Here is a 72,089-nt window from a genome sequence, read left to right on the forward strand (position 1 = left end):
TAACAGCCCTTCCTAGTGGACCCAAAATAGGTCTCACATGTCCCCCTCGATGTACCAATATCGGATTTGACCAGTCTGTCGCCCAAATTGCGACTGCGTCGATACGAGCACAGCGGTGGGGATTTAAATTCCTCAATCTGCTCAAAATTGCTGGCTAAAATTCGCCAGTGCTTTCTAATAATAGCCGCAATACTCGTGCTGTTGGTGCTAAACTCAGAAACAAAAGGGATCCGAGACTGGGATCGTTTAGGATCACCTAGTCCAGCCTTGATGGTCTCTTTGGTAAGGGATTTGACCCTGTTGGTGTGTTCTTGGATAAGTTTTTTAGGATATCCACGTATCTGGAATTTTTGACCCATTTCTTTTAATCTCATATCTATTTGTAATGGATCTTGTACAATTTTCTTTACGCGGAGAAGCTGACTGAAAGGAAGTGACCTTAACATGGGTTTTGGGTGGTGGCTCTCATAGCGCAACAGTGTGTTTTTATCTGTTGGTTTTACATATAAGTCAGTTATTAGTTTACCATTTTGAATGCTGACCTGGGTATCTAGAAATTGTATTGTTGACTCAGAGTATGACAGTGTAAATTTGACACTGGGATCAATGGTGTTAAGAAAAGCGTGGAAGTCGATGAGGTCCCCCGTGGCGCCGACCCAAATCAGGAAAATGTCGTCGATGTATCGCCACCACCCCAGCACATGGCTGAAGTGGTGGCACACATAGACGACAGACTCCTCAAGATGGGACATGTAAAGATTTGCGTAGGTCGGCGCCACGTTGGACCCCATCGCAGTCCCACGCAATTGTAAGAAAAAGTCATCCTGAAACAGGAAATAATTCCTGGTCAGGATGAACCTGAGCAAAGAGCTCAAGAACTGTTGGCAATCACTGCTATATTGTGTCTTCTCTAAAATCTGTTCAATGACTCGTATACCTAATTCGTGTTCTATAGAGGTGTAAAGGCTTACCACATCGAATGAAGCCAATAACACCCCTTTGGGTAAGGATAGGTCTGCAATTTTAGTTAAGAAATCATTGGTATCTCTGATATAGGAACGTGATGCTACTGCATAGGGGCGCAAGATTTTATCTAGAAAGATAGCGGCTTTACAAAACAATGAGTCCATCCCCGAGACAATAGGGCGTCCCGGGGGTGGAGCCAGAGACTTGTGTATCTTCGGTAACGTATATAAAATAGGCGTTGTCGGTCTATCACAGTACAAAAATGAGAAAATTTTGTCATCAATTACACCTTTTACTTGTGCTCCAATCAGAATATCCTTGAGCTCTCTCAGCAGCACAAACTTTGGATCATTATAGATCCTTTCATACACCTTAGTATCAGCTAATTGTTCCCTGATCTCGGCCACATAGGATCCGGTGTCCATGACCACAACCCCACCACCTTTGTCGGCAGACTTGATGGTGAGGCTGCGGTCCGAAGCCAGATCTCTAAGTGCCGACATCTCTGCTGAAGTCATATTAGCAAATTTCAATGGATGCTGGGATGTATCCTGTTTGAGGTTTTCGATGTCGCGTTTGACCGCGAGACCAAAAGCCTCAATGGCAGGGTGATCTATGACTGGAGTAAAATCACTTTTGAGGAATAACCCCATATTTTTCAAATTTAGTTCACTAGTGCCTACATTCTCAGATAAAGGTCTAGCATCCTGATTCGCAAACCATACCTTTAACTTAATATTGCGTAGGAATCTCTGTAGATCCATTTCTAAATCAAACCATTTTGTGGTATTTGCGGGACAGAATGATAGACCCTTATTTAGCACGGATAACTGTACAGTACTCAGATTCGCCGAGGAAATATTTACCACTGTATCATGCCCTATGTCTTGCGTCTTAAAGTCCTGCCCTGGTGGGGCTGCACATTTTTCGCTTTTCTTCTGTTTGTGTTGTCTCCTCCCCAAGGGGAGGAGACCACACAAACAGAAGAAAAGCGAAAAATGTGCAGCCCCACCAGGGCAGGACTTTAAGACGCAAGACATAGGGCATGATACAGTGGTAAATATTTCCTCGGCGAATCTGAGTACTGTACAGTTATCCGTGCTAAATAAGGGTCTATCATTCTGTCCCGCAAATACCACAAAATGGTTTGATTTAGAAATGGATCTACAGAGATTCCTACGCAATATTAAGTTAAAGGTATGGTTTGCGAATCAGGATGCTAGACCTTTATCTGAGAATGTAGGCACTAGTGAACTAAATTTGAAAAATATGGGGTTATTCCTCAAAAGTGATTTTACTCCAGTCATAGATCACCCTGCCATTGAGGCTTTTGGTCTCGCGGTCAAACGCGACATCGAAAACCTCAAACAGGATACATCCCAGCATCCATTGAAATTTGCTAATATGACTTCAGCAGAGATGTCGGCACTTAGAGATCTGGCTTCGGACCGCAGCCTCACCATCAAGTCTGCCGACAAAGGTGGTGGGGTTGTGGTCATGGACACCGGATCCTATGTGGCCGAGATCAGGGAACAATTAGCTGATACTAAGGTGTATGAAAGGATCTATAATGATCCAAAGTTTGTGCTGCTGAGAGAGCTCAAGGATATTCTGATTGGAGCACAAGTAAAAGGTGTAATTGATGACAAAATTTTCTCATTTTTGTACTGTGATAGACCGACAACGCCTATTTTATATACGTTACCGAAGATACACAAGTCTCTGGCTCCACCCCCGGGACGCCCTATTGTCTCGGGGATGGACTCATTGTTTTGTAAAGCCGCTATCTTTCTAGATAAAATCTTGCGCCCCTATGCAGTAGCATCACGTTCCTATATCAGAGATACCAATGATTTCTTAACTAAAATTGCAGACCTATCCTTACCCAAAGGGGTGTTATTGGCTTCATTCGATGTGGTAAGCCTTTACACCTCTATAGAACACGAATTAGGTATACGAGTCATTGAACAGATTTTAGAGAAGACACAATATAGCAGTGATTGCCAACAGTTCTTGAGCTCTTTGCTCAGGTTCATCCTGACCAGGAATTATTTCCTGTTTCAGGATGACTTTTTCTTACAATTGCGTGGGACTGCGATGGGGTCCAACGTGGCGCCGACCTACGCAAATCTTTACATGTCCCATCTTGAGGAGTCTGTCGTCTATGTGTGCCACCACTTCAGCCATGTGCTGGGGTGGTGGCGATACATCGACGACATTTTCCTGATTTGGGTCGGCGCCACGGGGGACCTCATCGACTTCCACGCTTTTCTTAACACCATTGATCCCAGTGTCAAATTTACACTGTCATACTCTGAGTCAACAATACAATTTCTAGATACCCAGGTCAGCATTCAAAATGGTAAACTAATAACTGACTTATATGTAAAACCAACAGATAAAAACACACTGTTGCGCTATGAGAGCCACCACCCAAAACCCATGTTAAGGTCACTTCCTTTCAGTCAGCTTCTCCGCGTAAAGAAAATTGTACAAGATCCATTACAAATAGATATGAGATTAAAAGAAATGGGTCAAAAATTCCAGATACGTGGATATCCTAAAAAACTTATCCAAGAACACACCAACAGGGTCAAATCCCTTACCAAAGAGACCATCAAGGCTGGACTAGGTGATCCTAAACGATCCCAGTCTCGGATCCCTTTTGTTTCTGAGTTTAGCACCAACAGCACGAGTATTGCGGCTATTATTAGAAAGCACTGGCGAATTTTAGCCAGCAATTTTGAGCAGATTGAGGAATTTAAATCCCCACCGCTGTGCTCGTATCGACGCAGTCGCAATTTGGGCGACAGACTGGTCAAATCCGATATTGGTACATCGAGGGGGACATGTGAGACCTATTTTGGGTCCACTAGGAAGGGCTGTTACCCATGTTTTAATTGTATTAACTGCAAGTTAATGCTGAGAGGCGATACATTTCTCCATCCAATCTCAGGACAGAGCGTTAAAATTAGACAGTACCTAACATGCGACTCGTCGTATGTTGTCTACTTGCTAATCTGCCCCTGTAATTTGTTATACATTGGGGAGACCACTTGGGACGTAAAAACTCGCCTTAACCAACACCGTTATTCTATTCGAAAACAAAAAATGGATCTCCCTGTGTCAAAACATTTTGTTGAGGCTAAGCACACACAAAATGATTTGAGATTCAGAATTCTGGAGCAAATAACCCCCTCTAGACGAGGAGGCGACCGCATTAAACTTTTAAAAAAACGTGAACTGTATTGGATCTACACTTTAGGCACCCTGAAACCTCAGGGTCTAAATGTGGAATTCAGGGTTGTCTAATTGCTGATTATGCACATTCTTTCTTTTGTTTGGATAGCGTATATGGAGAATAACATGTGCCTTATATTAATTGAATTTTTCTTTATCTTCTTTGTCCTATATAGGAAAATATTATGACTTCATATTATGAATGGACATATATGGTGAAGACTGGAGGAACTGTGTCGGCGATCCCTATATACAACTTTGTACTATTCTGTGATGCTGAGCAGTTCAGTGACTGTCCCTGTCTGTCTTGTGTGGCCCGGGCTCCTATTTTTGGGTCTTGGGTCACATTACACAGACGGCCAGACAGTCCTGCTTCCCCTTTAATGAATTCTTTTGTATATACTTTCATTTTTCATATGATTACCGATGCATTGGATCCATGCGCTCTTTCTGGCCAGTGTGATTTATTCATATCTGGATTTGTCACTACTTGGCCATTATGAGCGTCATGGTGCGGATGTGCCGATATATCTGGACGACGGGGTGGAGTCGGTATGACTGCCACGCCCCCCTGTCGATACGGATACCTTGACGGTGACCGGAATTGAACCGCCGGCCCCCGATTCATGGATCGGCTTTTCTGCTATAACAGTGCGGTATATGCTTCACAATATAGTGATGTTATAAACAGGATGGGCGACAGTGCCGTGTTGCGCATGCGCCCTGATGCGATGCTCCCACAGTGGCCATCTTTGTTATGGTCTATAATGACCCTCAGCTCTTGTACAAGTCTCGCGATAACAGATAGTGCGGCGCATGCGCCGTCGTTGTTTCCGGACGCCAGCAGTCTCCACCATGTCGCTTCAGCCAACATTGATCCATTTCAAGGTTTTTAATCAATTTTGCTTTATTTACACACCTGTTCACTGTTGTAATGATTACCAATTATGTAAAATTTGGATATCTTTCATGCACTATGAATTACTATGTATTTCTATATATTCACTTATGTCCCACTATATTGACACCATGTATATGGATGAATTGTACTATTCATATGATTGTATTTTTTACATATTTGTCTTATTTGCTCTTATGATATTTTGATTGGATTTGCAATCATGTTAATCACTGTCACTACTTATGTATGCTATCATGCACATGTTACTCAGCTGGACAAAGGCTCCATAGAGAGAGCTGAAACGTTGCTGCTGGTTGGGTGAATAAACCTTCCACTTTCTTCACTATTTGGAGTGCTGCCTTCATTTTTTTTGCCTTCTATTTGGGAATATAGGTATAATAAAGTTATATTTAAGTATTTAAATTTTTTTTTTAATTTCCAGAGAACCCTTTAAGTGGAAATGGGTCACAACTCTGGAGCAAATTCTGTCAAAGACAAAACCAACTAATAGTTGGTATAGAGTTAAAGAAAAGTGTCCCTCCCTGCACCACATTCACCATCCAGCCTGAGGCCCTGCGATAAATCTGCTGCAGGTCTAGACAACCTGTCCAAGTGAAGGATTAGGCTACTTTCACACCTGCGTTAGGTGCGGATCCGTCTGGTATCTGCACAGACGGATCCGCACCTATAATGCAAACGCTTAGATCCGTTCAGAACGGATCCGTTTGCACTACCATGAACAAAAAAAAAAAAAAAAAAAAAAAAAAAAAAAATTTTTTTTTTTTTTTTTTTTGTTCATGATAATCCAAACGGATCTGTTTTGACTTTACATTGAAAGTCAATGGGGGACGGATCCGTTTGAAAATTGAGCCATACTGTGTCAACTTCAAACGGATCCGTCCCCATTGACTAAGGCTACTTTCACACTTGCGTTCGGAGCGGATCCGTCTGATGTTTCATCAGACGGATCCGCTCCTATAATGCAGACGTTCGCATCCGTTCAGAACGGATGCGTCTGCATTAAAACTTAGAAAATTTTCTAACTGTGAAAGTAGCCTGAGCGGATCCGTTCAGACTTTACATTGAAAGTCAATGGGGAACGGATCCGCTTGAAGATTGAGCCATATAGTGTCATCTTCAAGCGGATCCGTCCCCATTGACTTACATTGTGAGTGTGGACGGATCCGCTCGCCTCCGCACGGCCAGGCGGACACCCGAACGCTGCAAGCAGCGTTCAGGTGTCCGCTCACTGAGCGGAGCGGAGGCTGAACGCTGGCAGGCGGATGCATTCTCAGTGGATCCGCCTCCACTGAGAATGCATTGGGGCCAGACGGATGCGTTCGGGACCGCTCGTGAGCCCCTTCAAACGGAGCGCACGAGCGGACACCCGAACGCTAGTGTGAAAGTAGCCTAAGTCTGGACGGATCCGTTTGCCTCCGCACGGCCAGGCGGACACCTGAACGCTGCAAGCTGCTTTCAGGTGTCCGCCTGCTGAGCGGAGCGGAGGACAAACGGAGCCAGACTGATGCATTCTGAGCGGATCCGCCTCCATTCAGAATGCATTAGGGCTGGACGGATCCGTTCGGGGCCGCTTGTGAGCCCCTTCAAACGGAACTCACAAGCGGAGCCCCAAACGCTAGTGTGAAAGTAGCCTTAGGCTACTTTCACACTAGCGTTCGGAGCGGGTCCGTCTGATGTTTCATCAGACGGATCCGCTCCGATAATGCAGACGTTCGCATCCGTTCAGAACGGATGCGTCTGCATTAAAACTTAGAAAATTTTCTAAGTGTGAAAGTTGTCTGAGCGGATCCGTTCAGACTTTACATTGAAAGTCAATGGGGAACGGATCCGCTTGAAGATTGAGCCATATTGTGTCATCTTAAAGCGGATCCGTCCCCATTGACTTACATTGTAAGTCTGGACGGATCCGCTCGCCTCCGCACGGCCAGGCGGACACCCGAACGCTGCAAGCAGCGTTCAGGTGTCCGCTCACTGAGCGGAGCGGAGGCTGAACGCTGGCAGGCGGATGCATTCTCAGTGGATCCGCCACCACTGAGAATGCATTGGGGCCAGACGGATGCGTTCGGGGCCGCTCGTGAGCCCCTTTAAACGGTGCGCACGAGCGGACACCCGAACGCTAGTGTGAAAGTAGCCTTACATTGTAAGTCTGGACGGATCCGTTTGGCTCCGCACGGCCAGGCGGACACCCGAACGCTGCAAGCTGCGTTCAGGGGTCCGCCTGCTGAGCGGAGGCCAAACGGTGCCAAACTGATGCATTCTGAGCGGATCCGCCTCCACTCAGAATGCATTCGGGCTGGACGGATCCGTTCGGGGCCGCTTGTGAGAGCCTTCAAACGGAACTCACAAGCGGAGCCCCGAACGCTAGTGTGAAAGTAGCCTTAGTTAGGCTACTTTCACACTAGCGGCAGGACGGATCCGACAGGCTGTTCACCCTGTCGGATCCGTCCTGCAGCTATTTCGCCGTGCCTCCGGACCGCCGCTCTGTCCCCATTGACTATAATAGGGACGGTGGCTGAGCTCCGGAACAGCACGGCAGTCCGCAGTGAGCGGCCGCCGGACTAAAAAGTCGGACATGCAGTACTTTTAGTCCGGCGGCCTTTCGCTGTGCACTGACGTGCTGCCCCGGAACTCTGCCCCCGTCCCCATTATAGTCAATAGGGACGGAGCGGCAGTCCGGCGGCACGGCGAAATAGCGACAGGACGGATCCAGCAGGATGAACAGCCTGTCGGATTAGTCCTGCCGCTAGTGTAAAAGTAGCCCAAATCTGAAGAGCAATTTTACTGCTATTAAACTTAATAGTGACTTGATAAGGAATATACTGTATGTCCTGAAGAAGACAACTGTCCTGAAAACAGACCAATCATACCTAGCATAAAGGCTTTATTAAAAAAAAAAAAGAGGAAAATGTCTGATGCTACTGCTGGGAAACATCTGAAAAGTCACTTTTTATTGTCTTCTATTTTTATTCGATAATTCTCATATTCTACATATTGTAACAAAAAATGATTGTGCCCTAAAACACATTATGTAGCTCTGAATATCTGCCAAGAAATTCTATGGCCAAATAAAAGCAAAATGCTATTTTTTAAAATATAGTGAGAGAGTATCATTTTCAAAAACTGTATTTGTGATTAAGACCAATACATTTTCCAAGATTAGAAAAATAGGGTTGTTTTCTTTAAAAAAAAAAAAACAGTGCCATACCTGTCCACAGGCTGTGTGTGGTATTGCAGCCCTGAATCGTTAACTTCAATGGAGCAGAACTGTAATACCAGACACAACCCATGTGTGGCACTGTTTCTGGAATAAAGCAGTAGTGTTTTCTGATCCATCTAAAGAGTAGCTGCACTTTAGATAAACTTTTGATATGTCGGAGTGACACACAGCGTGGACAAGTTTATCTTTATTGTTTCTTAAAGAGTAATTAAACTTTTATTCAACGTTTTAAAAAAAAATGTCCCATATGTCCTAAAATAATTTTTCTAATATACTTTAATTGATTTGGACTTTTTACTAAAGAAATTTCCACTGATTTCAACCGCGCTTTCAATTCACTATTCTGGCACATCGCTGACTTCTCAGTGGTGTATGGACTCTACACTTTATGAATGGGGCTGCAGAGAATGGTGGATGGGCAGGAGCACACATTGTTGCTCCTGCCTGTGTCCCCTGAGGTTGGCCAAATCCTGGCATAGCACATGGATACCCTGTAACAACATGCTATGCCGGGATTAGTGAGCGGAGTGGGCTCCTGCCTTTGCCTGCTTCTCTAAGCTAAAAGCTGACATGCAGGACTCTTAGCTTAGCAAAGCAATCACAGGCAGATAATGGCCTGATGTCACGCTTCGGTGGGGGAGGGAAACACCACACTGAGCATAAGAGGGAAGGGGGGGAACAGGGAGTCAGGCCTGAGAACTAGGGAAGGAAGATGGACAACTCCTAGTAAAACCCTAACCAAAATCCACACACGGGAATACATAGAGTCCTATCTAGCCCTATAGGACCCTGGTACTAATGGCATGGATGAGGCTACCTGTTCCTCCAAAAGGAAGGACGAACAGGAGTCTCCTTCAGGCCTAATACAAACAATAGGGAAATGTAACACACAGAACCCAAACAGAATACAAAAGGGAAAGGAAAGACGTAACTTCAAAGGGGCTATGGAAGCTCCAGGAACTCCGCCAGCAATCCACAACTGAAACTGAAGCTATAGGTCGCACAGCATTGTGGGAGAAGCAACAATAAATATGGAAGGTTAAATGACCACATCAGCACCACCTGAGGCAAGGGATGTGGCCATTCCCAGAAACAACACAGATGCCTATTGATCCACAAGGAAAATCTGTCAGATCAAACCACATGTTGCCAGTCTCACCAATCTCCTGCCACCTGTCGCAGGAACGTCCGTGACACCTGAGCCAAGCACTTCCTTAAAAAGTTCAAGGTGTGTAGGGTTCACATATTCAGCAGAACTGAAGAAATCAAATATATCAATGATCCAGACGTCAGTAAATATTCAAGTTGCCAAATGTCCTGATCTTCTCACTCCCTTTAGTAGAAATAAAAACACTCTCCTCAACTAACTGTGACAAGACTTTAGGTGTAATCAGATTCATTTTATTTGCTAGCGATGCACAGAATATTTATTATATCAAGTCCCAAAATGTAATAACTGAGAAATGCTAAATATCTTATGCATAATCTGTATGAAATAGTTCTTGCTCAGTACGTCTGCTTGTACAAAGTTAACTAAATGGTTAATAGGACTGTATGTCTCCCTGTAGTATCAGTAAAATTAGGTTTTAAATACTAAAACCATATTCTGGTTAACTGGTGGAGCAAGAGCTCCATCATGTGGTTACATTACAGAAGAAACCGGAGAGCTCATATAGAAGCATTAAATATATGGATTCTTGAGATGATGTGATGAAAATCTAACCATTATGCTGGGTTTTATTAAGTCGGGTCAAAATAACCAGAATAATGAATTTCAAAGTCAGTTTTATTTAATATTTCAACAGTCTACATTTTTTTTGGGCTGGACCATGGAAACTGTCCTGATGCACACAACCATATTAAGTATGCTATCTGCTTTTCTCACGGATAGCACACTGCCCCTTATACTTCTATGGGGATGTGCACAAATCATTTTTTTTTTTTTTATGACTGCATTTATCTTGCCCCCACTAGTTTCTCAACGCGTTTCGCCATCCCTGGCTCGTCAGGAGCAACGCACATATGGGGTATGGACAGACAATATGTAAGCCGCCGACCTCGTGTCCTGAGGCCGCGGCAACAGCACTAGAATGGCCATACGTGGCCGCCAGAGTGCACAGGTTATAAGGAAGAGGTCCCTCCCCTCCTAGAGATCGAGCCTCTGGACCGGCCAATGGAAGAGCCAGAGGCTCCTTCACAATTCACAGGGACCAAACGGCGGTGATCTACCTATTATAGCAGCATGGCATTGGGGTGAGGTAATGAATGGATGAGTGCAATAAATAATGGTCAATATTACTACTGATGTACCGGATTAATCCTAGGGGCACAGGGATCCACAAGGACCTTCAAAAATACAGGGCCATTTAGTTGAAACAGATGGAGTTGTAATTATTAAGGCCCTGTGGTTGGACCGTACACAGTCTGAATATCCACTGCGCCTCCTTCTGCAACAGTCTTATCAAATTCCTCTCCTCTTGGGGACCTTCAAATTTCAAGGAGTGGAAGTAGTTAGATCATATCCACATTGTTGTCATGTATGGTAGACACATGTCTCACAATCGGGGTATCAGCACCCGTACGAATATCGTTGAGGTGCTCCCCCATTCTTCTGCAAAATGTCTTCCCCACATACTGTTTTCCACATCTACATGTGGCCTCCCGAGAGCAGTCTGCCGCTCGCCGCTGGAGAGAAGAGACGCCTGCAAGCCCCGGACTTCCTCGGACTGCGCTGCTGGAGTCTGCCTCAGCCACACACGGAGGTAATAAGTACAGCCTGGAGCAGGAGCACTTCATGTTGGAGGAGTGTGGCCCGGAGTCCGCCTGCAGGTTCAGCGTCTTCACCGGCAAGGAATGGCACATGGGGACAAGGAATGGCACATGGGGTCGCAGTTGCAGTGGGGGGGGGTGGCGGTGATGAGGAACGGGCCCCATGAAATGTGTGTACGCCACTGGCCTGGGCTAACCTATACTGGGGCACTATACCTGTCTAACCTATACTGGGGCACTGTACCTGGCTAACCTATACTAAGGCACTATAGCTGGCTATTGGCTAACCTATACTGGGGCATCTATACCTGGCTACCTAATACTGTGGGCAACTATACCTGGCTACTTATCCTGGGGGCAACTATACCTGGCTACCTACAAATGGGGGCATCTATACCAGGCTATATGTACTAGGAGTTACTATACCAGGCTACCTATACCAAAATTCAAGTGATATAGCTAAGCTTGCTGTTGCTAACTGCACTATTCTCAATTGCATATTGACATCTGTGCAGGTCCCGCTCAAGTACCGCTGTTGCCTGCAGTGGAGACCAGACCCGACCTTGTTTGGAGCCGCCGAGCAGGACATAAACCTTGCCTGGAGCAACATAGCTGGTCCATCTTGTTTGTTGAGCAACTATACCTGGGGGCAACAATACCTGGCTACCTACAAATGGGGGATTCTATACCTACCAGGCTACCTATACTGGGGGCAACTATACTAGGCTACCAATAATTAAATAAAATTCAAGTGATATAGCTCACTACTGCACTTTAATTGCAAATGCACCTCTTCTGTGCAGGTCCTGTTCAACTACCAGGGTAGATCTTATGTGTTTTGACTTGAAAGTTTATATTGCTGTGTTACTTACTAGAGGGGGTTCTATACTGAGGGGCAGTATCTAGTCTACTAAGGGGCATTATATTGAGGTGGCAGGCATGAGAAGAAGGGAGCAGTGACAGGGAGCAATACAAAATGTAGGGTTAAAGACTTATTTATTTTCATGTCACTTTCAGGCAGTGTGCCAATAGCACCCCATATGATGGCATCATCTCAACCTGCATCAAACACCTGGAACGATTTCAAAATGTCACTGAATGAAAATTTAGCAAATTGCAACCTGTGCCCGGCTAAAATATCCAGAGGAAAAAACTCCCATACCACCTCAGCTATGTGGAAACATTTGAAAACAAAACATTTCTCCAAATTTCAGGAACTGAAAGGCACACGTTCACAATCGCCACTATTGCCTCCAGCTTCACCCTCAGCACCTCGGTCTGTCAATGAGGATTTAACATCCGAAGACCTAGATGAAGAATTAACTGTTGTTCACAGTCCGGCATCAACGTCTAGTCCAGGATCAGCAGAGTCATTGTTTACAGTCTGTTCAAACCATCTCCAGTGAAACGCAAAGCAGTAAGACCACCTTGTCAGCAATGGACTATGCCAGCCTTTCTAGACAAAAAGCACATTTTAAAACCAAGAGACAAAAGAGCTAAAACAGTTACACGATTAGTCGCTGAAATGATCTGCCAGGACAACCAACCACTATCCATAGTAGAGGATAAAGGTTTCAGAAAGTTGATAAACCACCTAGAGCCAAGATATGTCATCCCAAGCAGGAAACACATTGCAGAAAAGGTAATTCCAGAAATGTATGAAGAGGTAAAGACAAAAGTTCAGGACCTTCTAGAGAAAACCAATTTTATTGGAGTAACAGACATGTGGACATCTACATCTTATGATGATTATCTCAGTTTGACAGTTCACTTCATAGATGACAACTTTCTGTATCATCACCTATGCTTGGAATGGAATGTATTCCCTTTCCTGAGGTTGCACATACAGCATCTGCCATAGAAGCTTTCATCACTAGCACTATGACAGAATGGAATCTGTCACAAAAAATGTTGTGTCATGAGAGACAATGGTCCTAATGTGGTAGCAGCTTTACAGCGCAGTCCATTTCACCACTTGCCTTGCCTGGCTCATACCTTTCAATTCGTTCTGAAAGATGGTTTATTGAACAAGAGTGAAATTAAGGAAATGATGGCATCCTGCCGGAGTATTGTAGGACATTACAAACACTCTTCAAAAGCCATGAAAACCTTACGATCCGCTCAAGACAAGTTAAATCTGAAACCTCATTGTCTCATACAAGACGAACCAACTAGATGGAACTCTCAGCTTCACACGCTAGCTCGTCTCCTGGAACAAAAGCCAGCTGTTTTACCATCTGCTTCTGACCTACATTTTCAGGTAGATCTTAGTGCTCGGCAGTGGACAATTATAGAAGTAGTGATACGAATCCTTGATGTGTTTGATAGAGCTACTTTTGTGGCCAGTTCAAGCCAAATGACAATCTCTGAAATAATTCCTTTAGTCAACAGTACAATTCGTGCTTTGCAGAATTTCAAATCCACTATAGCTTCCATACAGGGATTCAGAAATGATTTGCTTGCATCGATGAAAAGGCGCCATCACTCTGTTGAGTCTGAAAAATTCTATGCTCTTGGTACTTTACTGGATCCCCGATTCAAAAGAACTGTGTTTATCAAAAGAGAAAACATTGAGGAAGCTAAATCCACACTGGCCATTGAGATTACAGTTTCAGATCTAAGTATGCAAGGCGAGGACACTGATCGACATTCATCAGCACAAGGACTAGGAGGAGATAACAGTCAAACATCACAAACTGAACAACAAGGAGGTCATAGCATGTGGAGTTATTATTCTCAATTGATGGTGGTACCATCTTCCAGCAGCAGCGAGCATTCTCTATCTTCGGAGGAAGAATAAATGCCTACTTAGCAGAACCACTGATTCAACCATCCTCTGATATTTTCAAGTACTGGAATGAAAACAAAAAATATCAGAATTTGAGAACACTCTCTAAAAAGTTCCAAATTATGCCACCTTCCACTGTAATTTCAGAAAGACTATTCAGCACATCAGGCATCATAGTTGATAAAAAACTAAGTAGACTGGACCCAGAATGAGTTTGTATGCTGTTTTCCTGAACAAAAGTCTTCCTTGAACAAACAACTTTAGTAAATTGGGATATGGAGGAGGGTGCATTGTTTTAGCTTGAGGCCGGGATATGGAGTGTGCCATGTTTATATACGGGTTGCCTGTTGATCTTTCCTGCATCTCTTAGTCACATACCAGTAGGTGCAAACATGATCTTTAAAATTCCTGTAAAACTTCAGTCTGAAGTAGATCAAAAATCCAACTGCCTGCTTCCTCAGGGCCTATGTCTAAATAGCTGAGGTGGTATGGGAGACTTTGCCGGGCACAGGGTGCAATTTGCATTTCAGTGATATTTTGAAATAGTTCCAGATGTTTGATGCTGGTTGAGATGATGCCATCATATGGGGTGCTATTGGCACACTCTGCCTGAAGAAAAAAAAATATATAAGTCTTTAACCCTACATTTTGTATTGCTCCCTGTCACTGCTCCCTTCTCATGCCTGCCACCTCAATATAATGCCCCCTGAGGATCAGAGGGGAGGTTATAACTCACAAATATATTCACTGGTAGGAAAATCACCTTCACTACAGATTACATCATGTACCTTTGTAACAGGTCAGAGAATACAATTTTTTGTTGGAGTGCTACTTTACGTTTTAATAAATAAGGCCTTGTGTAAAAACATTTTGTAAAATGACTAAGGCTACTTTCACACTTGCGTTTGGGGTTCCGTTTGAAGGCTCTCACAAGCGGCCCCGAACTGATCCGTACAGCCCCAATGCATTCTGAGTGGATGCGGATCCGCTCAGAATGCATTCGTTTGGCCTCCGTTCCGCTCAGCAGGCAGACACCCGAACGCAGCTTGCAGCGTTCGGGTGTCCGCCTGGCCGTGCGGAGCCAAACGGATCCGTCCAGACTTACAATGCAAGTCAATGGGCCTCCCCTCTCCCCCCCCTTATTAAAATGACCGACCCCCCATCATTGCAATAGCAATTTTAGAAGCATTATACTTACCTGCGATGTCTGTGACCGGTCGGGCGCTCCTCCTACTGGTAAGTGAAAGGTCTGTGCGGCTCGATTTAAAAAGGGTATTTCACTCATGACTCTTCTACCCAGAGCCCCTAACAGAGTGGTTCTCAGGATGGTAGAGTCGGTCTATTCACAGAATGGCCAGCATAAATATGCCGTCAGTCACGGCTTCCTGCAGTCTTTTTTAAACTGATGATCTATCCGACACCCGGGACCCCTGCCGATCATCTGGTTGAGAAGGGTAGCGCCGCGGCCTTCTCGCTGTTTACCGCAGGCCCAGTGATGTCACGACTAGTATCAATGGCCTGGGCGGGGCTAAGCTCTGTTCACTTGAATGGAGCTTAGCCCCGCCCAAGCCATTGATACTAGTCGTGACGTCACTGGGCCTGCGGTAAACAGCGATAAGGCTGCGGCGCTACTGCCAGCGCCGCTGCCTTCTCAAACAGGTGATCGGCGGGGGTCCCACTCCCAGGTGTCGGACTCCCGCCAATCAGAGGCTGATTATCTATATCCAGAGGATAGATCACCAGTTAAAAAAAAAAACTGCAGAACCCCTTTAATAGCCATGGTCTTTGATCACCCACCCATTTAAAACTAAAAGGAGATAGTCTTGATAAACTATGTTGCTGGAAGTACAGTACCTGCCAGGACACCATGTCATCATTGGCAGCCTATAAAAAAAGATTGGACCGGTGGGACCACCAGAGCATCAGTGCTGGATAGGCAAACAGGAAAGAAAAGCAAGCAGCTCAGATGAAAGACCCTCACGACTCACGGCCAATCCATAATGGGTAGTACACAACATCCATGGCAATTAAAGGTGCTGGCCTATTTAATATCCGAGTCATGTCTCAAGGCCTAAAGGGTTGAACATTGACTTATAGGATAGCTGCCTTACATAAGATGTCATCATAGGCTGAGCTTGCTAAGAGCTCATTTGCATCCCTTTCATCCCAGAGGAGCATGTCTGGTCTATAAGTCGCCTCACGTGGATTATGGCACTCTCCCCAGGGAGAGATAGTGCTCCCCAAATGATGTCAGTATAGGGTTACCATTAGTTAGACTATCTGAAACATTAAAATGTGATAAATTAGAAAAAATAAAAGTTGGGTGAGGGTGAAATACTCTTTCAGAGCATTGTACACAGTTTTGTCCTTCCTGGCACACTGTGATAACACTAATGACCGAGGGTGGCCGCAGTGAGGTGGCATCAGGCTGGGAGGACAGCATACATTTTCCAGTCCTGCAATGTACTGTCTTTTTCCTGTAGCTTTTCTGAACATAACCCACACAGATCATCATTCATACATCAATATGCAAGAACTAAGCAATAATGTTGCATTTATTCATTAAAACTAAATATTGCTCCATGGCATGTATGTTTCACTCGCTATAAAAATATAATATATACTCCTCAATGGGCATCAAGTTCAAATTATTTAATACATCATACAGCAATGCTGACCACTTTTAAAACTTATGCACCACAAATATTAAAATATATTTTCAATATGTTCAGAAATGTATCGGCTGTCTGCTGCTGTTCCTAATTAACCTTTGGTCTAGGAACCGCTGTTTTAGCTGCCCGGCTCTGCAGGATCCTGCCGCCTCTTTTTGTGTTTCTGAATCTTGCGGGTTTCTTGCTGGATTAGGACATTGTCTGGTGGAGTTTCAGATGAAGCAAGAGCCAGGTCTAGGTCCATAGAAGTGTTTTTGTTTTTTTTCTTATGTTTCTTTTTTGTGGCTCCAAGTTCTGTTTCTAATTCTTCTAATGTGCCATCTCCACTGACTAATGAATCTTCTGTCATACCATTCAGCAAGCTACTCTCAAGGTCAGAGTTTATCTTGTGCTTCTTTTTCTTGGACTTTTTGGTTTTATGCTCTTGACTTGAGGGAACCACTGACATGCTGTCAAGTTCCACTACACCATCATCTACTGCTACACCATTGTCACTGTTTGTTAATGATTCCCAATGTTTCTTCTTTTTACTTTTTTTATTCATGATTTTGTATTCTGATTGGGTTGAAATGTCCATAACTGAGTCTTCCAAGGCAGAATTAACTCCAGATCCATCAACCTCTAAAGGCTGATCTACAGAAAGGGCTTCCTGATGTTTGTGCTTTTTTCTCTTTTTCTTAGGTGCTTCTTCCAAGCTCAAGTTTGGATCCTGTTGGTTCTCTAGACATGCATTTTGTGAAACGGTTTCTTCGAATAAACGTTTCTTGCCTTTCTTCTTTGTGGTATTCTCTGACAATATGCTTGTCTCGTCAACTGCAATTTCTATGTCCTGCACTTCACCACTGGGCACATTTGAATTCTGCTCCTCAGACATCACATTCAGTTTTTTAATAGCTTCAGCTTCCAATCTGAAAAAGAACAAAACTAATGAATACATATTCATCCTTTCTAGATATGCATTTGAAAAGAAAACAAAAATCGTTATAAGAGGCAAAAAGCAAACAGAAGACACGGCTAGTCATCTGTAGATGAAGGTGTGCACTTTACGTTTGCCCTGGAAGAGACTTATTCAAAAAGGAAAATAAGTGTTTTCCTTCCTTTTCGTGGCACTCTAATGTCTTCACGGAAGGACATTGCTTTCAGAAACACAGATATTATTGAGAAAGGTCTAAAACTTCAGACGTTACCAGTGCCTAACAGACAAAATCCTGCTCAACACCAGAACTCGAGAGCAGATCAAAAAAGGTAGAAACTATTTTAGGTTACATTCACATATGTATGCAAGTAGAAGAAAATCTAAATCGCACATCCTCATTCCTATGCTTTTGAAATAACAACTGTTTAACAATACAGCATGATATTGCGGTGAAGCACTATTATCAATATGTTGCTGTGCACTATTAGGAGGCATTAGTATACAGTTTCATCAAAGAGCATAGGCCCACTTACCGCGACAAGGTTGCCTCTTCAAGTGGGAACCTACTCTAACTTTGGAGCGGTACCGTGCGGCGACCATCGCGCCTCCACGCCGCTCCAGCAGGCAAAGGGACCCAGCAGCCACACAGCGGCCCCACTGTGCAGCAAAGCCACCTAGGCCCTGGGCCCCATCACTCCACCAGCACAGCACAAAAGCAGCGACGGCCACCGTCCAGCAGCGCATAATGTGAACAGGTGCTAAGAGCTCACCTGTTCACAGCCTCTCAGGAACTCCAACGGAGAGGTAGTAGGAATTTATTGACGGTACCGCGCCAAAGTTAGAGTAGGTTCCCACTTGAAGAGGCGACCTTGTCGTGGTAAGTGGGCCTATGCTCTTTGATCAAACTGTATACTAATGCCTCCTAATAGTGCACAGCAACATATTGATAATAGTGCTTCACCGCCATATCATGCTGTATTGTTAAACAGTTGTTATTTCAAAAGCATAGGAATGAGGATGTGCGATTTAGATTTTCTTCTACTTGCATATATTGTACATTCACATATGTGTTCTGAACTCCGGCAGCCTGATCCTGCAGAGGAACAGACTGCCGGAGTTTACCATGTCCGGCATAGCTGGGATAGGGCTGAAACTCACCAGATTCCGACTGACTACAACGGGATCCAAGGGGGTCCGGCCTCCTTGTGGTGTAAATGCCATCTTTTGGCCAAACAAAGGCCATACGCCATGGTAATCCATTAGAATCCAGTAGTGCACAGCCCTATCCAGCTATGCCAAACACCAGCAGTCTGTTCCAAAGATGGAATTCTTAAGATGAAGTGAACATAGCCATAGGCCTCATTCACATGGCAGTATTTTTCATCAGTATTTGTAAACCAAAACCTGGAGTGAGTCTAAACCACAGAAGAGGTGGAAATCTTGCCATTATAGTTTTTCTCTATGTTCCACTCCTGGTTTTAACTTACAAATACTAGGGGTGCACCGAAATTCCGGCAGCCGAAAATATCGGCCGAAAATGCACCTAATCCACTTCGGCCGATATTGTTACATATCGGCCGAAAATATGGGGTGTGAGATTTGTCACCCACCATCTGCGGGTGGGCGGTTTACTTTGTCACTGCATCTTTATTTTACCTTACAATCGTGACGCTCCAGTAACTAACAACTCTGCAGGCAGAGCGGAGGCCGGCGTAACGTCACTTACTCACGTGACGCGCCTGCTCCGCCTCCTTCATTCATAAAGTGGGCGGAGCAGGTGCGTCACGTGAGTAAGTGACGTTACGCCGCCCTCCGCTCTGCCTGCAGAGTTGTTACCGGAGCGTCACGATTGTAAGGTAAAATAAAGATGCAGTGAGTGATTAGTCTGCTGTGAGCAGCAGGGCCGGGGCTGTTATGGGTAGGGGGATCGGTCTATGGCACTGCTATGGGGAAAGGGATCAGTGCACTGTTATGGGGAAAGGGATCAGTGCACTGTTATGGGGAAAGGGATCAGTGCACTGTTATGGGGAAAGGGATCAGTGCACTGTTATGGGGAAAGGGATCAGTGCACTGTTATGGGGAAAGGGATCAGTGCACTGTTATGGGGAAAGGGATCAGTGCACTGTTATGGGGAAAGGGATCAGTGCACTGTTATGGGGAAAGGGATCAGTGCACTGTTATGGGGAAAGGGATCAGTGCACTGTTATGGGGAAAGGGATCTGTGCACTGTTATGCCCATAACAGTGCACATATCCCCTCTCCATAACAGCGCCACCCACAGATCCCCCTCTCCATAACAGCGCCACCCACAGATCCCCCTCTCCATAACAGCGCCACCCACAGATCCCCCTCTCCATAACAGCGCCACCCACAGATCCCCCTCTCCATAACAGCGCCACCCACAGATCCCCCTCTCCATAACAGCGCCACCCACAGATCCCCCTCTCCATAACAGCGCCACCCACAGATCCCCCTCTCCATAACAGCGCCACCCACAGATCCCCCTCTCCATAACAGCGCCACCCACAGATCCCCCTCTCCATAACAGCGCCACCCACAGATCCCCCTCTCCATAACAGCGCCACCCACAGATCCCCCTCTCCATAACAGCGCCACCCACAGATCCCCCTCTCCATAACAGCGCCACCCACAGATCCCCCTCTCCATAACAGCGCCACCCACAGATCCCCCTCTCCATAACAGCGCCACCCACAGATCCCCCTCTCCATAACAGCGCCACCCACAGATCCCCCTCTCCATAACAGCGCCACCCACAGATCCCCCTCTCCATAACAGCGCCACCCACAGATCCCCCTCTCCATAACAGCGCCACCCACAGATGAATTTCATTCATGAAAAAGAATTATTAATAAAATCATTAAAAAAAAAGTATTTTAAAAGTATTTGGGCAAAAAGGCGGTTTCGGTTTTCGGTCAAGGGCATCCTGAATTTTCGGTTTCGGACCAGAATTTTCATTTCGGTGCACCCCTAACAAATACTGATACAAAATATTCACCAGAACGCTGCAATGTGAACGTGATGCTTCAGGGATTGTCCAACCACATACAATTCTAACAAGACTGGGACAACACGTGGTTGTCCCAATGTCCAGTCCTCAATCAACTGTAAACTCTGGTAACCTGAAAGCAAGTGCTCTGTTCTACAGGATACACCATAAATGTGTGATAGATGCATATCCAACTGAGGGACCAGCATCTATGTCAAGAACAAGGATGCCTTGACCCCCAACCAGTTCCCCATCCTACATAGAAAGGGAGGAGATGACCACTCCTTCCCGGCTGGGATCGCTAGGATATGACCCTATTGTTTGACAGGTGCAGGACCCCGCAGCTATCTTGTAAAACCCAGACAGCAAAGTGAAGGAGGGCGCAGTGCGCATGCGCGGCTGCCCTCCATTAATTTCTATGGGGCCGCCAAAAATAGCTCTGGCTCGGCTATTTCCGTCGGCCTCATAGAAATGAATGGAACTGGTGGCCACACAAGCGTGGTGAACGCTTGTTAATTTCTATGAGGATTCCAAAAATAGCCAAGTGCGCCGCTCAGCTATTTTCGGCGGGCAAATAGGGACGATTGCTGGTGGTTGGACCCAGCACTGCCAGCCACCACTTTGCTAGCTTCATTTTAGAGATGGCGGCAGGTCCCAGGGGTGGGACCCGCACCTATGAGACAATTGGAGTACATCCTACAGACATGCCCCTTTGTCTGAGATGGGAATATACCTTTATTAAAACAGATTTTATAACCATGCAAAAAAAGAATCAAGTATCAACTGCATGGTGGATTATTGTAACCAGTATGATTTCTCACCAAGCCCTAAAGGTTCTACATGTATCTGGGGTACAATCCTTACGTCTAGCTTCAGACACAGAAGGATTATAAATGGGGGACTAGAGACACTATTGTAACGGGGCAGTGGCCACTGCTGTCATTTATATTGGGGGCATTGTTGTGAAGGATAGAGGGGGACCTGCTATGACTACTGGAAGAGAGAAGGAGGTCATTGATATGGTGATCAGGTAGGAATGTCTCAATTGTCTCTTTACTGGCACTTAGACACAGAATGCCCAGGTTTGTCCTAATTACTTTACATTGGCATAAGCAGCTAATTGATAAGTGACAAATGCTAATGTCACACTTGGCACTGCACATATGGTGGACTCCTCTCACTCATTAGCAAGCCCTACATATATTTTGACATGCAAGGTTGTACTATGAACTCTGATTTGGTTAGAAATTATTTTCTACTGCCCGCCAGATACAGCGATAACAGCTAGATTGGTGTGGATTAGTCATGAGCGAATCGATTCGTTCATTTGAACCAATTTACACTTTTGACAGAGCATCCCCACAGATGTGGACGTTCCCTCTGCTGACAAATTAACATGGCCGCATTTCTTCACTGGGCTTAGTAATCACGCGTATGCACCATTACTGCGAGATGAATGAATCCACTTGTACAAGTCCGTTCACTTATGCGACTGGATCACTGGATCCAACTATTTTGAATGGAGAAAAGGTTGAGCGTGAAATGAAATGTGCAGCACTCCCCATTTAAAGGAGTTACTCATCCTAAGAGGCCTTTTTAGGCAGACCCCCAGCTTGGTCGAACTTGTAAAGGGAATCATATGTATCTGAACCCCGCCTGTGGTTTCCAGCACCTTTGCTTCCCCTAGGCCTATGCAAATCTCCAGTCTCTCCGGTTTGACGCTGGTCACGTGGCCACAGCAGTGACGTGTCCCCCATGGGTCACATGACCCAGTGACACGCTAGGGGGTGTGCCCAAAAGGCCTCCAGGATGAACAAACCCTTTGCCCACTGTGTAGTGGTCGTGCTGGGCTACTGCAGCTCAAATCTTCGGGCAAGGCAGCTGCTGAGAACATCGGTGGGAGTGCTGGGTGTCAGATCTTAACCAATCAGCTATTGAGGACTTATCCTGAGGATAGGTCATTAATATCCAGGAGCAAGAAAACCCCCTTTGAGTATTAATTATTTGCATTTTAGTGTTGGGCACTCCGCGTACAATAGAATAATACATAATAAAGTTGCGTTAAAGGGGCATTCCAACAACTAGCATTTATGGCAGTTTTCATAAGTTTGGCTTTCCATGACGGCCACATAACGCAGTTGAAGAGATGGAAAGTTATCGGACACAGACTTAAGCCTCTTGCGCACGACAGTGTCCATTTTGCGGCCTGCAAATCTGCAAAATACGGATACAGTCCATGTGCCGTCCGCATTTTTTGTGTACCTATTGATTTCAATGTGTCAGTGATCCGCAATATTCTTTTGCAGAATGGACATGCGGATGAGGAACACGTCCTATAATTGCCACAAAATGTGGACTATGGACCCAAGTCAAGGGATCCGCAAAAAATGGTGGCTGCATTGCAACATGGATAGTATCTGTATTTTGTGGATCTGCAATTTGCAGACCGCAAAATACATTATGGTTGTGCGCATGAAGCGTTAGCATACAAACCAATACAAAGTTTGTAAAAAAATAAATAAAAAAAGGTTGCAGTATTTTGCGGAAAAATCAGGTCAACCATGAAGAAAAAAAAATCATCGTCACATGTCCTGAACTCAGACCAAACTGCAAAGGCCTGGGTTCAGGAGATGTGCATCAGTGATTTCAGTCCACAAAATACTGCAACTAACTTTGGATCACGGAAAACCGCACTACACGCGGATAGCATCTGTGTGCCGTCTGTGGTTTTCACGGACCCACTGAATAGAATGGGTACATTCTGTCTGCAAAAATGGACTACAATAGTGCATGCTCCTGTGTGACATCTGAACACACACATTATTCAATGTCTGTGGAGAACATGGATGTGAATCACTGAAGTGTGAATAAGTCTTAATACACACAGTGTATGCAAGAAACTTACTGCCTATCCAGTTTGCCACGAATGCAAAATACACCCACTGCATCAGAGTCCAGACGGAAGACTTCAAATTCCAGTTGATCACCTAAGTTCACGTCCATGTGCTGCCAAGCATCTACAGGCATTTTTATGGGTCTTGGTACGGAAGCATTGAAACAACCATGGACCAGGCAACCGACATGACTGGGCGCCTTCTTATTGACGACACCCTAGTGGAGCAAACAGAACACAAAACAACTCATGAATCTGATAACCAAAAAGCTTCAGACTGCAGTCATCCATGGTTTAGATTCCTTCAGCTCCCTGACTTTCCCAAGCAGCTTTGCAGGCAACCTCCATACACACTGCAGTTGTTGGCGCATACCGATACATGGCACCAGCTAAAGTACCTATTATTAGGTCTCTTTCACACGACCGTATGGCTTTTCCAGTGTTTTGCGGTCGTGTTTTTTCACGGATCCGTTGCTCCATTTTTTTGTTTCCATTTCTGTTCCGTTTTTCCATATGGCATATACAGTAATTACATAGAAAAAAATAGGGCTGGGCATAAAATTTTCAATAGATGGTTCCGCAAAAACGGAAAGGATATGGAAGACCTATGGATGCATTTCCGTATGTGTTCCTTTTTTTTGCGGACCCATTGACTTGAATGGAGCCACGGAACGTGATTTGCAGACAATAATAGGACATGTTCTATCTGTTCTATGTTTCTATACGGAAACGGAATGCATATGGAGTACATTACATTTTTTGGCGGAACCATTGAAATGAATGGTTCCGTATACGGAATGCAAAAAACCGCCCGCAAACAAAAAAAACAAAAACGCTTGTGTGAAAGAGGCCTTAGACTGACAGCCTGCGCTATGTAAGCACAAACAATCACTACATAGGTATTCCCATGGGACTAGAGTTTTTAACCACCTCCGGACCGCCTAACGCAGATTCGCGTTCCGGAGGTGGCAGCGCTGCGCACAATCACGCATATACGCGTCATCTCGCGAGACGCGAGATTTCCTGTGAACGCGCGCACACAGGCGCGCGCGCTCACAGGAACGGAAGGTAAGAGAGTTGATCTCCAGCCTGCCAGCGGCGATCGTTCGCTGGCAGGCTGGAGATGTGTTTTTTTTAACCCCTAACAGGTATATTAGACGCTGTTTTGATAACAGCGTCTAATATACCTGCTACCTGGTCCTCTGGTGGTCCCCTTTGTTTGGATCGACCACCAGAGGACACAGGTAGCTCAGTAATATGTTGCACCAAGCACCACTACACTACACCCCCCCCCTGTCACTTATTAACCCCTTATTCACCCTTGATCACCCCTGATCACCCCATATAGACTCCCTGATCACCCCCCTGTCATTGATCACCCCCCGTAAGGCTGCATTCAGAGGTCCGTATGAATTTTACGGATCCATTGATAGATGGATCGGATCCGCAAAACACATACGGACGTCTGAATGCAGCCTTACAGGGGAGTGATCAATGACTGTGGTGATCACCCCATATAGACTCCCTGATCACCCCCCTGTCATTGATTACACCCCTGTCATTGATCAACCCCCTGTAAAGCTCCATTCAGATGTCCGCATGATTTTTACGGATCCACTGATAGATGGATCGGATCCGCAAAACACATACAGGCGTCTCCCTGGAGCCTTCCAGGGGGGTGATCACCCCATATAGACTCCCTGATCACCCCCCTGTCATTGATCACCCCCCCTGTCATTGATCACCCCTCTGTAAGGCTCCATTCAGACATTTTTTTGGCCCAAGTTAGCGGAATTATTATTTTTTTTTCTTACAAAGTCTCATATTCTACTAACTTGTGTCAAAAAATAAAATCTCACATGAACTCACCTTACCCCTCTCGGAATCCAAATGCGTAAAATTTTTTAGACATTTATATTCCAGACTTCTTCTCACGCTTTAGGGCCCCTAGAATGCCAGGGCAGTATAAATACCCCACATGTGACCCCATTTCGGAAAGAAGACACCCCCAGGTATTCCGTGAGGGGCATATTGAGTCCATGAAAGATTGAAATTTTTGTCCCAAGTTAGCGGAAAGGGAGACTTTGTGAGAAAAAAAAAATATATATAAATTTCCGCTAACTTGTGCCAAAAAAAAAAAATTTCTATGAACTCGCCATGCCCCTCATTGAATACCTTGGGGTGTCTTCTTTCCAAAATGGGGTCACATGTGGGGTATTTATACTGCCCTGGCATTCTAGGAGCCCCAAAGCGTGAGAAGAAGTCTGGTATCCAAATGTCTAAAAATGCCCTCATAAAATGAATGTGGGCCCCTTTGCGCATCTAGGCTGCAAAAAAGTGTCACACATCTGGTATCGCCGTACTCAGGAGAAGTTGGGGAATGTGTTTTGGGGTGTCATTTTACATATACCCATGCTGGGTGAGAGAAATATCTTGGTCAAATGCCAACTTTGTATAAAAAAATGGGAAAAGTTGTCTTTTGCCAAGATATTTCTCTCACCCAGCATGGGTATATGTAAAATGAATACGGCGATACCACATGTGTGACACTTTTTTGCAGCCTAGGTGGGCAAAGGGGCCCATATTCCAAAGAGCACCTTTAGGATTTCACAGGTCATTTACCTACTTACCACACATTAGGGCCCCTGGAAAATGCCAGGGCAGTATAACTACCCCACAAGTGACCCCATTTTGGAAAGAAGACACCCCAAGGTATTCCGTGAGGGGCATGGCGAGTTCCTAGAATTTTTTATTTTTTGTCACAAGTTAGTGGAAAATGATGATTTTTTTTATTTTTTTTTCTTACAAAGTCTCATATTCCACTAACTTGTGACAAAAAATAAAAAATTCTAGGAACTCGCCATGCCCCTCACGGAATACCTTGGGGTGTCTTCTTTCCAAAATGGGGTCACTTGTGGGGTAGTTATACTGCCCTGGCATTCTAGGGGCCCAAATGTGTGGTAAGGAGTTTGAAATCAAATTCTGTAAAAAATGACCAGTGAAATCCGAAAGGTGCTCTTTGGAATATGGGCCCCTTTGCCCACCTAGGCTGCAAAAAAGTGTCACACATCTGGTATCTCCGTATTCAGGAGAAGTTGGGGAATGTGTTTTGGGGTGTCATTTTACATATACCCATGCTGGGTGAGATAAATATCTTGGCAAAAGACAACTTTTACCATTTTTTTATACAAAGTTGGCATTTGACCAAGATATTTCTCTCACCCAGCATGGGTATATGTAAAATTACACCCCAAAACACATTCCCCAACTTCTCCTGAATACGGAGATACCACATGTGTGACACTTTTTTGCAGCCTAGGTGGGCAAAGGGGCCCATATTCCAAAGAGCACCTTTCGGATTTCACTGGCCATTTTTTACAGAATTTAATTTCAAACTCCTTACCACACATTTGGGCCCCTAGAATGCCAGGGCAGTATAACTACCCCACAAGTGACCCCATTTTGGAAAGAAGACACCCCAAGGTATTCCGTGAGGGGCATGGCGAGTTCCTAGAATTTTTTATTTTTTGTCACAAGTTAGTGGAATATGAGACTTTGTAAGAAAAAAAAAAAAAAAAAAAAATCATCATTTTCCGCTAACTTGTGACAAAAAATAAAAAGTTCTATGAACTCACTATGCCCATTAGCGAATACCTTAGGGTGTCTACTTTCCGAAATGGGGTCATTTGTGGGGTTTTTCTACTGTCTGGGCATTGTAGAACCTCAGGAAACATGACAGGTGCTCAGAAAGTCAGAGCTGCTGCAAAAAGCGGAAATTCACATTTTTGTACCATAGTTTGTAAACGCTATAACTTTTACCCAAACCATTTTTTTTTTTTACCCAAACATTTTTTTTTTTATCAAAGGCATGTAGAACAATAAATTTAGAGCAAAATTTATATATGGATCTCTTTTTTTTTGCAAAATTTTACAACTGAAAGTGAAAAATGTCATTTTTTTGCAAAAAAATCGTTAAATTTCGATTAATAACAAAAAAAGTAAAAATGTCAGCAGCAATGAAATACCACCAAATGAAAGCTCTATTAGTGAGAAGAAAAGGAGGTAAAATTCATTTGGGTGGTAAGTTGCATGACCGAGCAATAAACGGTGAAAGTAGTGTAGGTCAGAAGTGTAAAAAGTGGCCTGGTCTTTCAGGGTGTTTAAGCACTGGGGGCTGAGGTGGTTAAAGGTGTTTTTTTGGGAGTGCAATACTGATGACCTATTCACTTCCCCATTCGTGCACACCCACTGAAGACTTGAAAAAGGTCACTGTGACTGAAAGGTTGTCATCATGCTGAGAAACGATTCTTGAAATTATGAATGTTCTTTTTTTTCCCATTCATTTTGCTGAGATGGAAATTATGTACAAACACCTTGTCAAAAAGTGAAAAGGATATAATTTTGACTCACATTTGCTTGTGCACTAAATTTTTGAAATGTATGTATAGGGTTGTAGAACCCTTTTTGGTTGCACCGCACCCTATATATGGTGTGCTTTTCCAATATATCTTCACTATTCACAGGAAGGGTTATCAATTCCAGATCAGTGTATGTCCGAATCCTGTCACCCCGCTGATCAGCTGCTTGACGAGTGTGCCAGTGATACCACTTTCAACAAGGTTCATTTGCAGGTTAAGTCCAGCATTCCTGCAATCAGCTGTTAGAATAGGCAGTGGTGCTCCAGTGTGCCAGTGAGGACAAATGTTTTGGGTCACATGGCCTACAACGAGCAGATCAGTCTCATTCAAGTAAACTGGTGTGGGCAATATCAAGCACAGCCACTATACACTGTACAGTACTGTGCTGGTTATGTTATGAGGAGACCATAGCACTCACTGGAGCGCCATGGCCTCTTCAAACATCTGATTGGTGAGGGTGATGGGCGTTGGAGCCCCTACAAATCTGATTGTACATCCAGTAAAACCCCTTTAAAGGGGTTGTCCAAGTTATTTTTAAATCAATGCCCTATCCTCAGGATAGGTCATCAATATCAGATCATCGGGGGTCCGACAACCAGCACCCCCGCCGATCAGCTGTTTGAAGAGGAGGCGCGCGCCTTGCCAGCACTGCCTCCTATTCATTTGTTTAGCTGCTCGGCGTCGCATCCGTAGCGGTGAGCAGGTGTAATTACACCCAAGCCGTCCCATTCATTTCAATAGGACGGATCGCTCCTATGGAAGTGTATAGGAACGAGTAACGTGTAATTACACCTGCTCACCTCTGCGGATGCGACGGCGAGCAGGTAAACAATGAAGAGGAGGCAGCGCTGGCACGGCACGCGCCTTTTGTTCAAACAGCTGATCCGTGGGGGTGCCGGGTGTTGGACCCCCGCCGATCTGAGGATAGGTAATCAATAAAAATAACTTGGCCATCCCCTTTAAATCTCCATGTTATACTTAAAATTTTCCCATGAAAATCATTAAAAGGGTTTTCTGCTTTTTACTATTGATGACCTATCCTCAGGATAGGTCATCAATATCAGATCGGCGGGGGCCCGACTCCCAGCACCCCCACCGATCAGCTGTTTGAAGAGAAAGGAGTGCTCATACAAGCGCTGCCTTCTCTGCTCTGTTTACCTGCTCGCCACAGCAATTGCAAGTATGGTGTCCCCATTCACTTCTATGGTAAACAGAGCAGACAAGGCAGCACTGGCATGAGCGCTGCCTTCTCTTCAAACAGCTGATCGGTGGGGTTCCGGGAGATGGACCGTCGCCAATCTGATACTGATGACCTATCCTCAGGATAGGTCATCAACGGAAAAAAGCAGACAACCCCTTTGATAATATAATTAAAGGTACTGGTCGCCTCACTTGACATCAGTAAAGTAGAAGTTTATAAAATTCCTCTCACTAGCCTATGAGAGCCTCATGTACAGTAATATCTGCAGTTGTGTCCTGAGATCCTTTCCAAACAAAAGTTGTGAGAAGGCGCAGCCTGCAGGGAGGCGTAAACCAGGGTGAAAGTGCTTCTGCAGCCTGTTTTTATTCTCCTATGTGCACCTGTAGTGTTTTCCATGAAGAAGTGCATCCATTTATACATGGAGCGCCTCTGAAGAAGGATCTCAAGACAACTGTAGAGGTTCCACTAGAGCTGTGATAGAGGACACTTATAGACTGGTATGAGAAAGGAAAAAGGTGAATATTGAAAACGTTGCTCATTTCTGCTTTCGGCGAGTACATATGGGTACTTACCACAAGCCTCTGCCCGCATTTTGGCTGGAATATGACGAAGTCGGCTTCAATATTAATGTGAATGTATCCAACGTCATCGTATATGTCTCCCAATTCACCAACCAACTTGATGTTATCATACGCCACAGGGACGCCTTCCAATCTACAGAGGTAAGGACAAGGATCCCATCAGGAAAACATACTTTGCTTTTAAGGGTTAGTTCACACTTCAGTTATTTGATCAGTTATTTCCATCAGTTATTCTGAGCCAAAACCAGTTGCGGGTCAAAAGAACAGAACAGGTGCAGATATTTCCATTATACCTCATCTCTGAGTAGGTTTCACTACTGGTTTTGGCTCACAATAAGGGTCCATTAACACGTCCATAGAATGGTCCGGATCCGTTCCGCAACGTTGCAGAACGAATCCAAACCCATTAATTCTCTATCACACAGTGGGCTGTCCGCATCCGCATTTCCGGAGCGCGGCTCCCGAAAAAAATAGAACATGTTCTATTCTTGTCCGCAATTGCAGACAAGTATAGGCAGTTCTATGGGGGTGCCGGCCAGGTGTATTGCGAATCCGCAATACACTACGGACGTGTGAATAGACCCTATCTAATGGAAACTGATCAAATAACTGATGTGTGAACTGGACCTAAATTATTTGTGCTGAGAACAACTATTTCTATCAAGGTTTATTCCTTTTCCCTCTTCCTAATTACAGAGCAGACATGAAAGTAGGCCCCATGGCAGCCATTGAAATATATACACACACTATATGGACCAAAAAGTAGGGACACCTACACATTACACCCACAGGACCATTTATGACTTCCCGTTCTAAATCCAGACATTAGTGTTGATCGAGCATGCTCGGCCGAATACAACATGTGCTCGAGTCTCCTCCCCGCACGTTTGTTGGCTGCTACACAGCCAATAAACGTGCAGGTAAGTGCTGCCCTTCACTGTAATGCCGTAGCCATGTTGGATATTGGCATTACAGTAATTGGCTGGCCGGAACGAGTCATCGGGTGCTATATAGAACCCGATGACACGTGTTTGGCTCAGTCTTAGTCAGGGAGAGCTGTGCTGAAGGAAAAGATAGTGTAGGGAGTGAAAGTTTTTTTTTTAAGTTGAAAAACTTGTCAGAGACCCAAGAGTCCTTTTTAAGGACTGTTGTGTGTGGCAGCAATATCTATTTTTAGCGCCTCCTGCGCTAAATAGCGTGCAATAGTTAGGCCGCTGCAGACAGCGACATTATCTGCACTACATCTCCTGTGTAATGTGTGCGCATCCCAAAAATATCTGACATCGTGTACTTTTTCCATAAACGGTGTACGCTTTGGACAGTGACATTACCTGGGGTACATCTCTTGTGTAACGTTTCCACATCCTGAACACCTGTGAAATTCCCTGTAATTTTTTTATTAGCCGCTGCTGACATCAGCGACATTATCTGCGGTATTTCTCCTGTGTAACTTTTCCACATCCCAATTACCTTTTTTTTATATTTTTTTTGCGCATACACTTCCAAATCCTACGCTCCTGTACGTGTGACAGACTTTCAAGCATATATAACATTTAATATAAAGAAGGCAAGCAGTAAGGGACGGGGCAGTGGTCGTGATGGTGCACGCAGAGGCCGTGGTGAAACTGTGCCTGATGCCAGAGCACAAGAAAAATAATCATCCACAATACCTAGCTTCATGTCCAAGTTTGCAGGGCAGCGCAGGACACTACTCTTGAAGTCAGACCAGTGCGACCAGGTGGTCGGTTGGATTGCAGCAGATAATGCTTCCAGTCGGTGAAGCACCACCCTGTCTTCCACAAAGTCCAGTCTCAGTAGCCAAGAGTCTGGTTAACACAATTCTCACCCTGATCATCCTTCCTCCCAACATGGAGAGTCTTGCCAAACAAGTTATCCCACACTCGGATATTCCGAGGAGATCTTTTCAGCACCATTTCTTCATTTGGGCCTCTCGACAGGCCCGCTCGGAGACATGAGATCTTGTGCCCCGATTCCCAAACTCTTGAGCATCCACAGTCACAAAAAGACGGTGGGGAACGGCAATTAGTGTTTCACGAGGTGGATGATGAGGCTGAGACACAGTTGTCAATAACTGAGGTTGTTGTTAGGTCAACAATAGTAAGTCAGAGACAGGGGAAGAAAAAAAAGAGGGTCACTGGGCCTTTCAAAACGATGGTCCAGGGATAACTTCGCAGGGCACCAAAGGTAGGGCAAAAAACTATGTATGGTATGTTTATACCTGAGTTTTTGGAACTAATATATATATATATATATATATATATATATATATATATATATATATATAGAAAAGTTATTAAGAACGATGGTGGAACACAGAAAGGCAGGCTGCAAGTGGTCTCGACCCACCCTGATGCCCTCAAGGTGGGTGATTGGGAAGAAGACAGTGGGGTAGCGTGGAGACGCTAAAAAGGACCACAGAGAGGCGCCAAAATCCCTAGTATTGAGGGTTATGATGTATATAACCGAAGAAAAAAATAGAAACTTGAGTTATTAGATACACATAAATGGGGTGGAGATATTTTCACACTCACAGATTCGGATATGGTATGCAGTTAAGCCAGGGCTCGACAAATCCCAGGCGCCAGGTCGCCATGGCGACCAGGAATTTAGTCCTGGCGCTTGGGTATTTGTCAGCCCGTTTTCAAAGGTGCCCGGGCGATGGGTGAGGAGCTGCCGTTCTGTCCGGAGGCAGCACCGTGTGAGTCAGCTCCGTCACAGCACACAATAGCAGAGACGCAGGGAGGGGCTCGGGAGGAGTGTAATCTGATCCTAGAGTGGAAGCTGCTTCTGCCAGCCCCTCCCCTCCCCGCCCACCAACCAATCAGAGCTGAGGCAAGGCAAGGACTAGCAGCTCTGAGTCACTGACACAAGTACAGGGAATCTAAAGAATCGAATGAGTCACAGGTTAAAAGAATCTAAAGATCTGACTCATTCGATTCTTTGAGTTAAAAGAACCGTCAGTCAGACTCTAGAACAGTTTACACTGAGGCTGATGCTTTTGCAGCAGTGGTAAGATTAAGTGACAGGACACAGAGTTTAGATTACAGTTTGAATTAACCCTTTAGGATCAAATTGGCTTCTCAAGGAGATGTATATGTTAAAGGCATCCCTTCTTCTGTCTCATTCAGTAGCTATTGAACTAAGGGTACTTTCACACTTGCGGCAGGATGGATCCGGCAGGCTGTTCACCCTGTCAGATCCGTCCTTCCGCTGTTTCGCCGGACCGCAGCTCTGTCCCCATTGACTATAATGGGGGTGGAGCTCCGGCGCAGCACGGCAGTGCATGGTGAAAGGCCGCCGGACTAAAAGTACTGCATGTCCAACTTTTTAGTCCGGCGGCCTCTCACCGCGAATTGCCGTGCTGTGCCGGAGCTCCACCCCCGTCCCCATTATAGTCAATTGGGTCCGGGGACGGAGCGGCGGTATATGTAACATGGCATACAGCATTATTGGGGGGGCTCTATGGAGAAGTGGGGGGGGAGCACTATGGGGGCACCTACTAGGGGCTTTATGACGCGGCTCCGCCTGGCTCCTAACTTTTTTAGCTGGCTCCTAGATTCCAAGGAAATTTGTCAAGCCCTGAGTTAAGCAGATATGGTATAAGGTAAATGTAAAATATTATACAAATATAAAATCAAGATATAAAATCAAAATTTCAGTGACTCACTTCACCCAGGAGGGTAATGTGGGATAAAGCACATAACACCCGCATCACACCTCCTGCGCCTGGATCGCCAGTAGAGTCTCACGGATGAACAATGATCACTCAGGAATTCTTGTTCATTCTTTAAGTTCTTTTATTCCAAAGCCAGGGTGGGGGAGTGAGCAGCTCGACGCGTTTCGGGGCCTCTTAATGGGTCCCCTTTATCAGGAGCATGTATTAGGTCAACAAGTCAGGAGGATGAGCAGAGTGAGGAAGTGGAAGAGGAGGTGGTGGACGATGAAGTCACTGACGCAACCTGGGAAGGTGGCAAGCCGAGCGAGAACAGCAGTACAGAGGGGGAGGGATCCACAGCACCGCAACAGGCTGGAAAAGGCAGTGGGTGGCAAAAGGGAGAAGACGGGCAACACCAAACAGGGCCGCCACTGTTCCCCAGAGCACCCCCTTGCGGAAATCTCCCCTGCCAAGGGGTAGGTGTTCCGCAGTATGGCGCTTTTTTGAGGAAAGTGCAGACGACAAAAGAATTGTCATTTGCAACCTGTGCCATACAAAAATGAGCAACCTCACCACCACCAGCATGATCCGCCACATGGCATCAAAGCACCGTAATAGGTGGGCCGAACGTCTGGGTCCACAATCTGTGTCTGCGGGTCACACCACTGCCTCCTCTTCCCCTGTTCCGTGCTGGCCAATCCCTTGTCGAAGGTGCAGGCCCAGATGCCTCCCACCCTGTACCTGGACCTTTGCAAGCACCATCAGCGACCACATCGACTTCCATGTCCCAGCACAGCGTCCAAATGTCCTTACCCCAGGCATTTGAACGCAAGCGCAAATACCCAGCCACCCACCCACAGGCCATAGCACTAAATGTGCACGTTTCCAACATTTAGGCTTATGGACACAGGCCTTCAGTAGCCTGATGTTGGCAGCCGTCCCTCATTACGCAGTCCCCAGCCGCCACTATTTTTCACGGTGTGTCGTGCCCGCCTTACACCAGCATGTGTCCCGTAACATCACCCATGCCCTGACCAACGCAGTTACTGGGAAGGTCCACTTAACCACTGACACACGGACAAGTTATTTCGGCCAGGGATGCTGCATTTCCCTGACGGCACACTGTGTGAACGTTGTGGAGGCCGGGAGCGAGTCGTACCCTGGGATGTCACAGGTGCTACTGACACCAAGAATTGCGGTCACTAATTCCATCAGGGTTTCCGCCACCACCTATGTTAGTGGCTGCAACCTCCCCTTCTCTTCCACCTCCGAATTATCCATGTGCAGCTCCAGTCAATAGCTGGAAGCAGTGTAGCACTGCAGAGGGAGAAGCGTCAAAAGGCCGCGCTTAAGGTGATCTGCTTAGGTGACAAACAGCACACCGCCGCAGAGCTGTGGCAGGGGATAAGAGACCAGACTGAGCTGTGGCTCTCAACCTAGAACCAGGGATGGTTGTGTCTGATAATGGCCTTTGGAGCTCAGTAAGCTCACACACATCCCATGCCTAGCCCACGTCTTAAACTTAGTGGTTCAGCGGTTTCTCAAAACTTACCCCAATTTGCCTCAGCTACCCGTGAAGGCGCGCCGCGTGTGCCCATTTCTGAAAGTCATCGACAGCTTCAGCCGGTCTTGTCAACGCTGCAGCAGTGTTTGAAATTGCAGCTCACCGGCTGTTGTGCGACGTGAGCACGCGCTGGAACTAGACGTTCCACATGTTGGCCAGGCTGTGCAGCAGTGGGCAGTGTGTGAGCAGCAGAGGGCAGTAGTGGAATACCAGCTGCAACATGGTCGTCGCCTTTCCAGTCAGCTTCCGCTATTCACAAGCGAGGAGTGGGCATAGATGTCTGACCTCTGTGAGGTTTTAAGAAACTTTGAGGAATCAACACAGATGGGTGAGCTTCTGTGTCTACTTAAACGCTCGCTGCTCACAATTAAGGCTACTTTCACACTGGCGTTTCTGGGTCCGCTTGCGAGATCCGTTTCAGGGCTCTCACAACTAGCCCAAAACGGATCAGTTCAGCCCCAATGTATTCTGGATGGATAAAGATGCGTTCAGAATGCATCAATTTGGCTGCGTTTGGTCTCAGTTGTGTTTTTTAGACGGTTACTAAAACACAGCTTGCAGCATTTTGGTGACTGACTATGCAGAGCCAAACAGATCAGTCCTGACTTAAAATGTAAATCAATAGGGACGACAATATGGTGCAATTGAAAACTGATCTGTCCCCTATTGACTTTCAATGTAAGTCAAGACGGATTAGTTTAGACTTAGACTTTTTTTTAAATAAATAATGCAATACAAGACGGATCCACACCAAACGCGAGAGTGAAAGCAGCCTAAGGCGGACACTTTGCATGTGGAAATGGGGGAAGGCATTACACAGGGTGATAGCCAGACCACCCTCAGTTCGTCTTCTCAGTGCAAATTGCATGATGATGAGAAGGAGATGATTGCCTCGGCTACAGAGGGTAGTACCCATGGAAGTTTAATTCCATCTGTTCAGCGTGCATGGGCAGTAGAGGATGAGAAGATTGAGAGTCATCCTCCTGATGACGACAGTGAAGTGTTGCCTGTTGGGACTAGCACACATGGCTGACTATGTTAAGCTGCCTTTCCTGTGAGCCACGCGTTTTACGCATTTTGGATAACACCGATTACTGGTTGTTCACCCTTCTCGACCCCCGCTACAAAGAGAACTTCTCATCTCTCATTCCCGTGCTGGAGAGGACGAGTAAAACGGTGCAATACCAGAAGGTCCTTGTGGAAAAATTGCTCCAAACATTTCCATCTGACAACGCTGGCGGCAGAGTCCGTACTTCCTTGGGCAACCGAGGTGGGGAGACAAGGGGAACACACAGCAGTTTCAACAGAGGCAGGGCACAAAGCCTAGGACAGTTTCATTACACCCCGCCAGCACCCTCACCCTGATGCGCAGCCTAGTGTCACAAGGACAAAAAAATTTGGAAGATGGTGAAGGAGTATGTAGCAGACCGTGTCAGCGTCCTCAGTGATCCCTCTGTGCCTTACAACTATTGGGGGTCCAAGTTGGACACGTGGCACGAACTGGCGCTCTACGCCTTTGAGGTGCTGGCCTGCCCCTCCGCCAGCGTTTTGTCAGAGCGTGTATTTAGTGCTGCTGGGGGCATAATAACTGATAAGCGCATCCGCCTGTCAACTAAAAATGCTGACCGGTTGACTCTTATAAAAATGAACAAGGCCTGGATTGACCATGACTTCTCTACTCCACCAGAGGAAAGCGGCTGAACATAAAAAGGCACTTTAAAAGTGTTGTTTATAATGTACTGAATACACTGTATTCCCATGCACCCCTTCCACCACAAACAAGGGTATATGGTTCAATCTTCCTTTTCTCGTCCTCCTCTTCCATCATATTAATAAGCTTATTAGTCTACCCTCACTCCTAATGTTTTTGAGGGTCAGCTCACCAGAAGGCCCTCGTCTGTAATGTTTTAGAGGGTCACCAGCAGGCCAATCAGAATTTTTCAAGGGTGTGTATGATGCCCTCCTTTATGTGTAACAAAGGGTGTATTGTAGTGCCGGTTCCTTGTAATTTCTGGCAGCCCTTTCACTTTATGAGTGTAGGAGTCCGACTACCTGAACAATTGTACCACAATGTGAATAAGGCCCTCCTTTATGTGATATACAGGTTGTATCGGAGTGCCTCTTCCTTGTAATTTTTGGCAGAACTTGCACTTTATATACAAGTAAATATACAGGAAAGAATGTTTCCTATCAATTTTATCTCTAAAATCGATTTCATCTTTGGTTTTGTGCATATTATTGTCAGTCTGTAAAAGTGGCAAACTACTCAGACAACATTGTTCCCAGCAGCGACCTGGGAGTCCAAGATGCTTCCAGACATCCTCCCCATGCTGTTCCCAAACCATTTCAGTGATGTTTCCATCAATTTGTGACCTTTTCCTGTGAACCAGACACCCTCCCCTCTTCAGAGCAGGGGGTGCCTGGTTTAATGCTTGAGTTCTCCCATTGACTTCCATTGTGCTCGGTAGAGCACCCGAGCATCCCGAGGTGTTTGACCCGAGCCCCTTAACACTTTGGTGCTCAATCAACACTAACACACATTAATGTGGTTTCCCCCCCATCCCCCATTGCAGCTTCTACTCTTCTGGAAAGACTTTCTACAAGATCTTGGAGTGCGTCTGTGAGAATTGTCACCCACTCATCCAGAAGACATGTGTGGGGTCAGACAATGATGTTGGATGAGAGGGCCGCCCTGGATCACAGTCTCAGTTCTAGTTCATCCAGAGGTTTTCGACGGGATTGAGATCGGGGCTCTGTGTGGGCCAGGCAGGTTCTTCTATGCCAGACTCGCCCAACCATGGCTTTATGAACTTTGTGCACTGGGGCACAGTCAGTGCTGGGTAGGAGAAGGGCCTTCTTCAAAGTATTCCCAGAAACGTGGAAGCATACAACAGTCCAAAATGTCTTGTACGCTGAAGCATTAAGAATTCCCTTCACTGGAAAAAAGGGGCCTAAGTCAACCCCTGAAAACCACCCCACAGTATCATCCCTCCTCCACCAACCTGTACAGTTGGCACAATGCGATTCAGCGCAGGGCAAAGGAGAGCATGAATGAAATGCTCCAATGCGCACATCAGGGGGGCCGGAGGGGTGAAGATGGGGATATGTCGGGGTTCAGTTCTTAACCCGGACAACCCCTTTAACATCTCGGAAAGCCCCCTTTAATGCCAGAGGCGGCCCCGCTCTATGACCCTATGTGGTCTCCCGTCTACAGGCTGGGCAGAGATAACGTTATACCTACCCATCCCGTCATTTGTGGCACAACCTCAAGACCCGCACCCATCAACAAAACGGGGGTCCCACCTCGGCCGACAACTCCCAGTGGGATGAATGGAGAGAGCTGCGCACAGATAAATGCATTCCCTACCCCATGTACCGTGAATGTATGAGGGGAACGCGCCTTCACATCTAGGCTGCTCTGCCATCACATTGTCCAAATACACTCTAAAAACTGGGGGGCACAACATGGCGGAACTGCCCCACCTGCACCTGACTGATAGGGCTAGACTGAGGGCAGGAAGGGGCCACAAGGCCCAGCATGGAGTCCTCAGCCCCAGACACTTACACGGCGTTGTACTTGAGGAGCTCGGCGCTCAGGTGCTCCTTTATGCCGCTCCGCTTCTTGCTCAGATACTTGGGGGACAGCGCTAAGTGTCTGCGGTGCGTCTTCAGCACGAGGCAGGAATACCGGCTGTCAATAAAGCCGCACGCTTCCGAGAAGGACGGTACCGTAAGACACGACAGGGCCTGGGGCTTCGCTGAGGCTGCGTCAACGAGAGCGGAATCCCCGAGGCTTTCAGCTTCAGCCATGCTGTTCTGTCCACATGTCGCCCGGAGAAGCGGCCGCGGCTGATGACGTGTTACACATTGGTAGAGCTCAGCCAGACTTCCATCGCTAGAGGGGAAACACGGATGCAAGGTTATAGGCGCCGCCATGTTTGCGAAGACCAAAGCGGCGCCTGGTATGCGCCTGCGCAGATGATCTCATTACACAGTATTCAGGGCAGGCTTCCTACTTTGGATTTTCTTCTAGTAAATTATGCAGAATCCTGTCATGAAGGGGATGTACAGGTTTAGACAAACATATTTGCTTTCTTCCTGAAACAGCACCACACCTGTCCATATAGGATGTGTGAGGTATTGCAACTCAGCTACATTGAAATGTATGGGATTTGCCTGAGACACCAAATACAACCTTTGCAAGAAAAAAAAAAAAGAAAAAATACGGATAGCATCCGTTTGCATTATGTATTTTGCGGAACAGAACAGCTGGCCCCTAATAGAACAGTACTATCCTTGTCCATAACACAGACAATAAAAGGACATGTTCTATTTATTTGCGGAACGGACATACGAAAATGAAATGCACACAGAGTAACTTCCGTTTTTTTTTTTTTTTGTGGATGGATCGGACATGATCGTGTGTATTAGCCCTAAGGGCCGTTGACCGGTCGTACCCATATTGCGGCCCGCAAACAGCGGGTCCGCAATATGCTATCTCCGGCCGTGTGCGCCCCATGTCACGGATGCAGACCCATTCACTTGAATGGGTTTGCAATCCTTAAGGTGCAGTGCAGAACAGAGGCACGGGACCCCACTACATTACTTGTCTTATTTTTCTGCGGTGCGGACGGATCACAGACCCATTCAAGCTGCACACTCTCCCCAGTCAACAAAGTCTGCTGCCTTGGAGTGACCTTGGATTCTGCCCTTTCCTTCTGACCGCAAATCCAAGCCCTTTCCACCACCTGCCGCCTCCAACTCAAAAACATCTCTCACATCCGCAGTTTCCTTAACTTTGAATCTGCGAAAATGCTTGTACATGCCCTCATCATCTCCCGCCTAGACTACTGCAACATTCTCCTCTGTGGCCTTCCATCTAGCACTCACGCACCCCTCCAATCTATCCTCAACTCTTCTGCCCGACTAATCCACCTCTCACCCTGTTATTCCTCTGCCTCTCTTCTCTGCCAATCCCTTCACTGGCCCCCCCATTGCCCAGCGAATTCACTTCAAAGTACTAACAAATACATACAAGGCCGTCCATAACCTGTCCCCTCCCTACATCTCTGAGCTACTTTCCCAATACATCCCCACACGCACTCTCCGATCCTCACAATACCTCCTTCTCTCCTCTTATCACCTCTTCCCACAATCGCCTCCAAGATTTCTCCCGCGCATCCCCCATACTCTGGAACTCGCTACCCCAACATATCAGACTCTCACCTACAGTGGAATCCTTCAAAAGAAACCTGAAAACCCACCTCTTCAGACAAGCCTACAACCAGTGACCCTACTGCCTCTATACCGCCATGACCAACTTCACCCGCACCTACTGTGTCCTTCTCCCATGTAGATTGTAAGCCCTCACGGGCAGGGCCCTCTCTCCTTCTGTACCAGTCTGTAACTCGTCTTGTTCCTGCTTAGTGCACTTGTCTGTATTATGTATGTGCACCCCTTATCATATGTACAGCGCTATGGAATGAATGGCGCTTTAATAATAAATAATAATAATATTATGTTATTTATACCGAAAAATGAACGCCATAAAATTTATAACCTAAAAACGCAGTGGCAGTATTGCTGTTTTTCCCATTTCCCTCCCAGAAAGAGTTAAAAAAAAGTTAATCAGAAAGTTATGTGTACCCCAAAATGGCTCCATTAAAAACTATAACTTGTCCTACAAAAACAAGCCCTCATAAAGCTATATAGATGGAAAAATAAAAAAGTTATAGCTCTTGGAACCCGACGATGAAAAAAGGAAGAAAAAAGCTTGGTCAGTAAGGCCCAAAACAGGCTGGTCACTAAGAGGTTAAGGTAATATACACCCCAAAAAAGCTCTCCAACTTTAGTGAAGAAAAATACTGGTCATTTTATTCACCCCATACTTACCAATCCTGCAGTTGGCATATGCGGGACAAAAAGACCCCACCCTGGGAACGTCCCCAATGCATGTGGGACTGGTAGTGCTTACATAAACCCCACCCATTTTGGGCTTGGGACACCCGAAATTTGTAGGGACTGTTTCTGACAATTAGGGACAGTCCCTGCATATTGGGCACTGTTGGCCACTATGATCACTCATGCACAACATTTCAGTCCAGCTCGATGGGACCTTTCTCAACTATTAAAAACCTATAATAATCATTGCGCCTCACTTAGTTAAGCCAGTGATGTAGTTATGGGAGTGCAAAGGCTGCTTTTGTACCTGGGCCCTAATGCCTTTATCTCTCAGGCTACTTTACCACTAGCGTTTTTTGCGGATCCGTCATGGATCTGCAAAAACGCTTCCATTACAATGATACAACCGCATGCATCCATCATTAACGGAACCTGTTGTATTATGTCTTACAGAATATAGCCATGACGGATCCGTCATGAACACCATTGAAAGTCAATGGGGACAGATCCGTTTTCTATTGTGTCAAAGAAAACGGATCCATCCCCATTGACTTACATTATGTGTCAGGACAGATCCATCTTGCTCCGCACCGCATTACGATGGGGACGCAACAAAACGGAACAGAATGCATTTTATTGCATCTGGCAGGTGCACCAGGCTGGAGCAAAAGTGGGAAGTTGGAGAAGGTGCGTGCGATAACTTCAAAGTGCGCACCAGAGTTGGTTGAGTGGCTCAGTCAGCCTTCCGCTTCTGCACCATCCTCATCCTCTCTATCTGCACCCTCTTCACTCTCTGCTGTGTGCACCCCCAAAGACACCATCACCACCACCATAGCCCCTCCACTCGAGTCAGAGGATTTATTTTCCCATTCATTCTCAGACCTTAACGATGCGCAACCATTCTTGGCATGAGGAAAAGGAGGTAGCAACGGCCGCCACCCAGCAGTCTGATGACAGTACCCAGATCAGTTCAAGGAGGGTGGTCACCGCTGTTGCTGCCTACTCCGAGATCTCTAATGTCAGTGGTGGTGAAGGTGACGATGATGACGTGTCGATGGACATCACGTGGGTGCCCACAAGAGAGAATGAGGAGGGGAGTTCAGAGGGAGAGAAGGAGCAGCAGATAGGGAGAAGGAGGGGAAGCAGGCAGAACTCGCAGTGCACAGGAGGCTAAAAGCAGACTGCAAATGTATCTGTAGCGAGCCATCTACCATGCACAGTCACATCTGGCGCTCCCAGGACACAGGCACAAGGCTCCGTAGTGTGGGCTTTTTTTTAACATGTCAGCTGCTGACAATAGTGTTGCCATCTGCAACCTGGGCTGTTAACGCATAAGTCGCGGTAAGCCCAACACTCACAGTAGGAGCAACGCCGTCAGAACCCACAAAGCCACACTCCCGGCGCTCCATGTCCTGCCTCTTTTCCTTGTCCTCTTTCCTCCCATTTGTCCTCCACTCCACCTTCCACTGTGCCGTCACCGCTTTCATCTGGCACAAGGCAGGCTTCCGTAGCCAAAATGTTTGAGCATAAAAAAATTATGACACTGGATAATCCTCTTGCCTAACGGCTGACCGATGGCTTGTCGAAACTGCTAGCCCGTCAACTACTGCCATATAAATTGGTGGACTCGGAGGCCTTTAGAAAATTTGCGGCCATTGGCACATCGCAATGGAAGGTCCCAGAAGGAAATATTTCTCCCAGAAGGGCATCCCTGAACTACCGTATTTTTCGCCCTATAAGATGCACCGGCCCATAAGACGCACCTAGGTTTTTGAGGAGGAAAATAAGAAAAAAAAATGTTTTAACCAAAGGGTGTGCTTTTGGTGGGTTTGAACAAATGCCGGTCTGTGCATGACACTATTATGGGGGATCTGTGGATGATGCACTGTTATGGGGTGGGGGATTTGTGGATGCCACTGTTATGTGGGGGATCTGTGGATGGCATTGTTATGGGGGGGAGCTGTGGATGGCATTATGATGGTGGGGGGTCTGTGGATGGCATTATGATGGTGGGGGGGATCTGTGGATGGCATTATGATAGTGGGGGGGATCTGTGGATGGCATTATGATAGTGGGGGGGATCTGTGGATGGCATTATGATGGTGGGGGGATCTGTGGATGGCATTATGATGGTGGGGGGGATCTGTGGATGGCATTATGATGGTGGGGGGGATCTGTGGATGGCATTATGATGGTGGGGGGGATCTGTGGATGGCATTATGATGGTGGGGGGGATCTGTGGATGGCATTATGATGGTGGGGGGGATCTGTGGATGGCACTGTTATGGGGTAGTGGATCTGTGGATGACACTGCTATATGTGTCATCCACAGATCCCCCCATAACAGTCCCATCCACAGATCCCCCCATCATAATGCCCATCCACAGACCCCCCCCCCCCATCATTATCCCACCCACAGATCCCTAAGGAGGGTCTGTAGTAGGCGGGGAGAGCGGCGGCGCCGTGCAGGCACTGTACTCTGGCCCCGTCGCTCAGTATGTACTGTATACGTAGTGTTAATCATCATATCTAAACTGCGCTTCCCTTGCTCCCCATGTGTATCGTACTTACCGGTACATGTCACGCTCCTGTAGTAAGCACTAGCAGCTAGCAGGCAGACCGGGCTGCAGGCGGCCATAATTCACTGAGGTTACGTGCCTGCTCCGTCTACTTCATTCATAAAGTAGGCGGAGCAGGCACGTGACCTCCGTGAGTTACGGCCACCTGCAGCCCGGTCTGCCTGCTAGCTGCTAGTGCTTACTACAGGAGCGTGACATGTGTACCAGTAAGTACAGTACACATGGGGAGCAGGCGGAGCACAGTTTAGATATGATGATTAACACTACGTATACAGTACATACTGAGCGACGGGGCCAGAGTACAGTGCCTGCACGGCCCCGCCGATATCCCGCCCTACTACAGACCCTCCTACCTCCTCAATAATACATCGCAGTTTGCGATGCTGCAGCATAGTAGTAAAGTGACTATGTATGCCGATGACATCATAGTTTCCTGCACCAATCCTCTGACATCATTGGGGAACATTACATAAATTTTCTTTAGTTTCGTATTATAAGGTTAATAATGCCAAATCAAAACTGTTGATTATCAATAGCAACCCATTATTATCAGAAGTATTAAGAAAGAAATTTCCATATGAGTTAGTCACAAATGGCTTTATTTACTCAGGGTACTTTTACACTTGCGTTAATGTTTTCCGGTATTGAGTTCCGTCCTCGTGGCTCAATACCGGAAAAACTGATCAGTTTTATGCTAATGGATTCTGAATGGAGAGCATTCCGTTCAGTATGCATCAGGATGCATCAGTTCAGTCCCTCTTACGTTTTTTGGCCCGAGAAAATACTGCAGCATGCTGCCGTTTTCTCTCCGTCCAAAAATCCTGAACACTTGCCGAACACTTTCCATTGAAATGCATTAATGCCGGATCCGGTCCCAAGTTTTCCGGCAAAACGGATCCAGTCTTGCGGTCTGCGCATGCGCAGACCTTCAAAAATGAGAAAAAAATAAATACTGGTCCCTTTTTACCGGATGACAACCGGAAAAAAGGATCCAGTATTGCAATGCATTTGTGAGACGGATCCGCATCCGTATCCGTCTCACAAATGCATCCATTTGCGTCTGGATTGCCGGATTCGGCAGGCAGTTCCGGCGACTGAACTGCCTGCCGGAATCCTCTGCCGCAAGTGTTAAAGTACGCTTAGGCATTTGGCTAGCAGACCCCATAGAAACTATGGTAACAATATTTGCTGAGATGACGTAAAATTGTGTTAAGGATCAGATTAAGAATTTTACCAAGCCGGTGAATCTATCCCTGATAGCTAAAATCAATGCTTATACGGTATTTCCTAAGATTTGTATAATGGAGATGCAGAAGGTTATTAACTCTAATGTTTGGGAAGGCTAGCGCCATAGAATGGCAAATTCAGTGATGAATAGACCACTAAGGGGAGGTGGAATGGGTGAAAGCTCTATTGTCATAAAGCTGTTCTATTGGACTCAATTTAGCCTCTTTGGCAAAATCTAAAGGACCATAGTTGGGTTCAGTAGGAGACTTCATTGGTAGGGGGTGGCGTAGGGATCGCCATAGCAACCATAGCAGTGGCTATGGGGCCCTACGCAACTGGGGGCCCGTCCGGGCCGCCTTCTGTTGATTTATTTATTTTTTTCTTTTACACAAACTACAAACAGCAGCCAGGCCCGAGCCGCGGACCGCCCGCCCACTACACTAGTCCGCGGCTCAGGCTTGGCTGGGGACGAGTCAGGACAAGCAGGGCCGGGCCGACACAGAGGCTGGGGAGGCTCCAGCCAGGCCACTGAGTAAGGAAGATCCGATCATATTCTAACCCCCAGGCGTTCCCATGGTGACGGGGACGCTTGCCTGGGGGTTAGAATATACCATCGGATCTGAGTTTTCACGCTCTCAGTGAGAGCGTGAAAACTCAAATCCGATGGTATATTCTAACCCCCAGGCGTTCCCATGGTGACAGGGACGCTTGCCTGGGGGTTAGAATATACAGGGCCACGCCGCTCACAGGAGCACATTTATAAACTAATTAGTAACTTGAACTTTAATCATTGACAGTGCTGAATGATGATCTCTTTACTTGCATTGGAGACCTTACTCTGTCTTAGCTCTGGTAACGGTAACAGCAGGCAGTGCGGGGGGCGGCGCTTACTCACTGACGTCACACGCCTGCTCCTCCCACTAGGCGGCGAACGCGCGTGACGTCAGTGAGTGAGCGCCGCCCGCCCGCACTGCCTGCTGTACCGTTACCAGAGCTAAGGTATCCAATGCAAGTAAAGAGATCAGCATTCAGCACTGTCAATGATTAAAGTTCAAGTTACTAATTAGTTTATAAATGTGCTCCTGTGAGCGTCGGGGAGGGGGATCTGTGGATGGCACTATTTAGGGGAGGGGGATCTGTGGATGGCACTGTTTAGGGGAGAGGGATCTGTGGATGGCACTGTTTAGGGGAGGGGGATCTGTGGATGGCACTATTTAGGGGAGGGGGATCTGTGGATGGCACTGTTTAGGGGAGGGGGATCTGTGGATGGCACTATTTAGGGGAGGGGGATCTGTGGATGGCACTGTTTAGGGGAGGGGGATCTGTGGATGGCACTATTTAGGGGAGGGGGATCTGTGGATGGCACTGTTTAGGGGAGGGGGATCTGTGGATGGCACTGTTTAGGGGAGGGGGATCTGTGGATGGCACTGTTTAGGGGAGGGGGATCTGTGGATGGCACTATTTAGGGGAGAGGGATCTGTGGATGGCACTGTTTAGGGGAGGGGGATCTGTGGATGGCACTGTTTAGGGGAGGGGGATCTGTGGATGGCACTATTTAGGGGAGGGTGATCTGTGGATGGCACTGTTTAGGGGAGGGGGATCTGTGGATGGCACTATTTAGGGGAGGGGGATCTGTGGATGGCACTGTTTAGGGGAGGGGGATCTGTGGATGGCACTGTTTAGGGGAGGGGGGTCTGTGGATGGCACTGTTTAGGGGAGGGGGATCTGTGGATGGCACTGGGGGGGGGGCCATAAAATTATTTTTGCTATGGGGCCCATGCATTTCTAGCTACGCCCCTGTAGGGGTACAATCTATGAAAGAGTTATTTGTCTGTAGTTTATTGGGTCTAGATAAAACACAGATTATACCTTCTATATCCTTACCTTATACGGTTAATAGTACATTACAGATGTGGAAAGATTGTGTTATAAAGAATGGTAGCATCTCAATTACTTTATCAGATTTTTTGTTCAATATTCTCTCTAAATTGATCCTAGGACAGAATGTCGAACCCTGGAAATCCCTTGGTATATTAACACTAAAAGTCATCTGTATAGGTGATAAGCCCAAACCTTTTATGACTCTTTCGGTGGAATTTTATATCCCTAAGAATCTATTTTATCAATTTTTACAGGTGCACTTATAGAAATAAAAGTAAATTACTTAAAACTATAAAGGGTTTGACCCAGGGACTTCCAGGCTTTCACAGCCTACTATGTACAGAAGGACTTAAAGCTAGTATCTCAGTCATCTACTGTATAATGAAATTATAACAATAAAATGTAGCAACAAAATCCCTCATATGTACAGATGCAGCTAAACTTGATGGTCAACGCGTTAAGTAAAAAATGACACAAAAAAGGTTAACTAACTCTTTCAATGTATTTCAACGGCTTTTGTCACAAGATAACATTGTGGCATGTGTTATCAGAGTTACCAGAGTCAATTTTAGCTCAGCTACATCTGTATGAGTGGGAACAAGACTGTCACTGCCTGCCATGTGAGAGATCTGAGAAGATCGGATATACTTGCAGCACGTGAGTCTATCTGACAGGTCTTTCTGTGTTTCCTTTCTGTTTGTTGTTGTGGGCTGGATCCCACCTCTCCACAGGTTCTTCTCGTTAGCTGATTAAGAGGCTCTATTTAAGTCCGCCTCTTACTGCTGACTTTGCGTTTGATATTTTCCTTCTGGAGTTCTATACTGGTTGTTTATGGATCCTCTACTTCCCGCTCAAGGTATCGGCTGTCTCATTCCCCGATCCCCAAGTTAGGGTTTGCTACAGTGTCAGCAGGGCTTAGGTTCCAGCGTATGAGTTCGTTCATCATCAGGATTTGCTCATGCTGTTAGCAGTCAGGGAGAGACTCAGGGATTGTTAGGAGGTTACCTTTCCCTCCTCCCTAGCTTTGGGGCCTAGTCTGTTTACCTGTTGCTGTTTGTTTACTTGGTGTTCCTCTTATCCCCACTTACCGTGACATTATCAACTGCCCCTACCATCATTATTTTCCTTGCTTTGTGCAGATATGGATACTGTTAATGCACTGGTGGATCGCATGCAGGGATTATCTTTGGAGGTAGCTGACCTCTGTAATTTAGTTGCACAGTTTCAGAATTCTCAGGTGTCTGGTTCCGTCAGTGGGAGCCAGGGCAGCATTGAACCTAAAGTCGCCCTCCCAGATAGGTTTTCTGGGGGGAGTGATAATTTTGTTTGGTTAAGAGAATTTTGTAAACTGTATTTTCGACTGCGTCCGCTCTCCTCTGGGGAAGAAAATCAAAGAGTGGGGATTATTATTTCTCTGCTGAAAGGTGATGCTCAGTACTGGGCCTTTTCTCTTCCGATCGGTTCCCAATCCCTCTGATTGGTGGATGAATTTTTCAGAGCCCTGGGGCCTTATTTATGATAACCCAGACCGGGTTTCTCTGGCCGAATCTAAGCTGCGTAGTTTGAGTCGGGGAGAACGTTCTGCAGAGTCATATTGCTCTGAATTTAGGAGATGGGCGACTGATTCGGAGTGGAATGACCTAGAACTCTGTAGTCAATTCTGTCACGGGCTGTCTGATAGACGCCTGAGAGAGAAGTGCAATGTTCCCCTCACTCGGGATGCACTACCATATGGGGAAACAGCCTCTTCTGTCCCGCGGTGTACAGAGACACTCGAGTTCGTGTCTGGTGATGAGCCTATGCAATTGGGACAGGTCTCTTTATGCCCTGGTAATCGGAACTTCAGGGTTCAGAGAAGACTTTGTTTCTTCTGTGGTAAAGAAGGACATGTTATTAACATACTGTATGTCCTTATATTAAACCTCAAGGTGAAAAAGTAAAAAAAAAAAGTTGTAACTAATGGGTCTAGTTCTCTTACTTTTTGCAGTGTGGGTGAGGAGTCGGAGAAGGTATTTTTGTTTTTTACCGGTAGTACCCAATTTCTCCTGCCTGCAATGGTGGCACTAGACTCTGAAAATATTGAATTAGAAGTATTTGTTGACAGTGGGGCAGGGGTTAACTTTGTGGACTATCAGTTCATCCAGAGTCATGCTTTTAAAACAAGCGCATTAAACAAGGGGATATCTGTGTTTGCTATTGATTCTGGCCCTCTCTCGCAAAAGTGTCTGACTCATATGGTGCATGATGTTCATTTGAGGGTGGGTGAGTCCATTTCTTGTTTTGTACTGAAAGGTTTGCCTGCCCCTCTAGTGTTAGGTTTACCATGGTTGACCAGACATAATCCTACCATAGATTGGCAAGCAAGACAGATCAGTAATTTGAGTGATTTCTGTATAGACAACTGTCTCAACGCCTCACTTTCTGTGGTATCCACTAAGGTGTTACCCCGTTTCTTTCAGATTTTTCTGACGTATTCTGTGAGGGTGGAGATCAGGAGTTACCCCCTCATCGAGAGTATGATTGTTCCGGTCAACCTTATTCCCGGAGCTAAATTGCCAAAGTCTCGGTTGTATAATCTTTCCCAACCCAAAAGAGTAGCTATGCGAGAGCATATTACCGAGAGTTTGGCAAACTGACATATTAGACCATCTAAGTCACCGGTGGCTGCCGGCTTCTTTTTTGTTAAAAAAAAAGATGGGACCCTTAGAAAGTTTTTAGACTTCCGGGAGCTAAATCGTATAACTGTCCATGATCCTTATCCCCTTCCCTTGATCCCAGATTTATTCGTTCAGATTGTCAGAGCCAAGGTGTTTTCCAAGTTGGATTTAAGAGGGGCTTATAATCTGATAAGAATCAGGGAAGGGATGAATGGAAGATGGCCTTTAATACCCCTGAGGGCCACTTCGAGAACTTGGTCATGCCCTTTGGGTTGACTAATGCACCGGCGGTCTTTCAGCACTTTATCAATGACATTTTTCATCATTTGGTGGGGAGGTTTGTTGTTATTTACCTGTCACGGCCATGGTCATGGCCGTGACTCCTTTACCGCATGCGGTTGCCTGCGGTCTGGTTTAGTTGTTCAACCACAGGTGAGGGCCGCTAGTGTGTAGCCTCACTTGTGGTTGCCGCGGGCAACAAGTAGTTGGGTATTGTCGCAGTAGAGCAGCCTGAGCTGGTGCTAGGCAGCTTGCGGCAATGTGCATGCGGTTGCACCTAGCAACCTCTCTGTTAGGTGTGTGTGTGTGTATGTTATGCACTTTGTATGTCTGGTGTGCACTAGGTTTATGTTAGGTGTGCACTGTGACACTTCCCTTCACTGTGGCTGCCCGTCGCAACGTTTGGTATGTTTACATGTGGTGGCAGTGTCTCGGCCTTCTGGCTGACTCCCAGGACATGGTCGCCACCCATGTCGTTGCCTGCGGTAACAGCTACAGTGTGATGTGCATTTGGACACTTCCCCTTTAAGTGGTTTCACTCCCTGTTAGTGTTAGAAGGGTTAATTCCCTCTCCTGTGTGTGTCTGTGTGGGTGTGGCCACTTTGGGCTTTAAAGCCTCTTTGGAGATCTGAAGCTGAGGGGTTCTTCAGCCATGCTTTGCTGGAGAAACCCTCCTGGTATTTCCATCTGCCAGTGGGGGCCACCCTTGTGGTCATAAACAAATTGTCATGTATTGTTTATACACGATGTTATGAGGATGTGTTTGTGTGTCATGTCTATTCTTTGCAGCGTATGGTCTCCTGGTGTCCTGTGTGGTGTGTGTGCTCTGTCGTTTGTGTTTGTGGACAGCAGCATTGATACTTGGGTCCCAGGCCCTGTGTCTGTGGCAGGTGGGTGTTAGTACTAGTTGCACTTACCTGCCATTGCCATATGCCTGTTTCCGTTTCCCCTGTCTTTATAGTTTGGCCATCTTTAGACTCCTGTTTCTCCATGTCCAGGAGGAACAGGTAGTCTACCCAGCTCCTAGCGTAGGGCAAGTAGGGACCCGAGGTTCCAGAGCATGAGTCCTCCTACCTTCAAGGTTGGCTCATGTCGCTAGGAGTTAGGGTCAGATTAGGGAGGCAATAGGAGGTGACCTGCTCCCTAGTTCTGTGGTTCTGGCCAAGACGTGACTACCATCCTCTGTCATCGCACGGCTGAGGGTTTTCCCCATCCTCAGCCGTGACATTACCTGGATGACATACTAATTTACTCACCTGATATGGAAACTCATCAGTATCATTTAAGACAAGTATTACTGATCCTCCAGGTGAATAAGTTATATGCTAAGTTAGAAAAATGCGTGTTTGCTGTTCAGGAGCTGCAGTTCCTGGGTTATCTGCTTTCTTCCTCAGGTTTTCGTATGGATCCGTGCAGTATTGGACTGGGATCGACCTGAGAATCAGAAAGCGCTGATGCGGTTTTTGGGGTTTACTAATTACTACAGAAAATTTATCCTGAATTATTCTACTGTTGTCAAGCCTTTAACCGATATGACCAAGAAAGGTGTGGATTTCTCAGTCTGGTCTGAAGAGGCATTACATGCGTTTTCTGCAATAAAGACATTTTTTGCTTCTGCTCCCATTTTGGTGCAACCTGATGTGTCTCAGCCTTTCATTGTGGAGGTTGACGCGTCAGAAGTGGGAGTCGGAGCAGTTTTGTCGCAGGGTCCTTCTCTTGGCAAATGGTGTCCTTGTGCTTTTTTTTTTTTAAAACTCTATTCTGCTGAAAGTAATTATGATGTTGGTAATAGAGAGTTGCTGGCCATTAAATTGGCATTTGAAGAATGGCGTCATTGGTTAGAAGGAGCGATTCATCCCATTACGGTAATTACTGATCACAAGAATCTGTCTTACCTGCAATTGGCGAAGTGTCTTAATGGTCATTGTTTTTTACCAGAATTTATTTTGTGGTCACTTATTGCTCTGGGGTCAAAAAACGTCAAGGCAGATGCTTTGTCGCTTAGCTTTCCTGTGGGGAAGAGATTCGGAGGATCTTGCTCCGATTTTGGCTGATGGGGTGGTGGTTTCCACCCTGTATCCTGAACTTGAGGCGGAAGTTTTGGAAGCTCAAGGTGAGGCACCTGATTCCTGTCCTCCAGGGAAGTTGTTTGTTCCTTCTGGGCTTCGGCACAAGGTGTTCAAGGAACATCATGATACTGTCCTTGCGGAACACCCTGGGAGCGGAACCACTATGGATCTTATTTCCTGGAGATTCTGGTTGCCAGGTTTACGTAAAGGTGTGGAGGGTTATGTGGCAGCCTGTGAGACCTGTGCACGTGCCAAGGTGACTCCGCCTTCAGGATCTCTTTATTCTTTGTCCATCCCATCCCTGGACGCATTTGTCCATGGACTTCATCACTGATTTGCCTAGTTCCTCTGGGAAGACAGTGATTTTGGTGGTAATGGACCGCCTCAGTCAGATGGCGCACTTTATACCATTATCGGGTTTGCCCAATACCAAAACTCTCGCTCAAGTGTTTATTGATAACACACAGCATTCCCTCTGATGTGGTGTCTAATAGAGGGACGCCATTTGTTTCCAGGTTCTGGAGGGCATTCTGTACTCATCTGGGAGTTCAGTTGTCCTACTCTTCGACTTTCCACAGTCAGTCGAACGGACAAACTGAGTACACTAACCATAATCTGGAAACTTATTTGAGGTGTTTTGTCTCTGAAAATCAGGAAGGGTGGTCTTCATTTTTGTCTTTGGCTGAGTTTGCCTTAAATAACCGTAGACAGGAGTCCACTGATAAGTCACCATTTTTTGGTGCATATGGGTTTCACCCTCAGTTTGGTACCTTTTCTGAGTCCTCTGGTATACCTGAAGAGGAAAGATTCTCTTCCTCATTGTCATCTATCTGGCGGAAGATTCAAATCAATTTGGAAAAAAAGGGCGAAAGATATTAACGTATGGCTGACAAGAGACGTATGACTGGTCCGGACCTCTGTGTGGGTGATTTAGTGTGGTTGTCCACTAAGAACATTAAGTTGAAGGTACCCTCTTGGAAGTTGGGCCCAAGATTTATTGGTCCTTACAAGATCTCTGCCATTATTAATCGGGTTGCGTTTCGTCTCGAACTTCCGCAGGCTGGGAAGATCCATAATGTGTTTCACAGGTCTTTGTTGAAAAACTATGTGGAACCTTCTGAACCATCTCCCTTGCCACCTCCTCCTGTCTTGGTAGATGGTAATCTGGAGTTTCAGTTCTGCAGAATAATTAACTTGTGTATTCTTCGTGGTTCCCTTCAGTACCTCGTACATTGGAAGGGTTACTGTCCAGAAGAAAGAATGTGGGTTCCAGCGACTGATGTCAGTGCTAGTCACCTTCTGAAGGCTTTTCACAGGGCGCACCTGGATAAGGTCGGTCCTGGGTGCCCGGAGGTCACCGTAGAAGGGGGGTACTGTCACTGCCTGCCATGTTAGAGATCTGTGAAGATCAGATAGACTTGCAGCATGTGAGTCTATCTGACATGTCTTCCTGTGTTTCCTTTCTATTTGTTGTTGTGGGCTGGATCCCACCTCTCCACATGTTCTGCTCATTACCTGTTTAAGAGGCTCTATTTAAGTCCGCCTCTTACTGCTGACTTTGCGTTTGATATTTTCCTTCTGGAGTTCTATACTGGTAGTTTGTGGATCCTCTACTTCCCTCTTATCTCAAGCTAAGTCCTCCTGTTTTCCCCTTTGTTGCGTGGGTTGCTTCTAGGTCTCAGGGAGACGCTGGTCCCTTCATGGTGGAAGGTATCGGCTGTCTCATTCCCCGCTCCCTAAGTTAGGGTTTGCTACAGTGTCAGCAGGGCTTAGGTTCCAGTGTATGAGTTTGTTCACCATCAGGACTTGCTCATATTGTTATCAGTCAGGAAGAGGCTCAGGTATTGTTAGGAGGTTATCTTTCCCTCCTCCCTAGCTTTGGGGCCTAGTCTGTTTACCTGTTGCTGTTTGTTTACTTGGTGTTCCTCTTATTCCCACTTGCTATGACAAAGACATAGGGAAGAGATTTTCCAGTTGAGATGGTAGTTAACGTCAAGTAAGATGAAAATAATGAATTCTTGTAATATTGATAAATGTTGACAGAATTGTGGAAAGTTAGGTTCCCAAATCCATATATGTGGTCTTGTCCAAAATTGAAAACACCATTGGGAAGATATTTTCAGCCTAATTTCTGGATTGTGTCAGATCAGTATCTCCCCCTTATCAGAATTGGCTTTTTTGGATATTGGTATGATAGATATTGCCCCGAGATGTAGATGGGTAATTAATAGAGTTTTTACTGCCGTAAGAGCATTGATTATGAAAAACTGGAAAAATAGTAGAGATCCAACATTAGAAGAGGTAATATGGGAGGTTAATAGTTAACTCCGATTTGAGACGTGCTTGGATACGAATAATATACTCCCAGTGAAGAGCCTGCAATATAGATCTCGTTCGCTTCCTCCTCCAAACCAGGCTTGCCTCTCATTTTTTTAATTTTTTTAAAAAATTTTCTTTGTTCTTTTTTTTTTTTATTTTATTTTTTAACATCACTGTTTTGTACCGATATGAATCATTTTCTTTTTTGACAAATGTAATTGTTAATTTTTTGGAACATAAATATTATTTAATAAATTAATATACATAAAAATAAATAAAAAAAACTGAAACAAAGAACAAACGCTAGTGAGCCAAAAGACTATTACTGGCCATGGTAATATGGCTATAGGGGATTTAAATAGGTCCCTGGATTAGAGCCAGATTGGTCCACTACCTGGCGCTCCCATAGGTCAACATTAAAACAGACAAAACAATAGGGCAGCTGGGCTGTCAGTCAGCCCCTCTGCTGGTCTCCCCCAACCCATATGTGCTGCAGGGAGAAACAGAGCATTACACCCAGTAACTAAGGACACGGACCGAAACTGAAGATCGCGCTGCTGGAGTCCGGACAGATACATTTCTTACAGCTTCGTAGTAAGAAAAATAAAAAGGTTATAGGTATTGGGATTCAGTGATGCAAAAACATTTTCCTTTGAAAAAAAAGGGTTTTTATTGTGCAAAAGTAGTAAAACGTAGTTTAATATATGTATTTGGTGTCACTGTAATCCTGCTTACTCAGAGATTAAAGTTATAGTGAACGCCTCAAAATTTATACCGTAAAAACTTAGTGACAGTATTTCAGTTTTATCCCCCTAATAAAGAATTAATAAAAGTTAATCAGTAAGCTATATGTATCCCAAAATGATGCCATTAAAAACTACATTTCATCCCGCAAAAAACAAGCCCTCATAATTCATAATTAGACTTAAAAAATGTAAAAAAAAAAATTATAGCTCTTGGAATGCAACAATATAAAAATGGAAAAATAAAATAAAAAAATGTTTGGTCACTAAGGGGTTAAATAATAAAGAAAATGTGCAAAAATTGAAAAACATAAAAGTTTTGAAATGCATGAATATAAAAAAGCGGAAACAAAAATCACCCCATTCTGATTTCCAAAAGAGGCCACATTGTTAGGCTACTTTCACACTCACGTTTTGGGCAGATCCATCATGGATCTGCAAAAACGGATCCGTTACAATTAGGCTTTATTCACACGTCTGTGGAACACGGTCCATGAGATACCGGACTGGCATCCTGCTTAATGCAGGAGCGCATTGCGTCATTGGTTGCTATGACGCCGTGCGCTTTGTGCCGCCGCTGCAGTACAGTAATACACTTGTATAGATCATACGAGTGTATTACTGTTCTGCAGCGTCATGAACGGATTCCTTTGTATTATCTGTAACATAGCCAAGACAGATCCGTCATGAACTCCATTGAAAGTCAATGGGGGACGAATCCGTTTTCTATTGTGCCAGATCATGTCAGAGAAAATGGATCTGTCCCCATTGACTTACATTGTGTCCCAGGACGGATCCATTTGGCTCAGTTTCGTCAAGAGGACAGAAATACGTGAGAGTTAAAATAGCCTTAAGGGGTTGAAACATCACACCATATGGTAATTATACAGAGTGTAAAAGGAAGAAGGGGTTGTTAGAACAAAATAATCAGTAGGTAAATATAGCATATTACAAAAAAACATATTTTTTTTACGCTAATACACAACAGTACAGTGAAAACTAGAATGAACATGCATAACCACATATAAACAGCAGATGGCGCTGCAGGGTGATGGAAACTTTTGACTTTTTTTTTTTTTTTTACCAAAGCAGAGGTTCCCACGATCCTCCAATCCCTAGCCAACGGATGTGGATAATTTTTCAGTTTGTATGTGGTTCTTTGGGTTTCTGTGATGTTTGCATATCATTTTGACGAGTTGTTCATTTTCATGTACTGTTTTTGTTGACTCTGCAACATATATTTTGCTAAACCATCTTAAATATGAGAGCAGGGCTCAGTGTGTAAGCCGCAATTTTGGCTGTACAGTTGGATTCAATTATAATAGCATTCTGATCATCTAAGGACAACGCTTTCATTAATCACATAGCCTTAGATTGTCTGTAAGTAAACTATTTTAATATACGGGTTAATAATAGTCTGTGGTTCCATTATCTATGCACTTTCTCCCAAGATCCTTAGTTGTGTAGACATAAAATGTATACAACATGTTTTCTTGATTTCATTATGTGTATTTATAGCGCTGCCCTGATCTATAAGATAAGCAGATAAAAAAAATGACAGCATTCCATATTCTTGAAACAACTTATTCTTTATTTAGGGCATCACTCAGCACGACAGAATAAAGACCCCTGAGGGTCCTTGTCAAGCATATTAAAACATTACTGATGACCTATCCTTGTTTGACTCTATCCTCAGGAGAGACCCTGGATCCCCACCGATCAGCTTTCCTGTGAGCGCCACAGCCTTCTCGCAGCTTACCAAGCACAGCGCCACATACTGTATAACGACTGTGCTTAGTATTGTAGCTCAGCCCCATTCACTTGAATGGGGCTGAGCTGCCCCTAGGCCACGTGATCGATGAACATGTCGTCACTGGCCTAGGAAAAGCTGAGAGAAGGCCACTGTGCTCACAGGAGTATGGGTGCCTTCCCAAACAGCTGATTGGCTGGGGGTTTCAGGTGTCGGACCCCCACCGATCAGATACTGTTGACCTATTACCCACAAAACCAATAAAAACACTTAGTATTTTACCCTGAAAAAGTGGCTGACAGAATAATTTACTGTTGATTGGTGGATTAATTAATTAGTATGGCCTCTACCTGTTTCACTGTGCACATGTTTTTATATGCTTAACAGAGGACCCCAAGAGTCGAAAAGTTACATTTTTCTGTTGTGTTAGATGATGTCCTCAATAAAGAAGAATACTGTCATCTTCTCTTCATATGATCTAAGTCTGGGCATGAGATTTCCTGGAGGTTGGACTTTGCATCCAACAGTGAGTACCGTATATTTGTTTTGCTTTATAAGACCCATCTGACCATAAGACGCACCTAGGTTTTATATGAGAAAAATAGGAAAAAAATATTTTTCACCAGACTTCAGATCAGACCACCAATGTTAAAGGGATTGTCCGGGTTTAGAGCTGAACCCGGACATACCCACAATTTCACCTAGGCAGTCCCCTGTTATGAGCATCTGTAAAACAGCTAGGGCAGTGCTAAAGCCCGCCCATCAGAGCTGGTGACGTCACTGGGAACACTGCGAAAGGTGCACAGACCAAGAAGAGGCGTGTAGTATTATACTAAGTGACTAATGTGAAAACTACAGGATTTTAGGATTTCTTTTTTAAATATAGATAGTGACCTGGAAAGGTAAAAATAACATCACCAAACACTCTTTAAAAATGTTTAACATAAAAACCTGATTTAAACAATAAATAATTTTCTAATTACACATTCCTTTTAGGCTCCATTCACACGTCCGCAAATGGTTCCGCATCCGTGCCGCAATTCTGCGGAACGGGTGTGGACCCATTCATTCTCTATAGGGACAGAAAAGATGCGTACAGCACACAGTGTGCTGTCCGCATCCGCATTTCCATGCCGCGGCCCCGAACCCCTGGGCCACGGCTCAGCAAAAAATAGATCTTGTCCTATTCTTGTCCGCAATTGCAGACAAGAATAGGCAGTTCTATGGAGAGTGCCGGCCGGGTGTATTGCGGATCCGCAATACACTACGGACGTGTGAATGGACCCATAAGAACATATTCTAATCTTAACAATCTTAGACTTTGTTGACACATCACAAGAAAAAAAATTGTGACAAAAAAACTCTATACTCCTGCAACATGTAGGCTCTGTTCATACCATGTGTCACAAACATACTTCTTTGGACTCCAGCTAATTTAGTCAAAATTAACCTGAACTTGACCTGTTGTTGAGTACTCTCCTTAATACCTGGCTCATTGTTTTACTCTTTCTGGTGTGTTCTGGTTGTCATGGCGGTGACTTTTGCCCACCATTGCTCTGCTTTTGAGGCATGGCCACTGCTCTGCTTGCCCACTTTCTAACTCTGGAGTCCAGGCGGATTGGAGACATCGGTGCCTCTGTCCTCCCATCCGGTGGGCCTGGCCGCCAGAGTAGTGCTTCCAGCATTCCTCTCCTCCTTTGCTGCATGAGGCCAGCCTCTGCTCTACCTGTAGGGCACATGTGCATACTCTTTCTGGCTCCCAAAGCTTCAGCGTGCGCAACCTTATCTTCCCTACCCAATGACTGACCATCTAGGGGTACTTGAGGCACCTTCTCCTGTAGGATGGTGCCTGAGAAAAGGTTTCTAGTTCACTAGGTTCCTGAAGAGGTGTGCTATTTATCCCGTGTACCAACTTCTTCCTGTTTCCTGGATCTGATCTCTGCCTGATCTCTGTTCTGACCATGAGCTGCCCGCCCTGACCTCAGACTGTTTATCAGATTGCACAAACTCTGCTGACCTGACCTTGGCTTGTCCCTGACTATGGTTTTGCCTGATCAGTGCTCTAGACTGGTGTCTCTTGACCCTTATGGATCAGCAGTCTACCAAACAGTGACTACTTCAAGAGGTAGTGGCCCGATTGTTCCACAGCAGATCGGTGGGGGTGCCAAGAGTTGGACCCCAACTGATCAGATATTCACCTCCCTTAAACTCTACTTGCCATGCTATGGCCACCTACGCACCCCCTATGACACTTTGGGCTTAGTCACTCTAATTAGCTAAAAAAAAAAAAAATTATTAACAAATACATTAAAGGGTTTTTCTGTCAGTTCAGCTTTCATGGCCTATCCTCAGGATACCTCATCAATATCTGATTGTGGGGGTCCAACTCAGAGCACCGCCACTATTTGAAGAGGTCGTGGTTGTCCGGTGGACACTGAAGTCTCCTCACCGCATATGAAGCATAACACCATACATTGGATGGCAGCTGTGCATTCACTTGAATGGGACTGATCTGCAAATAGGCCATGTGACTGATGAACACGGCGTAACTGGCCTAGGAACAGGTGAGAGCTCCAAACAGCTGATTGGTGGGGGTGATGAGAGCTGCACCCCACAGGTCAGAATTTGATGATTTATCCTGAGGATAGGACAAGAATAAGTTACTTAAAAGGGTTGTCCAAGCTTTTTTTATTGATAAAAAATAGCTTGGACAACCCCTGAGGATAGGTCATCAATAAAATGAACTTGGACAACCTCTTTAAGAAAATAAGTGAATTATTTCCTTGCAATGACTGCATATAAGATACAATGCGCTGAAGAATTTGGGCTGAAAGATAAAATGTAGATGCAGAAAGTAAACATGCCGAGCTTCACTCTATAGAATAAAATATTCCATCACTGCCTGGGGAGGCCACAGATGTATGGAAGAATGCACATCATTTCCTCTAGGACACATATTTCTGGTTGTATGTTATCATCCATGGTATTTTCCTTTTACATTCGAGAATACTGTCAGTAAGCCCTGATAGAGATATTCATTTATATTCCACTTCCTTATAACACAATGCTGGAACACATCTGGGAACAATATGCTAGCAGATAAAGGCCATAGACATTAGATGAAGGTGGATGGTGAATGTATGAACAGTCATACAGAAATGCTAAATAACCCCCCCTTCCAAACATTGTATGATTTATTCCAATGCAGTACCGCAGTCCATATTGTGAGTATTGTCTGTCACATATTGCGCAGTATTCCCTCCTTTCTAGCTAAAAACATATGGCATCAGGGACACATAACCATTATATTTGCAAACTGGATTACATAGATCAGTAGTGGTCAACCCAACTCATCGTCTGGGCTTCAGAAAAGATGCTTGACTCCATCGGGGTGCCGCACTTCACATTCAGTCAGGGCTGGGTTAAAAGGGTTGTCCCATAATCAACACCAATGACAAGACCAGTCTTGCCTATCTTTATCAGTTCCATAGACATTGAATGTAGCGGCAGCATCTACTCCGTTCAGCACAGGAGCCTGTTTTTGTGGTTGGTGGGACTGACAGTGGGACTCTCATACAAGTGACACTGTGGGTAGGTGATAAGTGTTTATAAGGGATAACCCCATTAGGGTATGCTCACAAGGCCTAAAATACACACCAGGAAAATATGACCTGTATAATATGCCAGCCAAGATAAGTAAATTTCTAAAAATTCTGTTTGGATCCTTTATGTCTGAATCAGTCATCCGATTCAGTTAGGGTCCGCATCAACTCAGTGTAGTGTCCTGATTGCCTGAATTTGTTAAACTTTTGGGTCAAATTCTCAAATTTTGAGGTCCACAACAAGAGCACCGCAGCCATACAGCCGTGTGAATGGGCCCTAAGGGTGGTGTCGTGCTAGTGTTTTAATTTTTTCCCCTTGCAGCGGTTTTTGTACCTTTTTTTTTTTTGCTGTGAAAATTGCTGCGTTCAGATGTTACATGTTGGGCAGTAGGAAAACATAAATTACAATCATCATCATTTTTTTTTGGTTTATTTTTTTCAGATCGCAGTATGATCTGCTTGTGGCTTGTCAGGTATTACATAGACGTCTCTATAGAAAAATAGCAGGAAAAAAACATTATGTGGCAGCACCCTTAGGCTTCCTTCACACACACAATTTCTCTGGCATTTTTTTTTTTCCATATTGCATGCATTATTTATGACCTGTTTTGTGGCCTTTTTTTAGACAAAATGTTTGTAAGGAATTATTTACTGATGTCATTGATTCAACATTGAGCATTTTAAAAAGAACAAAAGGGCACAAAAAGGCTTTGAAATAAATTTAAAAAAAAAGCAAAAAAAGCTTGCGTGTTCGGCATTTTATAGTTCCTTTAGACTTTCAGCTAACATCTAGAGGTAAAATATTTTAAGCAAAAACGGCCCCAAAAATGCATGTGGAAAAATGCCTCAAAAACGCAAAAGGGCTGAAAAATGGCACAAAAAAAACTGTGTGTGAATCCACCCTTAGGCTGAGTTCACACGAGCGAGTATTCCGCGCGGATGCGTGAGTTGAACTCATTGCACCCGCACTGTATACCGACCCATTCATTTCTATGGGGCTGTTCACATGAGCGGTGATTTTCACGCATCACTTGTGCGTTGCGTGAAAATCGCAGCATGCTCTATATTCTGCGTTTTTCACGCAACGCAGGCCCCATAGAAGTGAAAGGGGTTGCGTGAAAATCGTAAGCATCCGCAAGCAAGTGTGAATGCGGTGCGATTTTCACGCACGGTTGCTAGGAGACGATCGGGATGGAGACCCAATCATTATTATTTTCCCTTATAACATGGTTATAAGGGAAAATAATAGCATTCTGAATACAGAATGCATAGTAAAATAGCCCTGGAGGGGTTAAAAAAAATAAAAAAATAATTTAACTCATGTTAATCCACTTGTTCGCGGAGCCGGCATCTCCTTCTGTCTTCATTTTAGCTGTGTGGAGCAACAGGACCTGTGGTGACGTCACTCCGGTCATCACATGATCCATCACATGATCCATCACCATGGTAAAAGATCATGTGATAGATCATGTGATGACCGGAGTGACGTTACTACAGGTCCTGTTGCTCCACACAGCTAAAATGAAGACAAAAGGAGATGCCGGCTCCGCGAACAAGTGGATTAAGGTGAGTTAATTTATATATATTGTTTTTAACCCCTCCAGCGCTATTTTACTATGCATTCTGTATTCAGAATGCTATTATTTTCCCTTATAACCATGTTATAAGGGAAAATAATACAATCTACAGAACGCCGATCCCAAGCCCGAACTTCTGTGAAGAAGTTCGGGTTTGGGTACCAAACATGGGTGATTTTTCTCACGCGAGTGCAAAACGCTTTACAATGTTTTGAACTCGCGCAGAAAAATCGCACGTGTTCCCGCAACGCACCCGCACATTTTCACGCCCGTGTGAACTCAGCCTTAGGCCCCTTTCACACGAGCGAGTTTTCCACGCAGGTGCAATGCGTGACGTGAACGCATAGCACCCGCACTGAATCCAGACCCATTCATTTCAAAGGGTCTATTGTACATCAGTGTTTTTTTTCACGCATCAGTTCTGCATTGCATGCGAATCGCAGCATGTTCTATATTCTGCGTTTTTCACACAGCCCTGGCCCCATAGAAGTGAATGGGGAGTCAGTGAAAAACACATTGTATCCGGAAGCAAGTCCGGATGCAATGCGTTCTTCACTGATGGTTGCTAAGAGAGGTTGTTTGTAAACCTTCAGTTTTTTATCACGCGCGTGAAAAACGCATCAAAACGCATTGCACCAGCGCAGAAAAAACTGGACGCATTAGCAGACAAAACTGACTGAACTTGCTTGCAAAATGGTGCGAGTTTCACTGAACGCACCCTGAACGCTGCCGGAGCCAATCCGTATCGTTCTTGTGAAAGAGGCCTTAGGTGGTTTACCTTCAAAATCTTGCAGCTACTAGCTATATGTGGGTAGGGTTTGGCCAGTCTGTCTGTTCTGGCCACCAACCTCCATTCATTTCAGAATGGTTTAAAGAAGTCCTACACCTGCAGCATATGAAGGAACTGGTGGTTGAGAATCAGGCCTCATACACACGACTGTGTCTTTTACGCTCCACAAACCACAGATGGAATCCGTATGTTGTCTGCATTTTTTACAGCCCCATAGAAATAAAAGGTTCTGCATGTGATCCGCAATAAATACGGAACAAAAAAGGTCGTCTGCATGAGGCCTAAGGAAGAGTCTGAGATGCATAGTGCCACATAGAGGGAATGGTTGTTGATTGTTTTTTCAGCCTCCTCTACATATAAACACTTTCATAACTAACTCTTCCTTTCATCGTAGCTTGAAGGTCTCCTCTCCGATTTGCTCCTTCACCCCCTACCCTGATGCCTTGTGCTGGTATCCTCTTTCACCAAGATTTCCTTCATGGTTATATATTGTGATATACCATGCTTTTATCTTTATACAGGGCAGTCATTTATTTTTTATTTATTTATAAGTGATTTTCAATGTGCATTGATTTCATTTTGCGCCATCATTGGCATCCTTCGATGTCTTGTTTCCCTCAAACCATTTTTCTAGTAACTTTTTCTATTTTGTTTCCTTTTTTTCCTTTCCATCTTCTTGTCTTTATTCAATATTTTTTTTTACTTATGAATAAATGTCATTAATGAATAAATATGCGCCAATTTTTAGTGTATATCTGTCACAGATTCGGTCCCCAACTATGCTATGTATGCCAGTTCTAAAAAAAGGGGGCATGATGTGGACAGGTAAGAAGGCGAGCCGGCCAGCCCATCTCATTTATCATTTTCTACGCCTGTTTTAGGCATAGAAAATGATCTAAATCTACATCACCAAGGAATCTAACGTAGATTTAGGCTAGCAGTGGATGCGCCTAAGTTATATAGAGGCCGGCGCCTCTGCATAACTAAGGCACATAAAGCGCCAGTGCAGGGTTAGGCCTCTTTCACACGGGCGTTGCGGGAAAATGTGCGAGTGCGTTACGGGAACACCCGCGATTTTTCCGCGCCAGTGCAAAACATTGTAATGCGTTTTGCACTCGTGTGAGAAAAATCGCACATGTTTGGTACCCGAACCCGAACTTCTTCACAGAAGTTCGGGCTTGGGATCGGTGTTCTGTAGATTGTATTATTTTCCCTTATAACATGGTTATAAGGGGAAATAATAGCATTCTGAATACAGAATGCTTAGTAAAATAGCGCTGAAGGGGTTAAAAAAAATAAAATAAAAATTTAACTCACCTTAGTCCACTTGCTGGCGCTGCCGGCATCTCGTCTGTCTCCTTCTTTGCTGAACAGGACCTGTGGTGAGCATTCATTCCAGGACCTGTGGTGACGTCACTCTGGTCATCACATGACCCATCACCATGGTAAAAGATCATGTGATGACCGGAGTGACGTCACCACAGGTCCTGGAATGAATGAATGCTCACCACAGGTCCTGTTCAGCAAAGAAGGAGACAGACGAGATGCCGGCAGCGCCAGCAAGTGGACTAAGGTGAGTTAAATTAATTTGAATGTTTTTTAACCCCTCCAGCGCTATTTTACTATGCATTCTGTATTCAGAATGCTATTATTTTCCCTTATAACCATGTTATAAGGGAAAATAATAATGATCGGGTCTCCATCCCGATCGTCTCCTAGCAACCGTGCGTGAAAATCGCACCGCATCCGCACTTGGTTGCGGATGCTTGCGATTTTCACGCAACCCCATTCACTTCTATGGGGCATGTGTTGCGTGAAAAACGCAGAATATAGAGCATGCTGCGATTTTCACGCAACGCACAAGTGATGCGTGAAAATCACCGCTCATGTGAACAGCCCCGTAGAAATGAATGGGTCGGTATTCAGTGCGGGTGCAATGCGTTCAACTCACGCATCGCATCTGCGTGGAATACTCACCCGTGTGAAAGGGGCCTTATTAAGACCGGTGTCTAAAACGCCAGTCTTAATAAATGACCCAATTTGTTTTTTTACAAAATGCACATGGAGGAAACACAGACCTGGACCACATGCAACACTGGAGCCACCAGAGATCTTAAGTGGGGTTGTGTCCCTCCATGAGACAAAGCCGGGTCATTCTGGGCAACACTGGAAATATCAACTTTGGATCCCTAATATAAATTCATCTTGTTGAGTTGAATATGATCATGTCTTATGGAGAATGTGATTTTACAATGTAGCCTGGCTCTGTTGAAAGTAAGTTTTCCAAATCAGTAAAGATTTGACCAGAGGGAGGCAATGTGATAAAATAATAAAAGAGCCTATACTACCCCGATACTTTATTTGCTGCCACTCCGGTGGTCTACTGCTGTACACCACTGAGGACACTGCTTGGCTGAAGGTGTCACGTGGATAGACATGCATCAATGTCACCAATGGGAACCACTGGAGCGGCGGTGCTAGGGAAACCGGGGATTTATCAAGTGAAATTATTATTTAAAAAAAAAAGACATTTCCTCTTTCTGGCCACATTTTTTGTAAGCAAGGGTTTTTGTGAAGTGGGCCCCATTCCAAGTTTATCTTTGGGGCCCCATGTGTACTTGTTTTGATTTCCTTTTAGAGGTGTTATAAATTATCACTACTACCAGAATGTTTTTCCATTTAGCAAATTTCACTTTTGTGGTGTTATAAACAGAGGATTTCCAGCTTCTCTGAGCTGCTGGCAGGCTTCAAAAATAAGGCTTCTAAATGCTGCCAAACATGTAAAAAATGTCGCGCTAAATCCAGCTAATAAGAAACAGGAAGAAACTGTATTTCCCATACACTCTACAGCTAAACATGCATTTAAGGGCACAAAGGAATCTGATTTTTTAACAAATATTCAACTTTTTTTTGCTGCAAACATCACTTGATGCTGTGCGGACATGGGCGTAGTACACCTTTGTGGAAATGCTGTATGAGACAGAAATCTGCTTTCAATTTCATTATTCATTTTAATGGCAGGCGAACCTGAAAAACCTTCAGCTCATATTTGCAGCCAAGAAATACTTACTAGAAGTGCACAAATAGTCCCACAACATGGACAGTGACATACCAGATGTATTATTCGAATTTGCGATCTTTATTCATTTTTGTTTTCAATGCGAAATATCGGCAATATAATTTTCGCGTACGCGCATGCGCAAATGCACTATACAGTACCCAAATGCACTATAAAGAAAGTATATTGGTGTATAACACCCCGCTTCAATCAATTTTTTGGGGTATATTGGTATATCACACCAGTAGAAATGATTTGTTCGAATAACGCTTGTCCCTCTATATACCTGCAGTATCGCAGCAGAACCGCACACATCTGCCTCACAATACAAATGCACTATAATATACTTTCTAACATAGAAAGTATATTATAACATTGTACAAGGAAGGCAATCCATTAGAATATACATAAAGATAAAACGTAACCTTTAATAATGTTACTATGAAGGTCCATTCACACGTCCGTAAGTGTTTTGCGGATCCGTAAAACACGGACACCGGCAATGTGCATTCCGCAATTTGCGGACCGCACATCGACGGCACTATAATAGAAAATGCCTAATCTTGTCTGCAATTGCGGACAAGAATAGGACATGTTCTATTTTTTGGCGGAAACGAAAGCACGGATGTGGAAGTGCGGATCCGCAAATGCGAATGCGGACAGCACATTCCGGCCCCATTGAAAATAAATGGGTCTGCACCCGTTCTGCAAAATTGCGGAACAGATGCGGACCTATTTTGCGGACGTGTGAATGGAAAAGATATCCCTCAAAATGAAAATAAATTAAATTATTAAAGTTAAGCAAAAAGCATAGATGTGGTAAGCAATAACAAGTGCTCGGTGGCACCAAATCAGAAACCATATGTCCTATCACAATCTGGGAGGGGGGGGGGGGGGGTTCCAGTGCAAATCGATGAATCCCGGAGGGAATGCAAAAAACATCTATCCCTGGGCTAGATGATGATGTGGTATTAAAGGACAGGGTGGGCAAGGAACTGTCCCTGATATTGCCCTATAGGGGGGTGCTATTCTGGCCCTGATAGCCTAACCACAGACCACCCGCCCTGATAAGAGCGACCCTGTCCGGAACCTTACCCTATATAAAAATGGCCCTAGTAAGCCCCTAGCCCCTAGACCTCTGACTTCCAGGTGATCACTGTATAGATCTATGTGTTTTTGACTCATTATAAAAGTATATTATAAGTATATCGCCCCCCTCTGTGTATCACACCTATCGATACCACACCTATACTAGTCCTTAAAAGGACTTTTCTGGCCCTATTAGCTAGCATTTGGTGTCCCTAACAGCCTGTCCCTGCTCCACACAGCAACCTCTCCCTACACTGGCAAAACACTGAATGTAAAATGGCGGCCAGATCAGGTTTATTTATAAGGTAGGGGGTATGTCCATGTGCTGAAACGTCTCAATTGGCTGTCCTGTACCACCTGATGGATGTGTCATGGGTCAAAGTTCTTCACAATGTAAAAGAATATGGCGGGCGCGAATATCTCCATATGTTTGCATATTCGGCGAATCGCGAACACGCAAAGTTCGCCGCGAAAAGACCGCCGGGCGAAACGCAAGGCCATCTCTACTCCACAGTATTCACTGACAGGGACCCCCAGTGCCTCCGTAAAACCTCCTACATACCGCTCAGCCTTATGTAGAAGGCCTTAGGGCTCTTTCACACGAGCAAGTTTTCCGTCCTGATGCGTGTAGTAAACGCAGAGCATCCAGACTGAATCCTGAGCCCTTCATTTTGTTTTTCACGCATCATCTCTGTGTTCAGGAAAAATCCCAGCATGTTCTATATTGTGCGTTTATCAGGCAGCCCTGGCTCCAGAGAAGTGAACGGGGCTTGCGTGAAAAATGGAAGGCATCCAGATGCAATACGTTTTCCACTGATGGTGGCAAGGAGATGTAGATTGTTATTCTTCAGATACGCAGCATGCAATCCAGATACAATCTCCACAGAAAAAATGCACACACTGAACGCGGTTGCAGGAAAAACTGATTGAACTTGCATGCAAAACCATTAGTTTTACCCTGAACAGATCCTGACACAATCTATATGGCTCGTGTGAAGGAAGCCTTAGGCCTCTTGCACACAACTGTGTGGCTTTTTTCAGTATTTTGCGGTCCGCAAAAAACGGATCCGCAAAAACTACGGATGACGTCCATGTGCATTCCATGTTTGGCGCAATGGAACAGCTGTCCCCTGATAGAACAGTACTATCCTTGTCCGTTATGCTCTATCTTTGAATGGAATGGAAAAACGGAAATATGTAAACGAAAGGCATACAAAGTACCTTCCGTTTTTTTTGCAGATCCAATGAAATGAATGGTTCCGTATACGGTCCGGAATAGAACGAAAACGGAAAAAATAACTTTTGTGTGCGAGAGGCCTTAGGGAGATTTGCAGGGTGGATCGCAAATTCTTAATGCATAAGTTACCAACCAATTTGTACTTTGGGTGGATATGTCATAATGTCAAGAAAGGAATACCCATTTAAAGGGCATCTGTCAGCAGATTTGTACCTATGACACTGGCTGACCTGTTACATGTGCACTTGACAGCTGAAGGCATTTGGTCCCATGTTCATATGTGCCCGCATTGCTGAGAAAAATTTAATTGTATGCAAATGAGCCTCTAGGAGCAATGGGGGCGTGGCTGTTACACATAGAGGCTCTGGTTTCTATGCAACTGCTGCGCCCTCTCCAATTTGATTGACAGTCAGACGTGATGACGCTTTAATTGCCTGGCCCTGTCAATCAAAGTGCAGAGGGTGCAGCTGTTGCAGGCTGAGAAGAGCCTCCAAATGTAATGGCAACACCCCAGTTCCTCCTAGAGGCTCATTTCCATATATTAAAACCTTATTTTTCTCAGCAATGCGGACACATGAACATGGGAGCCTACACAGAGGCCTTCAGCTGCCAAGTGAACATGCAACAGGTCAGCCAGTGTCATAAGTACAAATCTACTGACAGATGCCCTTTAAAGGGATTTTCCGGGTTCAGAGCTGAACCTGGACATATCCCCTTCTTCCCCTCTGAAATGAGCATTGGAGCATTTCATACTCCGATGCTTTTCCTTGCCGTGCACCGCATCTGTAACACCCCAGAGTTGTGTTACTAAACTCTTTAACCCCGCTACAATCTGTTAAGAACATTTACCTTGTCATCTCATGTAATTTACATAATATCTTCACAACTGTGCATTCTATGTAAATTGTTGTAGCAATGTTCTGGCAAGGACTTAAGTTCAGTTTAGTGTTTCTAGGCTGGAATAGTTCATTCCAGTTTAGCTCCCCCCTCTGTGAGCAGAGTGGGTTTCGCCCTCATCCTGCCTCATGGATGGAGAAGGAAGTTAGAGTCAGTGTGCCAGCCCCTTCTGCTAGGGGAAGGCTGTGCGTGTAGGAGCTCCCAGATATAGGGAATCAAGCCAGGATCTTGTCTCGGCTGAGCCCTTCAGCCTCAGCTGGAAGAAGCAAGCAGACCACTCCAGTTCCAGGAAGAAAGTATACCCTGTGAAGACAACTGTGAGTAAAATCCAGAGACTCTAGGAGAAGCCATATTCCTCCTCAGCTAGTCAGTCCCCATACAGCAGAAGATAGAAAGTGCAGAAGCCAAATTCCTGCCATAGTATAGAGCTCCAGGTACATGAGAGAGCAGAAGATAAATTCCTGCCAACCATTGCCAATACCTGCTGGGACCTAAGACTAAAGCTGTACCTTGCTTGGATGAAAGTTATCATCAGTAAAGACAAGTTTGAACTTTACCAAAAGTCTGGATTTCAATTACTGCTGCAAATTCCTCTATTACTCCTACTAGCACCACACTCAATTTATTGCAAGTGAGCCAGGATCCAGGAGTCCAGCCGTACCCAGGTAGGAGACACCGTTGACACCATTACCACTACCATACAGAGACATTACACCACTCTGGCATTCCTGACCTGGGGCGTGAGTTACAACACCTTAAAGGGCCCTGCGTCAGTACCCTGCGCACGCTGCAATTGGCGTCACGAACTAAACTATAGACTAATATACCCATATCCTGACCCACTGCATAATTTAGCGTCAGTGTAACCGCACCACTGTCCTGCTCATTGCACATCGCGCAGGGCAAGGGCTTTTTTGCTTACATCTTTACACTGCTAGGCGGAGGCTTCCGCCTAGTAGTGTTGCCAGTGACGGTAAAGCCGGCCCATTGGTGCCAGCGACGTCACCGGGAACACTGCTAGGCGGAGGCTTCTAGGTACATCACCAGATCTGCAGAAAAAGCCCTTTCCCTGCGCGATTCAGCATGAAATGCTCTGTTGCTCATCTCAGAGGGGCTGCCTGGGTGAAGAAGGGGATATGTCCGGGTTCAGCTCAACCACTTTTATAGTTCCAGATCCCTATCTAATAATAAGAGCAGGGACAACCATAATGGGCTGCATTATACAGTCTGACCTTTGATTTCAATAACGTATCCTTAATTTTCTCTATGGTGGCACTAAAGGGGACTTGCTATATTTCTCCACAGATGACAGCAGTTGGCTTTGGGTCCTAGCAGAACACCCTGTGGACCGTCTAACAAAGGCAGATTGTTTAAAGTACACTTTGTTTTGCATAAGGGGGACTATATGCGGCTATACGGCCATAAACGGGCTGTGAAAGAGCTTGGAAAAAAGACGCCTGTTAGAGGTGATTTCATTTACATGTGTGGTCAATACAAGGAACTGGCACAGAATTCATTTGTTCCAACAACTTTACAAAGGTCCAGGGGACATTCATTGCATGTGGATTAAAGACAATTTAAACATCCACGCAGGAATGAATCTGCAAAATAAGGACACTGTTCGCGTTGTATTCATATTATTTGTGGACCCATTGCCTTAATTGGGTCTGTGGCCCATATTTTGCAAAAAATATTTATACAAAATGTGGACCATAGATCTGCCCAAAAAAAATGCAGAAGATACACGGACTGCATCTGTATTTTGCGAACCACATAAAGGACCCGATTGTGTGCATGCAGGGTATCTGTAATTGTTATTCTATATAGTTATGTATTGTTGTGTTTTTCATTATGTTTTGGCCGCTCCAGTCCAGTAAGGGATATGGTTGGCAGGGACAGGGCTAACCATCCTGTTCCTCCCTTTTTGGTAGGAGTGGGCTGGTCCTGCTTTCTGCCCGGAGGGGGGGGTTCCTGTCCAGAGACATAGAGGAGAGGAAGCACAGTGCAGAGTTCCTGCTCCTGAAAAGCATTCTCCAGAGAGAACAACTAAAATCAGGTTCGCAAGTAAATTCTTGAGAAGTCAGACAGCAGAGTGACCAGCTAACACCTGCATCAAAGACACGGCTGTGAGGTGAAGGACTACGGATAAAACACCCATCACTCAGACTACTACAAGGCCAATTACAATACAAATCTAGACTTGATAAGGGGACAGCTGCACCCACATGGGTTAAACTGCAGCCATTGAACCTGCCTCCATATTCCTTACTGGTGCCAGAAAATTGCAATTGGAATCCGCTACTATTGAATGTACCCAAAGTTATACTTTGCACTTGATAAAAGAGACTGTTACAACTTTACTTCTGGCCTCATTCCTCAAAACTGCATTTCCACTGCACTGATCCCCAGGGAGAAAAAGCCTGAGGGAGTACACCGAAACACAACACTTCATCGGGACTGCTACCCCTACTATCCTCTGCATCGCTCCTCCTGGGCTCGCTGCATATGTGACTATGTAAAAAGAGGCCAAAAAGTGAAGTGGTTGTCATGTGGCACCACTTATGAATTTTTGTGGTTTTACATAGAACTGCATGTAAGCCCATTCCATAAATCTAACTCACAGAGCTATCACAGTGCACGCAGCTACAAAGAGTTAAATTTCAAGTCTGGCACTGCTTCAGCCTTTCACGGAAGGCCTTGAACGCTCTATTTTACTTTCACATTTGCCAATTGCTCTCATTGTGGGATTATGAGTCAAGCCTACTTGTTCAAATTCCCCTGACATCGTTTTTTCCGGAATAAAGGAGATAATTCATGTGGAAGTAAACCCATAATCCAATCCAGGAAATTTACAGAATAGAAAGGAGTTTATACGTCCAATAATTGCTGACCTGCCCAGCCTGAATGAGCCCATTATAATGGAGGCTTGGGCTTGGTTTCACACCGACTCATCCCTCGGAAGGATGAGAAGGAAAACAGTAACATGGCTTTCTGATAATGTGTGTGTGTGGGGGGGTTCCAGGAATATAGTAGGAAGTCCGCAGCCCTGCAGTGATATCGTTCAGCACTGGTGCGCCCATGTGCTTACCGCATGAATGACCGTCATTTACACATGCAACTGCCTTTATGAGTGGGAAGATGTAGAAAAGCAGGATTGTGGCGGTGGTATCACATTCCTCCGAATACAGGCCACTGCCTATGGCATTCGGAATTCTGTTGACAGGCTGCAGGACATTTTAATTCCATGTCTGCTGTATTATTAAAGTTTAAAAGAAAGTAGGTGACCCAGCATTTCAATTAGGATCTTTGTCACCAGTTTAAGTTTATTCTGCAGGTTGATACAGTTACAGCAATAACAATTTTTTTTATCGTTTTGTAATGTTTTAACATCTTTTTACGGCGTCCAAGTCTAAACACTGGATGGGTCTCCCATGCAGCAGAGAGCCAGGCTCCAGCTTTAACAGTCCTGATTATCAGAATTGCCAGTCCAGGCCTATTAGCCCCTTAGATGCCATGGTCAGTAGCAACCGTGGCATCTAAGTCTTTACAGAAGGAGTGGAGTCCCTCTGTGTCCCATCGACACCCCATGAATGAGATCCATTGA

At 45.3% G+C, this 72,089-nt stretch overlaps 1 protein-coding gene across 1 annotated transcript; it reads right to left on the reverse strand.

Annotated features, from left to right (window-relative positions):
- Positions 1-16,150: 16,150 nt before the first annotated feature.
- Positions 16,151-38,674, reverse strand: POLR1F (RNA polymerase I subunit F). Its single transcript, XM_040433692.1, has 4 exons — positions 38,396-38,674; positions 29,582-29,723; positions 23,403-23,608; positions 16,151-17,482 (listed from the first exon to the last, which is right to left on the reverse strand). Exons 1-4 carry the CDS (start codon positions 38,638-38,640, stop codon positions 16,693-16,695), a joined length of 1,383 nt encoding a protein of 460 aa, XP_040289626.1. The 5' UTR covers positions 38,641-38,674; the 3' UTR covers positions 16,151-16,692.
- Positions 38,675-72,089: the final 33,415 nt, after the last annotated feature.

This window comes from Bufo bufo, chromosome 5 (genome assembly GCF_905171765.1).
Source record: "Bufo bufo chromosome 5, aBufBuf1.1, whole genome shotgun sequence".
In the NCBI taxonomy this organism is placed as follows: Eukaryota; Metazoa; Chordata; class Amphibia; order Anura; family Bufonidae; genus Bufo; species Bufo bufo.

Coding starts and splice junctions, on each gene's coding strand:
- POLR1F (XM_040433692.1), bottom strand. CDS start 38,640: ATGGCTGAAGCTGAAAGCCTCGGGGATTCCGCTCTCGTTGACGCAGCC. Junction 23,609..29,581: donor AATGCGGGCAGAGGCTTGTG/GTAAGTACCCAT, acceptor TTGCTCCACTAG/GGTGTCGTCAATAAGAAGGC. Junction 17,483..23,402: donor CGTGGCAAACTGGATAGGCA/GTAAGTTTCTTG, acceptor GTTCTTTTTCAG/ATTGGAAGCTGAAGCTATTA.